General features: G+C 38.1%; 1 protein-coding gene across 1 annotated transcript; it reads left to right on the top strand.

The window, feature by feature from the left end:
- Positions 1–36750: 36750 nt before the first annotated feature.
- On the top strand, positions 36751–65302 carry LOC101036485 (BH3-like motif-containing cell death inducer). The gene is given in 3 exon segments (XM_074401919.1): positions 36751–36917; positions 36919–47606; positions 61128–65302. Coding segments are annotated over 2 exon segments (354 nt in total). The 3' UTR covers positions 37106–47606; positions 61128–65302.
- The last annotated feature ends 6787 nt before the right edge of the window (positions 65303–72089 follow it).

Below are 72089 nucleotides of genomic sequence, written 5' to 3'. Positions count from 1 at the left end.
GCAGCACTTAAAACCTCGACGCTTGACAGCATGAGAGTCTGTTTACACATGTTCAGAGACCCTATGGAAGATTTTTTTTTTAAGTTAATAAGTACAATAGATTGTCTCTACCTAAAGATATAGCACTGTTGTTCTCCTATAAATGCTACTTCTTATTTTATTTTTCACTTGCACTTTTCAATAAGACTTTTTATGACATCATTCCATATCATAATTGCATGTTGTTATTACATGCCTACAAATATTTACACTAATTATGTAATGAGCCATAATTGCACTAATACATGATAATGGGCTAAAATCAGTGTAAATAAACAAGGAAATTCACAACCAAAACAGCAGAGTATTGAAAACCATTAGTATTCTAAGAGCAGCATCTTTATGTCTTTGACCCCCATAATAAGAACGTACATAGGGAAAGATCATTTTTTCCATTTCTGGGTATTTAAAAGCCCTCTGAACTGTGCGTTGTGGCTGATTGACTAGCACTTTAGCACATGGAGCTTATCCTCTCTTTATCGTGCCTTCCTTTGTCAACTCTTACTGCCCTTCCCCTGCTTTGTATCCCATTCATAAGGGTTATATATTGTGATTGTCTTTACAGAGTTAGGCACAGTGTCACTGCAAAGTGAATGAAAAACTTCAAATTAAGAGGAAAGAAAATGAATTATATTTTCTTTCTGTGTCCCAGTGAATGTTAAATCTACATAAGTGGGCATCTAGTAGCAGAAGACTAGGAAATACATCTTGGGTTTCCATGAGCAATCCAGGATTTAAGGTTAAACTGGCCAGGTTGAATTCAGCCATTCTATGATGATTTTTTTCCCCTCTGGAATCTTGATAGCAAATCCATCTTACTAGGAGTGAAATTTTAATATAAGTGGAAGAACAAAGGGTTGGACATAAAAATAAAAATCATCATTCCTTAAAGTTCATTTATACTCCCATTTATCCATTTATGCATATATTCTTTTCATTTGACAAACATTTTTAAAAAACTTCTACATGTGACAGATGCTAGCCATTGCAGATAATGCCAGATTGGCAAAGGTGAATTATGTGGCCCCATTTTCACATAGCTTGGGGTCCAGTGAATGGATAAACAGATAGATTGTAATACAATGATGTGACAGTTAAAGCATAAATGCGTATATAAAATTATGAGATAATCAGAAGGAGTACTCTTTGAAATGAGGCTTGAAGGATGAATGAGAGTTTTCTTGATAAAACTGACCTCCTAGTCTTTCCCCTAAACTAGGTAGCCTTGATCTAACAGAGGCAGGCTCCCCCCGAACAAAAAGCAGTTTTACTCCATCAAAGCTGTATAAGGAAATAGGGTTGGAAACACTGGGGGGAAAATCATTCTTTTCCAGGAAAGTGGAATAGCATGAAGAGACATCAGTGCTATGGCATTTGAATCTGCTTTTTTTTTTTTTTTTTTTTTTTTTGAGACAGAGTCTCACTCTGTCGCCAGGCTGAAGTGCAGTGGCATGATCTCGGCTCACTGCAACCTCCACCTTCTGGGTTCAAGTGATTCTCCTGCCTCAGCCTCCAGAGTAGCTGGGACTAAAGGCATGCACCACCACGCCCAGCTAAGTTTGGTATTTTTAGTAGAGATGGGATTTCACCATGTTGGCCACTATGGTCTCAATCTCCTGACCTCTTGATCTGCCCGCCTTGGCCTCCCAAAGTGTTGGGATTACAGGCATGAGCCATCACACCAAGACTGGATCTGTCTTTTGAACACAGTCAGTGCTGTAGAATTATGAGGCAGATTCTCAGTGTGTGCTCAGACGCACCTCCATCTCTATTTGCCTAGGCTGACCTAGCTCCTTTATAGCACAGCCTTTACTAGGCACAGCCAGAGTCCAGCTAAGCAATGAAGAGAGGTGGCTTCCAATAGACCACAAAGCAGTCCTTATGGAAAAATATAGATCTGACCAAAATTTAGTTTACATGGAGATAAGAGGTTGCTAAGCTTATAAGAGTCTATCTCCTGCTCCAGCACTTTCCTGGGACTGAAGATACAGGAAAGATCCAGTTTAAAATTACAAGGCAGGCGGATCACAAGGTCAGGAATTTGAGATCAGCCTGCCAATGTGGTGAAGCCCTGTCTCTATTAAAAGCTGCTTACTTCAGTAATACGCTTAATATGCTCAGTATTACACCCTTTATTAGCTTTTCTTCCTTCTCTGCCTTGCTCTCCCTGTGTCCTCACTGTGTATCCTGGGGTCACCTCCAATTGCTTGCCCTGAAGTCCATGTCTCAGGCTATACTTTGTTGGGGGACTCAAACCAAGACAAAAGTCTGTGTATCTAATGTAAGTATCTAATTAAACAATTTTAAAAGAAAAAAAAATACAAAATTTAGCTGAGCATGGTGGTGCATGCCTGTAATCCTAGCTACTCGGGAGGCTGAGGAAGGAGAATTGCTTGAATCCGGGAGGAGGAGGATGCAGTGAGTCAAGTGCATGGCATTGTACTCCAGCCTGGGTGACAAAGCGAGACGCCGACTTGGGGAAAAATATTACAAATGCAAATAGGGAAAGAAAGAGACACATTTTGTTGGTTGTCCAATAGATTGTTGGGGACAGACTTAGGAAAAAAATGCTCAGTCAACTCTGGAAAAAGGAGCACTTTCTAAATACGAGAATTATGTAAAATACATGATAAATATTGCCGAGCGGATGTTCAATATAGCTTCTGTGGTATTTCTTAATCTGTATTTTGCTCAGAATCATGTTTTTTGTCTTTTCACTGTGTTTTGGTTTAAGCCATTTCTTCTTGTATATCAATCCTTTACTGATTCTAGTTTTTCAATTTTACCAGAGAAATATTTACTTTTCTAATCATTTTTTTAATTGCTTCGATATTTTTCTACTTTTCTATTTTGTCAGCAGATATGAGAGGGCTTTACATTGTTAAGAATCGCCACTATGTAACATTGCTATAATTTCCATGCACAAATAGTTCAAGAAGGCCAATCCCAAGTATTTGCTCCCTTCCTGTTTGCATAGTCATCTCAAGCCAAGGTTTTTGTGTTATCTCTTCTATCATCAGATTCTTTGATGTGTGATCTTTTATGAATGGCCCAAATAGTTGACAGCATGAAGAATCATTATAAGACTAACATGTAATTTCCTTACTTAAGAAATGGTCATTTTCCAGCCATTGTGATTGCATGTTCCCAGGTTGAGGTAGTAGGTTGTATAGTTTAGAATTACATCAAGGGAGATAACTGTACAGCCTCCTAGCTTTCCTTGGGTCTTGCACAAAACAACATGGTGAGAATGATCATGATTCCTCCAGGCCTTTTCTCCCTATGAAAGGTAAGATTGGGTACAATTATTTCACTGGTATGTTAGAATTCAACTTTTGTTTAATTCTTGTACCCATGCTGTATTTTCATACTCTGTTTCTTTAGGTTAGATTTTGGTTTAAGAAAAATGTGAGACTTTGAGGGATTCAGTATATCAGTTCTCCATTGTCACAAAAATGCTGCATGATAAACAACACAAAGCCTCAGTGGCATACAATAAACATATATTTAGCTGATGAGTCTGTGTATCTGTGATTTACATTGGGCAGGTTTTCTGGTCTTGGCTGGCTCATTTCTTTTGGCTTTCAGCTCTAAGATGGGACCACTAGATTGACCAGGGTGGCTCATTTCTGTGTCATGTGTCATATCTGACAACAGATTAATTCTAGCACATTCTTATGGCAATGGCAGATGAATAAGAACAAGGACAAGCCAAATGACTTAAGGATCTTGGAAGCTTCTGCCTGCTTTTTGTTTGCTAATATCTCGCTGGTCAAAGGAAGCCACATGGCCAGTCCTGAAGCCAGAGTGGGCACTACTACAAAGTTTCATGGCAAAGGACATGAACTCAGGAAGGCATTACAAATTGAGTCCATTTTTTTGCAACTGTATTGCACTTTCTTAGATATCATCAAGTTAAAAAGAATTTTGTACTCTCCACTCAAGGAAGTTTTCAAGATAAGGAGCCGTGTTTTGGAATTTATATTTTGGATTTTAGGCTAAGTTAGTCTTTAAATGCAATTTTATGTCCCCGTTATTGAGATATGCTCTGTGAAAACCTCTGTGGAAAAATGCCAAGAGACTGGAATACTAATAATGTAGAGATTGATTATCCCGAGGCAACTTGGTCACTTCGTAGTAATAACCAATGTCATGAACAACAGACATTTTACCCATCTTAGACTGAAATTCCACAGTCTACCAAGAGCATATGAGCAGCTCAAATCCAGATCTGTCAATTAGGATGGAGTTAGTTGTTCCATGTCTGGATACTTTTCAGTAGAAAATGCAGATGGGTAGTCAGAAGGTACTTAACGAGGCTATTTAGTCCATTTTATTATTTTCTGGTAGTTTAATATACAAAATATGTCAAAGGAAATGGTTATGCCATCTGTAGGGATAGTATCTATTTCTCTCTCTCTCTCTCTCTCTCTCTCTCTCTCTCTCTCTCTCTCTTTCTCTCCCTGTCTCTCTCTCTCCCCCCTCCCTCTCAGCTACCTCAAAGAAAAGATGAAATTCCTGTGTCATGATTTTTATTTCATGTTAAAATATTTTTATGGTGAATTACAGTGATTGCCATGTTACTAAGAGATCAAGAATAACTAGCCCCACATTATAATGAAGCACAGCTTGAAAGTTCAGTGTTACTTTCAAGCCACCCTGAAACTCTGCAGCAAAACTAGGAGCAAGACTCAAAGGGTCCTGTGCTGTCTTTATTCCTTAGCTCATTCTTCCACTCTTTAGAAGGGACTATGCCTTGCTTTAGAACATGCTGTCATTACTTTGTGACATTTATTATGAGGTTAACATTAAACATACTTATTACCTGTGTCTATGTTGGATGAGTTTGTGTATTAAACATCTGTAGCCACTTGACACAGATAAGGACCTACTTAGTACTGTTTATACATTTATAAAGCTTCTTATTTTTTTTTAATCAAGTTATCTTTCTCTACAAAACAATAAGATCCTCTTCTTTTCAGTGGGATAAACTTGGGTGGGTTTACATATCCGTGATTCCAAAAAATAAGCTAGTGTTTGGGATGCCCTGCTTCTGAAGACAAAATAAAGTTACTAAGATTGAATTTCTACCGACTTTAGAAATAAGGTTGTATCTACCAGAGTTTAAATAATGCCTTATATGCTTTTAGAATGGCTATAGTGTCTAGGAGCTCATACTGTTGTGATTTTTAGCCAAAAACTCATAGTGGAACAAAGAGTTTGAGAACTGCAAGAAAAATAAATGATGTTGGAGGCCACTTTAGACACTGATCTTAGTGTGAATTTCAGCAGTAGTGCATGGGTAAAGTATTTTCCAAAATAATGTATTTCTTGTCTTCATCTTTAGTGAGTATGTGTTCTATTTCCTCGAGGAAAATTTTCACTGAATTTTATTTCATGGATAGTCATTTTTAACCCTGTAAACTCCAAGTACATCCTTAAGACAAATGGCCATAGTATCTTCTTGGAATTAACCTCAGGGTTTAAGAAGGAAAAGAAACTTGTGGCAGAATACACTTTTGATATTAAGATATAATATCTTGATGTGTATCATCAAGATATTATATCTCTATGGGTGGTACAAATGATATTTAAATTTTTCAGAATCTGTTAATCCAGCTGTTTTTCTACTTCACTGATGAGCTTCAAAACACAGAAGTATTGCTTCCATCTTGACCTTCCTCATCTAGCAAAGAAAGTTTTGCTGACCCAATTTAAGGAGACTGGTCATTTAGAATAGTGAGTTTATAAACTTTATTGAAGATGGGACATCTGTGCATCTTAATTAGCAGGCATCAGATTCTTTCCTACTTGATTTATTAATAGAGCTACTGAAGCTAACATGTAACAGTGCAACAAGCCCCCTTCTTATCCCAGAAATGTGTGCACTTCCAAAGACAGCCTTGTGAGGACAAACACTAGCCTTCTCTAAGTTGACTTTGGCATATTGTCTTTTCTGAGCTTCATGAAGATCTAGAAAAAAGGAGTAAACCAAGTTTTCCTTAATTTAACCAATATATGTTTTCTAAATATTTAGCATAAGTTCCAACTACAAATATAATAACCACCAACATCACTACTATTCTTTCTAACCAACCCTTCAGGGCAAGTGATGCTGTTAATGCATGGCACGCACACTAGGGTAGCAAGGTTTTACATAATGCTTCTTTACTCCAGAAGTCTTAAGTACATAAGCTGAGGGTAAGAAACCTGAGGATGACTTTCCATCTTTAGATAAGTACATCAAGTTCTTCCCTTTAATTGTAGCTCACACAGCCTGTCTTTTTAATATATTTTAGTTCTCATCATTAATACAGAACCCTTTGATGCTCACAAAAAAGTTGCATTTTAGAAATGGGGATATTGTGACATTGGGCAGGGTCCTGTAGATCTTCATAGTACATTCAACTTCATTCAACAGACACGTGCTTGAATAGTGCATGTGAAGAGATTTCACCTGGAGACATGAGTATATGAGTGCTGGGACCCAACCTGGTTCTGCCATAGTCAAATCACTTAAACTTTATGACCTCTACTGTTCAAATATGGAAAATCATGGAATGAAACTGAATAGTTTCTATAGGACCCATAATGAATATTCTGCAATTCTGGGATTGTCACTCAGTAATCTTTGATTTAGAGAGTAGACTCTTACTTCTTAGACTCCATATCCTCCTGTCCTATAGCATGGAAGGGTATTTCCCCAATTCTATCTCTGCACCATCAAAGGGACATAAGCAAAATAGTAAGGAACATTTTCAGTAATGGTTACCACATCAAGCTACTAACACTGAAGGCCGTATTAAGGCAATGGAAAAAGTAGCCTAAGAAGAAAGTAAATATTAATCCCCTTGTTCATTCTGTGGTTTGCTGATGCCTAAGGTAATAAAGAAAAGTAAATTAGTTTCTGCCAAGATAATGTCTATGATCAGACACTGAATATCATTTTGCAGTGTAGATTATCTCAGTGGTGAACAGGAGGGGATGTGTCAAATTCACCACCTCCTTCCCTGGTTCCCATTTGTGCTCTTTCTGGACAAAAATTATGTGCTTCGTGCTCCACCGCCAACTGCAGTATGGAGCACATGAGAGCTTCTGTGGCCCTTCTCAACCCTTTTACATCAGTCACAGAACTCCCACTGTTCTGTGCTAATGCAAAATGCAATAACGTTTAGCATCAGGACATCTCTGAGTCAAGAGGTTAACGGATAACACATCTCCCATTGTGTTCCTGCAGCTCTGATACTGTTAATGGCGAAAACACCATGGAGACAAATAGATCTCTCTTTATTCAGGAAGCTTTGAGTGAAGAGAAAGTATATATGACATCTTTACAGCATGAGAGCCTCTCTATATGGTGCATTAAGGAGGGTGGAGGAGGGGAGAAGTTCACGTAACATCATGTTTAATATGGCTTGAGCCTTGTCTAGAAGATGAATTCTGTCTTCTTCATTTTCTTTCTGTTGCTTTAATAAATAGTTCCAGTTCTGGCAGAGGAAAATGAGATTTTACCTCTCTAGATTCAAATTCAGGGAAAGAGGACTCTGAATAAGCACAGTAGAGACTTTATGGGGTATTCCCTAAAATGGGATCCAAATAAATGTTTGGTAACATAGCCACCTCCTTCTTCCTTATCCTACTTCTGTGCATCTTGCCTTTCTCCTCTGAGTGCTTCAGGTAGAAGGAATGTGGATTAATATATTTGTGAAAGGAAACCAAGGCAAAACAAATCAATACATTATGATTACACTAAGGTTTTTACTTGAAAATTACCTGAAAGTAGACTGTGTGCTCAGTGTAGCCATCTAAAGATCATAGGCAAACACTTTTTGTGATCTTACTATCCATTCACTTTTGAGGGTTTCTCAGGGGAATCTTAGTCAAGATCGTTTCATGTTCCTGTAAGACTTTAAAAAGAAATTTGTTTTATAGTTTATAAACTGTGATCGGAAGCTAAAATTAAGATGTCCCATTTCTTCAAGTGCTAAAGACTTTTCTCTCTGTGGTTAAAAAAAAATTCTGGGTCAAGAATCCATTTTCAGGGTCATCTGCTCAGTTCAGATCCACCAAATAATTATCACTTTTTAATGTTATATGTAGTCTTTGAAATATTTGGAGGATATAGACTATGGATTACTGCTAAATCCTGCTTTCAGGTGACTGTGAGGGCTTTGATGAGGGGAGTGGGGAAAGAGGAGTGGGAGGTGCTTTCAGCTTTTACATTGAACCAGAAACTTTTAGACATGTTTCCAAACCAGGCTGATCACTGCAATCCTAGTGCTCTAACTGTTGATTCAATTGCACCAAAGGCAGCCAAATTTCATGTATCAAAGTTCATCAAGTCCAGGAAAGAAAGACAGCAATTCCAGAATGACTCATTGTTTGATGAATAAGGCCTCAAGTGTTCTGTGATTGCCATTTTTAAATTTGAATAAAATGTATAGGATTCAAATCATAACTTGAATTCCAAATTGGGACAGATGATGCTCCATGGTGAGCCTGCAGTGTTAGAGCAACATGCTGCTCCCGCTCAGCTGCCAGTAAGCAACTTCAAAACATAAGTGGAACATTCGTTGTGTGTGTTCTAAATCCTCGAAGGGCTTAAGAGTCTTTTAATCTATTTGTAGCTTTTTATTATTGAATAACGAAGTGCTATTGATATACTGGAACCAATATGCAAAACACACAATGAATGAAGCATAATTAAAGGATAATTTATCCCTAAAGAATGAAGAGAAAGGTGCAAAATGAATTTATGGGAAGTAAACTTTTTTATCATTTGCTGTGACCCAGAAGCAGAGTTTTCTGGTTAATCAAAATAATTTTTAATAGAAATGCCATGTATGAGTTACAGAAATGACCAGTTTTTTAGTTTTCTTGTAGAGATGGGGTTTCACCATGTTGGCCAGGATGGTCTTGATCTCTTTTTTAAAAATTTATTTATTGCATTTTAGGTTTTGGGGTACATGTGAAGAACATGCAAGATTGTTGCATAGGTACACACATGGCAGTGTGATTTGCTGCCTTCCTCCCCCTCACCTATATCTGTCATTTCTCCCCATGCTATCTCTCCCCACCTCCCCACCCCCATCCCTTCCTCATTTTCCCCCAATGGACCCCAGTGTTTAGTGCTCCCCTCCCTGTGTCCATGTGTTCTCATTGTTCAACACCCACCTATGAGTGAGAACATGCGGTGTTTGATTTTCTGCTCTTCTGTCAGTTTGCTGAGAATGATGGTTTCCAGATTCATCCATGTCCCTACAAAAGAACTCATCGTTTTTGATGGCTGCATAAGATTCCATGGTGTATATGTACCACATTTTCCCTGTCCAGTCTATCATCGATGGGCATTTGGGTTGGTTCCAGGTCTTTGCTATTGTGAACTGTGCTGCAATGAACATTCATGTGCATGTGTCCTTATAGTAGAACGATTTATAATCCTTTGGATATATACCCAGTAATGGGATTGCTGGATCAAATGGGATTTCTATTTTTAGGTCATTGAGGAATCGCCACACTGTCTTCCACAATGGTTGAACTAATTTACACTCCCACCAACAGTGTAAAAGTGTTCCTATTTCTCCATATCCTCTCCAGCATCTGTTGTCTCCAGATTTTTTAATGATTGCCATTCAAACTGGCATGAGATGGTATCTCAATGCAGTTTTGATTTGCATTTCTCTAATGACCAGTGATGATGAGCATTTTTTCACGTTTGTTGGCCTCCTGTATGTCTTCTTTTGTAAAGTGTCTGTTCATATCCTTAGACCACTTTTGAATGGGCTTGTTTGTTTTTTTCTTGTAGATCTGTTTTAGTTCTTTGTAAATTCTGGATATCAGCCCCTTGTCAGATGGGTAGACTGTAAAAATTTTTTCCCATTCTGTTGGTTGCTGATTCACTCTAATGACTGTTTCTTTTGCTGTGCAGAAGCTGTAAAATAAAGAATATATTCTTCTTAAAACTAAAACTGTTTTAAATACAATTTAGTATTTCTTAAGATTTATAAATTATTCTGAATTCTGTATGCTTCAAGGTCAGCATTATAAAACCAAATATATCCTGTATAATTAGTTGCCACATAAAAGTACAAATTATAGACCTCACTTGGCAGAATATTGGTTAAACTAGAGTTTACCATTTATGTTCTATGGCTTAAGTTGGGAGCTTATGTTAACATTGACTGATCTTATCTAATGGGAAAGTGCCAAAATGTTCTGTTGCAAATAAAGCATGCCTCTTAACCGATCTATCCAAATGTTTACTTCTGGATATAGCATGTACTTATCCTGTAAGCTTGGGTGGCTCTAAATTCATCCAGCTCTGTTGGTCATTCCCTGCCCTGCCAGATCTTTTCTCTGCCTTTTTCCAACTGCCTCTATGCTCTCAGAGGCTCACCTTCGTGTATTGCCTCAACAGTCTCTTTTGTCCATGAGCTTCTGAGTGTTTGGCCAAAGGAAGTCAACAGGGAGAGATCAGAGGGAAAGTGAAGAGAGAGGTTAGGGCACTTAATCCCCCTACTCGCTCCCTGTAGGCCACAGGGAGGACCTGGCTTTATTCCTTCCTGAGGGTGGCCATCTCTTGCAGTTTCAGCTCTCTCTCTCTGGCCTCTGATAAGGATGTAAAGACTTCTTGCTATTATTAGTCCTGGGACACTTCACCATTTCTTCTTGGTCTCTCTTAACTCTGTCCAGTCTTTGCAAATTATCCTTTCATTAAACTTTCCTCAGTTTCCCCATCTACATGTGTGACATTTCTTGTCTAGGCTCTGATTCACCATCTGAGGTCAATGTAAACTAGATAACAGAAGTTAGTCATTCACTTTCTATCATGTGTGGGAGATGACAGATGGAGGAGTAGATATTTATCTTTCCTATCATACTGTAGGCTCTGGAAAGGCAGAGACCATATCTAGTACTGCCTTGACAATTCCTTGCAAAACCTGGCAAAGGGCTTAGCTCACAGTGCATGCTCAGTGCACAGGGAGAGTCTCACTGAGTTCCGAAATCCTCAAATTTGTTATAGGCTTAAATAGAATATGAGTTCTTGACTTAGACTTAGGATATAGACTTTAAGAAGTCAAGGGCCACATTATTTTTTTTAACAGCATTTCTAATGGAATATAATCTCTCATGATACAGCTATCATACTGACTCTGGAATTCTAACTAAATAAAAATAGAAAATTTCCTTCCTGGGTTAGGTCGATTTGTGTTTAGCTGATAGGAAATAATTCTATTATAAATGTTTAGATCTCATTTTTCTACTTTTTAATTTTATATTCCCAGCTCATCCCCTACCATTTGTTAGTTTTTCCAATTTCTGTGTGTATGTGTGACTTTCACCTCTTTGGGAATATTGACAATTTTGTGAATATAATCTTGGTAGGGGGAATACGTAGGGTGATCAAAACAGGATTTAAGAACTAGGAAATAAAGGGAATAAAGAGATAGGTATCTTTACTATTTTTTATTTTATTTATTTTATTTTAATTTTTGAGACGAAGTATCGCTCTTGTTGCCCAGGCTGTGGTGCAATGGCGTGATCTTGGCTCACTGCAACTTCTGCCTCCCAGATTCAAGTGATTCTCCTGCCTCAGCCTCCCAAGTAGCTGGGATTACAGGCACCCACCACCATGCCCAGGTAATTTTTGTATTTTTAGTAGAGACAGGGTTTCACCATGTTAGCCAGGCTGGTCTCGAACTCCTGACCTCAGGTGATCTGCCTGCCTCAGCCTCCCACAGTGCTCGAATTACAGGTGTGAACTACTGCTCCCGGCCTTTGCTATTTATTTATTTATTTATTTTTATATGGAAATTTGTTTTTTTTTTTAAATACATTTTATTGTGTTTTAGGTTTTGGGGTACATGTGGAGACCATGCAGGATTGTTGCATAGGTACATACATGGCAATGTGATTTGCTGCCTTCCTCCCCATCACCTATATCTGGCATTTCTTCCCATGTTGTCCCTCCCCAACTCCCCACCCCCTGCTGTACCTCCCCTAGTTCCCCCCACAGACCCCAGTGTGTGATGCTCCCCTCCCTGTGTCCATGTGTTCTCATTGTTCAACACCTGCCTGTGAGTGAGAACATGTGGTATTTGATTTTCCATTCTTGTGTCAGTTTGCTGAGAATGATGGTTCCAGGTCCATCCGTGTCTCTACAGAGGACATCAACTCATTGTTTTTTATGGCTGCATAGTATTCCATGGTGTGTATGTGCCACATTTTCCCTGTCCAGTCTATCATCGATGGGCATTAAGGTTCATATTGCTGAGTCACTTTGACCCTAATGCCAAACTTCTGTATATTTTAAGTTTCAAGAATACTTCGTATTTTATGTAATACAGAAAATGAAAATGGAAAATACTTTGGTTTATAAATCAGTAAGTTGTAATTGTATCATATTCATTTTCTACTCTGTATAAATTCGTGTTTTAGTATCTAATTTTTCTGAAACTAGTGAAAGTAGGTTAATAAAACCAGTGAGAAACAACTTGCCTTTTGATTTTCTTAATTGAAAGGAAACTGCCTGGCTAGTTCAAAGAGCAGATTCTTCACTGTTCACATTTTGCAGACAAGAGCATTTCTTTAACAAGTGGAGGCGAGTGGAACATTGCCAATTCAGATAAATTAAACTTTGCATCTCCTTGATAAGTTGAACTGTTTCATGATAATTTTACTAGTCCACTTGGAAAGTGACTGAAGCACTATTAGATAAGCTAAAATGAAAAAAAGTATGGAAAATATTTTTGCCAACTGTTTATTCTTGGCCTCTTGGCAAAGATCAACTGTTATGTTCCCTATCTAGGAACTATCTCTTGTGGGTCAGACCGGATGATCTAATAGGTCTTTATAATCTTTAAATACTGTGACTTTTCTCCCCAAGTGAACTACGTAGTTTATTTACATAGAAACACACTCGCAGGCTTAAGGAAATGCAGTATGACTAATGTTAAGGAAAGTGAGCCAGGATGACTCAAGTGACTTTTTTTCCTAAATAGGTTAAGTAAATTAAAATCATAGACATTCTCTCTCATTCTCCTCCAGCATGTCAATATGTAGATTTTAGATGTCAGAATTCCCCAGTAGTGAATTAGTTTTTCTGCCATCAGCGAATTGCAAACACATTGTCCCTAAACCTTTGTCATACTTCAAGAAAGCTCTTAGATAGAGATTTGGTTTAATTTTTATTCTATTCCAGGCAGATGGAAACTTAAAAATGTTGGGAATGATAGAAAAATAAAAATTGCTAGAAAAATACAAGCATGATAAATAAAGCATAATCACTGTATATTTCAATTTTATTAAGACTGTACTTTTGGTGTTTTTTTGTTTGTTTGTTTTGAGATGGAGTCTTGTGCTGTCATCCAGGCTGGAGTGCAGTGGCACCATCTTGGCTCACTGCAACCTCCGCCTCCAGGGTTCAAGCAATTCTCTTGCCTCAGCCTCCTGAGTAGCTGGGACTACAGGCACCCACCACTGCGCCTGGCTAATTTAAAAAATATTTTTAGTAGATGTCTCATGCCTGTAATCCCAGCATTTTGGGAGGCCAAGGTGGTCAGATCACGAGGTCAAGAGATCGAGGCCATCCTGGCCAACATGGTGAAACCCCGTCTCTACTAAAAATACAAAAAATAGCCGGGCATGGTGGCACGTGCCTGTAGTCCCAGCTACTTGGGAGGCTGAGGTGGAAGAATCACTTGAACTCAAAAGGCGGAGGTTACAGTGAGCCGAGATTGCGCCAATGCATTCCTGCCTGGCGACAGAACAAGACTCCATCTAAAATATATATATATATATATATATATATATATATATATATATATATATATATATATATTTTTTTTTTTTAGTAGAGACGGGGTTTCACATGTTGGCCAGGCTGATCTCAAAACTCCTGACCTTGTAATCCATGTTTGGCCCCTCTTGGCCACCTGCCTTGGCCTCCCAAAGTGCTGGGATTATAGGCATGAGTCACCGTACCCCCTCGATTTTTTTTTTTTTTTTTTTTTTGAGACGGAGTTTCGCCCTTGTTACCCAGGCTGGAGTGCAATGGCGCGATCTCGGCTCACCGCAACCTCCGCCTCCTGGGCTCAGGCAATTCTCCTGCCTCAGCCTCCTGAGTAGCTGGGATTACAGGCACGTGTCACCATGCCCAGCTAATTTTTTGCACTTTTAGTAGAGACGGGGTTTCACCATGTTGACCAGAATGGTCTCGATCTCTCGACCTCATGATCCACCTGCCTCGGCCTCCCAAAGTGCTGAGATTACAGGCTTGAGCCACCGCGCCCGGCGGTTTTTTATTAAAATATTGAGATTTCTCCCAATGCTTCATTTGTCTAGATAAATGTAGCCCGTGGTACAAAACTATGTTCTTAGGCTGGGAGCAGTGGCCCATGCCTGTAATATCAGCACTTTGGGAGGCCAAGACAGATGCACCCCAGCCTGGGCGACAGAACAAGACTCCATCTCAAAAAAAAAACAATTGCTTCCCAAGACTGTTAGCAAAGACAACTCCTTTAAAAAATTTCAGTAGTTTTTGGGCAACAGGTGGTTTTTGGTTACAAGGATAAGTTCTTTAGAGGTGATTTCTGAGATCCTGGTACACTTGTCACCTGAGCAGTGTACACTGTACCCAAATGTGGCCTTTTATCCCTCATCCCCACTCCCACCCTCAAAGGTGATTTTTTGAAGAACTCTTTTTTTCCTCTATGTTGTAAAAGCATTTTAGGCTTTCCCCATCAGGTAATACTTTGAATGGCCTATGTGTGACCAAAAATCAAAACTATTTTTATTGTTGCTATTGATTAAATTTTTAAATTGAATCTCATTTATACTTAGCCTTTGGCTTCTTACAAGCAAATATAAGGACAGTCAAAAGATCTTGCTTCCAGAGGGCTTAGGGCTTCTCAGCTGATGACTTGCTTAACTCTTGCATAGTGGTTAAAACATTGTAGCTAAATTGTACCTATTAAGAAGGCAGAGATAATCCATACTATCTACAGATTGTGTTTCTAAGGTAAATGTAGGATAAACTTCAGGCCGCTCTTTATTTTCAGAGGAGGTGTCTGGATGCTGGTCTGTTCTGATGAAAACGGTGGCAGCAAGGAATTCTGTCTGAGGCTTGGTGCTTAGGCCCAGCCATGTGCTCTCTCCTTCCAGAACCCCAATTTATCATTTGGAAATCTCTTCTATTTGAGTACTGAGGAGAAAAGCCTTCTAAATATAATGCGTTACTTTCTGGCAGCCCATGGCTGATGGCACAATTGATTATGTTGCTTATCCTTAAGCTAAAGCATTTCTTAAAAGGTGATCATTTTTCTACTGTCTCTGTATAATACAGATGACCCTTGAACAACATAGGAGTTAGGGGCACCAACCCCCCTACAGTTGAAAATCCAAGTGTAACATAAGCACTAATAGCCCACTGTTGACTGGAAGCCTTACCAATAACATAACAGTTGATTAACATATCTTCTGTATGTTGTATGTATTATATGCTACATTCTTACAATAAAGTAAGCTAGAGATGAGAGAATGTTATTTTAAAAATCATAAAGAGACAACGTATTTACTATTCATTAAATGGAAGTGGGTCATCACAAAGGTCTTTGTTCTCATCATCGTCACGTTAAGTAGGCTGAGGAGGGAGAGGAAATGGAGGGGTTGGTCTTGCTGTCTCAGGGTTGGCAGAGGCAGAAGGAAATCTGCCTGTAAGTGGGCTCATGAAGTTCAAACCCATGTTGAAGAGTCACCTGTAAATGCTAAAAGCCCCAGTAAGTCCCTCCCTACCTCTTCTGTATAAGTTAAAGACATCTCTCAAAGGCATCTCTGACAATAAATTCAATATGGACTGTAGCTTATATTCTTTTTTTTTTTGAGACAGTGTCTTATTTTATTTCCCAGGCCAGAGTGCAGTGGTATGATCAGAGCTCACTGCGGCCTCCAACTCTTGGGCTCAGGGGATCCTCCCACTTCAGCCTCCTGGGTAGCCAGGACTACAGTTGTGTACTACCATGCCTGGCTAATTTTTTTTCCTTTTTTTTTTTTTTTTTTTTTTTTGGAGAGATGGGGTTCTCATTTTGTTGCCCAGGCTGATCTTCAATTCTTAGTCTCAAGCAATCCTCTCACCTTTGCTTCCCAAGGTGCTGAGATTACAGACATGAGCCACCACACCTGATAATATAATCCTTATCTTGCAGAGTCTTAAGGTTGATTAAGTGAGAATACCATCCCCATAAACATAATTCATTTTGTTGACTTCATTCAGTGTCTCATCACACATTCTACCTATGATTTATCTTTTATAAGTTCTATTTTATTTTAAATTGACAAATAATTGTATAAACTTATAAAATACAATGGAATGTTTTGACACGTATACATTGTGGAATGATCAAATCAGGCTAATAAGCACACCCATCACTTCAGATATTTATGATATATCTTTAATCTCAATCACTTTCATATCTCATGCTTTGGAATTATCCTGAAACTTGGATTTCTATTGAAGGCCACGCTCAAGGTTGAAGATACGTCTGTTTGGGCTGTTTGCGTCCTCTGAAGCCTGGGTCAAAGATTAGCCTTTTTCTCTGTTTCCTTCTCCCCTCCCTTAGACAGTTCTTTCTTTTGTTTTCACATAATACTTTCTTTAAACAACTAACATATCATAGTATATAATACTCAGTGTTGTTTACATCTATTTTGTGACAGTTTTTTTTAATTATTTAATTGGATAGACACCATGTCAACCATCCTTTTATTCCCAGGTTGAGTTATAATAGGTGTTCATTCAATAAGTGTGTGTTCACTTGAACAAAATTTTGTTTTGGTAAGCAATTTTTGATGGGTCTATGATTTAGGAAATGTTAATTTCAAGTCACCTTTGTACCCCTTCATGTAAGTTCTGTAGAGGTTTATTTTAACATCTACAGAATTTTTTTTTTTTTTTTTTGAGATGGAGTCTCGCTCTGTCACCCAGGCTGGAGTGCAGTGGTGCGATCTCAGCTCACTGCAATCTCAGCCTCCCAGGTTCCAGTGATTCCCCTGCCTCAGTCTCCCAAGTAGCTGAGACTACAAGTGTGTGCCACCATGCCTGGCTAATTTTTTCTTTTTCATATTTTAGTAGAGGCTGGGTTTTACCATGTTGGCTAGGATGGTCTCAATCTCCTGACCTCGTGATTCACTTGCCTTGGCTTCCCAAAATGCTGGGATTACAGGCATGAGCCAATGCACCCAGCCAGCATCTACAGAATTTTTACTTTTCCATTACTTTCTGTGTGTGTGTATTTTTTTATTTTTATTCTAGAGTAGTGCAAGTTTCCTGTAACAAAACAAAACTTACTGGGAGAAATGTCCCCTGTTAAATGGCTGGGCCTTGATGTACCCTTTTCCATATTGTCCATTGAGTGTAAATAAAACCATCACAGTCCTGAAGATGATGAATTCCTTTGCTTTGCTATTACTAAGCTTCTATAGTTGTTGTAGCTTTCTATGGAGCTACATCTCTTAGTATAGTTTTTGAAGGTTTTTTTTTGACTAAGAAATACATTTTATGTCGATGTTGATAGTGATGGTAATGAGGGCAATTTATTTTGTTAATATTCACCATGCAAATGCAATAGAGAATATTGAGTTACTTTTTTCATTTAATCAAAATTGAAAAATCCTTCAAGTTAAGTGATGTGCTATTATAGTATTAACTGTATCTAGCAATGTCTATTCCATTTAAGAGTCGTTCAATATGTTTATTCTTATGTTTTCTTTTAGATTCCTAGGAATGAAGTACATAAATTTCTATATCTGGGAAGATTTCAGTGCAACCCTGCCTAAAATGTTAATGTTAAATAGTTAATCTTACATAGGTTTTCCCAATCGATTTTGTTTTGCCCTGTCAAATAATTTTTAATTTTCTATTCCGATTTTCTCTTTTATCCTATGTCTACTTCCAGTTTTAATCTACCAATAATATGGTTCATTGACAGTGTGTTGTACTTTGTTCAATTTTAACTGTTACACAGAGGTTACATGTATATATGCATCTATCTATACATTATATATTGTGTACATATAAATATTAAGCATATGAGAGGCACATTGATTCATTCATGTATTAAATAGTACTTTACAGCACATTTAGGCTAGGTGCTGTGGTAAATGGAAAATTGACATGATATATCCTGCCCTCAATGATCTTGAAATGTAGTGTGAAGAATAAAATAATTACAAAACAATTACCTCACAAATACAAATGCATTAACTGCAGTTCCAAAGTGCTACAGTGAATCCAAGGAAGAGACTATTTCCAGTGTAGAATCAAAGTAGGCTTCATGGGAGAGATGTACTTTGAACTGGGGCTTGAAGAACAGGTAAAATTTTGGTGGACAGAGATGAGGAGGCAAAATATTCCTATAAAGAGAAAAGTGCAGAGAAGGGACTTGATTAGAGACAAATGGGATGTCTTCGAGAATGCAAATAGTCCATTTGGGCTGACACATAGTTTGCAAATAGGTTTAGCAGAAGAAAAGGCTTTACAAGTAATCTGAAGTCAATTCATGAAAGAAGTTGAATGCCATGTAAAGGTGTTTGGGCTTTTGCCAGGTAGCTATGGGGAGCACATAGGTTGATTAACTGTCTACTTTAGATGATTAATTAGCTTATAAAGTGGGCAGGACAGGATGTGGAGAGACTAGTTAGGAACTTATTACCATAGACTCAGGTGATCTATGTATCAGTCTGAAATAGAGTGTTGGCAGTGTGTGTAGAAAAGAGGGAATATTTGGCAGATCCTGTCTGTGCAATTGCATTTCAAGTAGATCAATAAGAATAAGAACAATGAAGACTTATTGAAGGTTGATTAGGTAAATTAATTTATTTTGCATTTAAACAATATGTGTTTGTGAATTTTTACAGAAGTAGTTGGCAGACCAGCAATGGCTGGAAAAATAAAAAACTGATTACCGCGATCATAGTTTAGCAAAGAAAAACTTATAAAAGATCAAAAGATAGTAGATTGTGGGATGCTAGTGAAAATAATCATCAAAACAACTTCACAATTATTACTGACTAAATAAAGTACAGCTATAAGAGAGTGATTGGGTGGGAGAGTAAGTAGGAATTTTTGGTTTTAGGCCACAAATGGACATTGAATAGATTCAATAGAAGTGGAGGGTGGGATATGTGGTAATTAAGAAGGGATTTCCTGAAGGTGAAGCAGCTGGGGATACTGATACTGACGTTCAGGTTGTGGCTGTGTATACTGATGACTAAAATGGAAAGGAGACAAATATCGTTAGCATTGATGAAGCCAGGGTACTAGAAAAATCCTCAGTGTAGCCAAGATGGGGAAAAAGACCATAAAGTGAGATAGAATTAAGTTATTTACTAAGTTGCTAATCTTTCAATAATTCTTTTTATCATTTCAAATGCAAATATCATTATACTTATTCTCTTACTGACTCAAGGCGACGGCCAAGAAGTTCACAATCATTGGGTGTGTTTATAGGTACAGTCAATCCTCATTATCCATAGATTCCATATTGTGAGTTAGCCTACTCACTAAATTACATTTGAAATCCCAAAATTAATACTTGGAGATCTTCTCATTTGTGGACATGTGCAAGCAGCGAAAAATTTGTGTCACCAGATGCCACTGTTCTTTCCATTTTTGTGCTTTCTGTTGATGATTTTGCTGTTTAAAATGACACCCAAGTGTAATGTTGAAGTGCTGTCTAGAGTTTCTAAGCATAAGAAGCTTGTGATATGCCTGATGAAGAAAATATGTGGCTAATCAACTTCATTCAGGCATGAATTACAGGGCTTTTAGCTGTGAGTTCAATGTTAATGAACCAACAATACATATTAAATAAGATGTCTTTAAACAGAAACACACATAAAACAATGTTGTGTATTGATCAGTTGACAAAAATGTGGCCAGAGGCTTTTAGGAAACGAACCCTGTATTTCCCCTAGGAGCAATGCTTTAGTATTCGCTAATTCACTGTTCACAGCGACCACGTAGAACACAGCTATGGCGAGGAACAAGAATGGAGTGCACCTTGTTTGTTTTGGTTCACAGTAGCTACCTTCATTGTCTGGATCCTCACTCAAGTCGAAAACTAAACTCGTACATCTTATTTAACGTTTTATTTTGAAGTAATTTTAGTCTTATAGACAAGGTGTAAAAATAGTAGTATTTTCATATAGCCTTCATCTAGCTTCCCCTAAAGTTAACATCTTCATAACCATAGTATCAAAGCCAGGAAGTTAATATGGTTAAAATGCTACTGACTAATCTACAGACTTCATTAGAATTTCTCGACTTTTCCCACTGATATCCTTTTTCAGGTCCAGGATTCGAGCCAAAATCCTACATTGCATGCAGTGACATGTTTGCTCAGTGTCAATCTGTGACAGTGTCTCAGCTTTTCTCTGGCTTACTACTGGTCAGATAACTTGTAGACCGTCCCTTAGTTTGGGTTTTTTTGGTGTTTCCTTGTGATTAGGTGTAGGTTATTCATTTTTGGCAGGAACGCCACCCAAGCAACGATGTGCCCTTTTCAGTGCATCTTCTTAGGGTCGATTATGGCAAGATGTGGTCTCCCGGGTGATGTAAATTTTGATTACTTGGTTGAGGTTCTGTCTGTCACATTTTTCCACCATAAAGTTACCATTTTTCTCTTTGTAATTAAAAAGTGGAAAATGATTCTTTAACACCAAAACGTTCTAGAATATTCTTAATCAATCAGTAGGCACATTATCAGTAGCCAGTTCTGTGCTTAGCATGGCAATAAGGCATAATTTAAAAATGGTATTTAGTTTATTATTTTTTAATGCTATAATACATAATAATTGTACATATTTGTGGGGTGCATGCAATATTTTGGTACAAGCATGCAACGTGTATCACTGATCAGTCTGGGTAACTGGGGTATCTATCACCTCAAATATAGATATTTCTTTGCATTGGGAACATTCCAAATCTACTCTTCTAGTTACTTTGAAGTATATAATGAATTATTGTTAACTATAGTCACTCTATTATCCTACTGAGCACTAAGTCTTATTTCTTCTATCTAATTATATTTTTGTACTCATTAATCAACCCTTCTTTATCCCTTCTCCCTACTCTCCTTCTCAGCCTCTGATAACCATCATTGTACTCTCTACCTCATGAAATCATGAATGGGTATTCTTTTGTTCATTGGGAATGGAGGGTCTAGTTGGGATGATAGAAATGGCATGCAGTAAATAATAGGCAAGAAAGAAACAGCAAATTAAATGTGGCAAATGGTCTAACACAGAATATATGCTGTAGAAGTGATCAGGGAAGGCTTTCTGTGGAAAGTGGAAATTCATGCTGGACATTGAAGGTTAGTTGGGATTTTTTTCAGTAGAACTTCATAATTCAGTGAAATATATTGAGACCTCAGCTCCTTAAGGAATCATGCTAAAAGCCAGGGATATATAGATAAAAACCAGAATCTCTACCTTTAAAGAGCTCCCAGTCTAGTGAGAAAGATAGAGATGTCTGTCAGGGGAAAGCAAATATGATAAGTGTTATGTACAGATGAGAGAGGAGAGGGCTTTACAGGTGTGGGGACCAATATCACAGCTTAGAGATGAAAGAAAGGTAGTCTTCAGGTTTTCTAGTCTAACTTTCTGCACTCCATGAATGCCAAAAAAATACTCAATCTATACTTGAATACTTTTAGTCATAAGAAGTTAATTTCTCAAGACATCTTATTTCACTGCTTTGTGTCTCCCATTGATAGAAAATAATATTTTTTCATTGAGTCAAAGTTTACCTACTCCAAACTTTCAACAGGGGGTTTAGTTTCTACCTCCTTAGCTACAGGAAAGAAAACTGCTCAGATAGTCCTTCAAAGCACTGACATTGCATCCTTTCTTGATGTCCCTTCTTTCAAGTTAAACATGAATAAATCTATATATTATGTGTATCTCTTTATAAATCTATATCTATACTATATGTATGATTTCTATATCCTTCATAATTCTTCATGTATTTGTCAATTGTTACAACAACCAGAATTGAAAACATTCTTGAGCTGGTCCATCAGGGAAGAACACCATATAGCTAACCCCTCTCTTGTTTTAGACAGTATAATGCTATTAACTAAGCCTAAGTGTGTGTTGGCCATTTTGGAAGCAAAACTGTTGTCTTTGTTTATCTTTTCCCTGTAAATAATCCATGGCCTCTCACCCTCATCCTGACCTTCTCTCCTGAGAATTTTTTAGAATAATAATTATACAGGGTTTTCCCCCATCCACTTCAGTTGGAGGTTTGAACCTAACATTCAAAATGTATTTATTTCTGTCACATTTTGTGCTCTTCATTTTGACCTCTTGTTGGAGTTCTCTTTCAACTTTGATCTTGTCATCTGGCATAGCTTTTGTTTCCCCCCATTTTCAGTATCTGCAAATTTGATAAGAATGTAATCTATTTTCATCCAAGGCTTTAATAAAATAAACAAGACAGGAGGTCAAGAACAGAGCTCTTGGGCAAACCTGTAGGTCTGGTCTTTTCACAATATAAAAAACTCCTGCCTGTACTTTCATTCAGCCCCTGAGGGAACACTGGTGCAGGAAAGGTAGGCTGTGCACACTGACAGTGATAAGCCTGACCTAACTAGAGCCCAGTGTGGCATGTTGGCCAGCAGTTTCAGATCAGGTTATACTTCAGGGAAGATGGGTCACATTATGTCACATCCAAGAAGGGTCGTTACTGTGATGATGGCAAATCTATAATGTTTTCCTGCTTATGGAGTTCTCTCACGTTCATGGGCTCATATGTATGAAATGATATAAGTTACCAGTGAAGATTTTGGGCCAGGGCATGATAAATTAAAAGAAAACTTAAAACAAATGATTCTGTTAATGAAATGTTAGGTGGACTGGAGAAGAAAGTAACCAGAGAGGGAGAAGCTAGTCAGCAAACTGCTGGAGTTATCCGAGAGGTAAGAAGGCTAGGAGCTTAGACAAAGACAATAGTGAACAGTGAAGAGATGAAAGACCATGTGGCATGTCCTATAGAAGAGCTATAGGACATTTTCACTAAAAATGTATTTGGGGAGGCTGTGGGAGGGGCAAATCTAAGATAACTCCCTGCATGTTAAATCTGGAAGAATGATGGTGCCGTGGATGGCAACAAGGAAGCTGGTGAGTGGATCTTATTTAGGGCAGGGTTAGTTTTACTGTTTTTATGCTTGACTTAATGGTAATAAGAGTTAAACTAACTGGTTGATGAGAGCCTATGACTGAAGAGTTAACACCTGCTATATTCAAGTAGAAAATTAAATGACCTTGTGTGTGGCATGGCAGAACTGTAGGATCACAGTAGCTGTCAGCACCGTTTGGTTTTCTAGCACATAGGTGGATTATTGAAAGATAATTCATTGATTGAACCAAAGATCACTTAACTTTGCAGATCCAGTTCAGATGTAAATAGCAAGTATGATTATACAATCTTGGAAATGGAGTTTGGCTAAATAAAATATACTCAAATAATAGAATGTGTCCTGGGAATACAATTTTGGATATCTTATTTCATCATCAGCAAATATTTTGTAAAACTATCAACTATTTAAGTAGAAGAGCCCTTCTACATTTTTTCCAAAGGATACTCAATTTATAGTCCTTCTACCACCCATCCCCATATGCACACCAAAAATGAGAGAATGAAAAGATATTAACTTGAAGCCCCATTAATCAGCCTTTAGAGAAGACCCTGTTATTAAACTCTTGATCATCATCATCACCAGACATTCATTAAGCACCTCATTGTGTTTATGCAAAGTATAGACACATGGGCAAAACCCACATGTGCCTGCCCTCCCTGGGCACATAGACCCTTCCTACAAGAACTCAACAGAAAATAAGTAAAATGACTAAATGAAAGTGCTGAAATGAGCCCCTTTCAATTATATTAGCAGTGCCTCAGCTCTCCTATTTTATTAAGGAATGGAATCTCCCATATAAGTAAATTTTTATAAAAACAAGAGCTTACCTGCCCAGGCATCACAACAACTTCTGCCTTTTCAGTCTCTACGCATATTTTCTGCGCCTAATGCACTGGATGGCTGCAGGTCACTGTTATGAACTGCCATTGTTGAATTTTGGGCCCTAAGAAGTCTTTGTCTACTTTTGGCCTTTCAGTCTGTATTCTGTATTGAGCTGTTGTTGGTTGCTTTTTCTGCTCTTTTTGTGCCTGCTCCCAGCTGCTCTCTCAATTCACTTGTAGTTTGTTACTCCAAAACATCTTTGGGCCAGGGGAAAACGTTAACCAAGATTGTCATAAATTATAAATGAAATGAGTCAGTTTCCAGTTCTGAGTGGGGATATTAAGAGAAAGCCATCACTATATTGTGGAGACTCTCAGATGCTACTTCAGGTGTTTAAAGTGTTTCATTTGCTCACTTTTGCATTCCAGACTGGGCTCTGGGAAGTTGAGGTTGAAGAAATACTGACTTCTGGGTAAGGGAGGCATGTTGCCATATTGCTCTTATTACACTACTGATGATTAGGTCGCAAATTAATTTAGGGACGGAAAGCAAAGTCTTATATCTGAAAATTGGAGACTTTTCTGTAATCAATCTGATAAGATAATAATTTAGGGCTGGGCATGGTGGCTCGTGCATATAATCCCAGTGCTTTGGGAGTCTGAGGTGGGATTATCACTTGAGCCCAGGAATTTGATACCATTCTGGAAAACATAGTGAGACTCCCATTTCTACAAAAAAATATAAAGAATTAGCCAGGCATGGTGGCATATGCCTAAAGGCTCAGCTGCTTGGGAGGCTGAGACAAGAGGATTGCTTAAGCCTAAGAGATTGAGGCTATAGTGAGCTGTGTTCATGCCACTGTACTTCAGCCTGGGTGACAGAGTGAGACCCTGTCTCAAAAACAAAATTAGCTTAACATGACATTATGAAAATAAAGACTTTCTACCCCTGTCTTGAGTGCCTTCCTCAAAGTATGAACATACACATACAATATTTTGCTAACTTCACTGGGGGCCACTTTCTTAAACCAGAGCCAAGTGGTTTTCATTTCACTAAGTGGGAATGCTGTCATATTCAGTGCTTCTGGAAAGTGCTGTCTCCAGTAACTCCCAGCATGATGCTCAGGAGAGCCAAGCACTGCAGAGGAAGCTAGGCACACCACTCTGGATAGAGATAGAAAAGGGAGTCACTTTGAAAATCACAACTTTTTTTTTTTTTTTTTTTTTTTTTTTTGAGACAGAGTCTCGCTCTATTGCCAGGCTGGAGTGAGTGCAGTGGCACTATCCCGGCTCACTGCAAGTTCCATTTTCCGGTTTCAAGCAATTCTCCTGCCTCAGCCTCCTGAGTAGCTGGGACTACAGGCATGCAACATGACGCTGTGCTAATTTTTTGTACTTTTAGTAGAGACGGGGGTTTCACCATGTTGGCCAGGATGGTCTTGATCTCTTGAGCTCATGTTCCACCTACCTCAGCCTCCCGAAGTGCTGGGGAAAATCACAACCATTATTACTGAAAGATTAAGACATGCCATGACTGGCTCACTGCTTCTGGTTTTGTGTTAAATTCCTTGGTGGTTATTTGTGAGTCCCTATATGTTGTCAGGTGGGCTTTTCATGTGTCCAGCAATATGTAGCTTTCTTTTCCTAATTTTCTATTTTTAAGTTGTTCTAGGTATGCTCATGTGGATACTCTCCTTTCTCCATGCCACATGCTATTTTAAAGAAAACATATAGTAAGATTTAAAATTTATGATAACTTCTAGATTGGCTATTTTGAAATGTTATAGAAATGGTTTGATTATGCCCCTATTAAAAAGTAGGCAAAGGATAAACATGGATACTTTTCACAAGAAGACATTTACGTGGCCAACAAACATATAGAAAAATGTTCAACATCACTGATCATTAGAGAAATGCAAATCAAAACCACAATGAGATACCATCTCATGCCAGTCAGAATGCTGATTATTAAAAAGTCAGAAAACAACAGATGCTAAGAAGGCTCTGGAGAAATACGAACACTTTTTCACTGTTGGTGGGAATGTAAATTAGTTCAACCATTGTGGAAGACAGTGTGATGATTTCTCAAAGACCTGGAACCAGAAATACCATTTAACTCAGCAATGTCATTTCTGGGCATATACCCAAAGGAAAGTAAATCACTCATGCATGCATGCATATGGTCACTATTCACAATAGCAAAGACATGGAATCAACCCAAATGCCCGTCAGTGATAGACTGGATAAAGAAAATGTGGTAGATACACCATGAAATACTATGCAGCCATAAAAAGAAAACAGGATCATGTCGTCTGCAGGGACATGGCTGGACCTTGAAGCCATTATCCTCAGCAAACTAACACAGGAACAGAAAACCAAACACTGCATGTTTTTATTTATAAGTGGGAGCTGAACAGTGAGACCACATGAACACAGGGAAGGGAAAAACACACACTGAAGCCTGTGAGGGCATTAGGGGCAGGGTGAGGGTGAGCATCAGGATAAATAGCAAATACATGTGGGGCTTAATACCTAGGTGATGGATTGATAGGTGCGGCAAACCACTATGGCACGTGTTTACCTATGTAACAAACCTTCGCGTCCTGCACATGTATCCCGGAAGTTAAATAAAATAAAATTATTTTTAAAAAGAAGTGGTGCGGGGCACGGTGGCTCACACCTGTAATCCTAGCACTTTGGGAGGCCGAGATGGGTGGATCACGAGGTCAAGAGATTGAGACCATCCTGGTCAACATGGTGAAACCCCGTCTCTACTAAAAATACAAAAGTTAGCTGGGCATGGTGGCGCATGCCTGTAGTCCCAGCTACTCAGGAGGCTGAGGCAGGAGAATTGCTTGAACCCAGGAGACAAAGGTTCTGGTGAGCCGAGGTCGCGCCATTGCACTCCAGCCTGGTTAACAAGAGCGAAACTCTGTCTCAAAAAAAAAAAAAAAAAAAGAAGTGGTTTGATTAAAAGCAACATTTAGACTACCTTTAGTAATGCAGCAATAAGAAAATCTGTTCTGCTTGAAAATTAAAATAGTGTTTGTATCTCCTTTTATTTGTCCTTAGTACATTTGTGCAGAGTGCCCGAGAGTATAACATTTCCATTTTATACATGGTTAAACTAGAACCCAGGGACAACTGAGGGCTCAATGTCATGCTGGGATATGGATAACAACAGACCAGGGCTGTCTAGAAGGAACAAGACTGGGAGTTTAATTAAGCAATAGGGGTTTGGTGGCAGCAAATTAAAGTGCAAGTAACAGAGGAGTAATTTACAGGAGAGGAACAAATCTAAGCAAATAGATAGGGTTCCAGATTCTAAAGGCAGGTGATAAATGTGGATATAAGAACAAGCAAAAGTGAAAATCATCCTTAGGAATGGGAGATGTTATGCTGTGCTTGCTGGCACAGGTGGCTCTAGAGCTTTAGGATTGTCATAACCACAGACAGGTCCAAAGACAAATTCTGCTCCTCAATGAGACAAGAACACAGATACAAAGTTTTGCTCATCATTGACCCTATTTAAGGGGTAGGCTGAAGCTGAACTTAGTATTTCTAAGTTCATTGCACAATTTCTTCCATAAAATTATGAAGTGACTTGCAGTATTTGAAAAGCCTTTCTCTTATCTTGGAAAAATTGTTTCAAAAAAGATGAGTGCATTCAGTTCTAAAAAGGATCCTGATAACACCACAAAAAGAAAAAAACTTTTGAGAAAGCTATTTTTCCTCCCAAGCAAATGGTTTTTAAATTAATTCTGCAAATGCTTGCATAATCAGTATAAGGAATATAGAGTTATTAGGAAAACATAGCAGGTATTTCACAATACATAGAAGCACAATATGCTTCTCTAGGAAGAGACAAAGATGATATATTTATGTGAAAATTGAATTAAAGCCAAATCTAGAAATTAATCAATCTCTTCCCCCAAGTAAACACCTTAAAAATACTTTCTAGAGCAGTATCAGTCAATATCACCTTGGGATATTGAGATGAACTTCATCTTAAATAGTAAGATCGCCATTGCAATGGTAATGGGGAAGGGGAGACATTACATTTACAGATTGGCTACTTTGTGTTTTGGGTTTTATTTACATTCCACATTTAAACTTCCCAACAACTCCATAATTGAGGAACTGTTATTTCCATTTTACAGATGAGGAAGCCATGGGTTGAGAAGTTAAGCAGCTTGCCCAACATTGCACAATTCTTCAAAATGGTAGTGCCAGGATCCAGCACTGAGCTTATTTTTCCAAAGACATAGCTCTTTCCACTATCACACATTGTCCCCTCTCCACCCTTGACTGAGAAGATTTTATTATATTTGAAGGAAATTGTGTGTTCAGCATAGTTTGATAAGTAACTATTCACCAAACTGAGATACAGATTTTGCCTCGTAAATAGAAATGACAGTTGATTTCACTTATTTCATGACCAAGAAAGGGAAATTTAGCAAGACGTTTTTGGTTGAATTCATATCCTTGCTCTTCTTAAATAGTCTCACCTGGCCAGGCGAGGTGGCTCACACCTGTTTATCCCAGCACTTTGGGAGATCGAGGCAGGTGGATCAAGAGGTCAGGAGATTGAGACCCTCCTGGCCAATATGGTGAAACCCCATCTGTACTAAAATACAAAAAACTAGTCAGGCGTGGTGGCAGGCACCTGTAGTCTCAGCTGCTCAGGAGGCTGAGGCAGGGGAATCGCTTGAACCTGGGAGGTGGAGGTTGCAGTGAGCCAAGGTCGCGCCACTGCACTCCAGCCTGGTGACAGAGTAAGGCTGCATTTGAAAAAAAAAAAAAAAAAGTTTCACCTTGGTCTCTCTAAAGCTTTTGGCTATAACAGCATTGATTAATACAAGATGGTTTAGGACCCAAAGGCTAAATATATTGGACTCTTTCTCTTTTCATTTTTTTTGTTATTGATTCATATTGATGAACATGGATTTTTTAAAAGTCCAATGTGCCATTCTTACGCTTATAAGCAGACCTCTCCTTTTTCTGACATAACATTAATGCAGATATTCTCATGTCCACATCTAACTTTTTATTATCTACAATAACGGCCACCAAACTTTATCTGTGATGGGCCAGAGAGTAATTATTTTAGGCTTTGCAGGCCATATGTTCTCTGTTGCAACTACTCAACTTGGCTATCAAAGTGAACAAAGCAATGATGGAGAAGAGTAAACAAATGAGCATGACTGTATTCCATTAAAACACAGAGCAGGCTGGATTTGGCTCAAGGATGTAGATTGCTCATCCCTAATCTAGAATATACAAATTTGTTTACTAACATAAATTAAAAAGCAATCCAGATCCTTCTCTGGATTGTCATGAAGAGTTATTTTCTAGCATACAGTGGCAGATGGAGAAATTATAACGCTTACATGAGGTCTGAGGTATAATTCATATGCAAAAACTGCGTTTATTCAAAGTATACAGTTGATGAGTTTTAACAGAGCTTACATCCATAAGACAACCACCAGTCAAAATACAGAGCGTCTTCATCATCTCCAAAAGTGTCCTTGAGATCCTTTGCAGTCCATGTCTCCCTTCGGCTGTGGCCCTAGGTAAGCACTGATTTGATTTTTGTCTCCGTAACTTCGTACGCATTTTCTATATAAATGGAGTGAAACAGTATGTACTCTTTTGTGTCTGATTTCTTTAATTCAGAATACCAAGTTTGAGACTCATGCATGTTATTGCATGTGTAAGTAGTCTGTTCCTTTTTATCACTGAGTAATATTTTGTTGTAGTGTGGATGGATATATTGTGGTTTGTTTATCTATTCACCAGCTGATGGACATTGGGTTGTTTCCAGTTTGTTTTTGATATGCTATCAACATTTGTGTACAAGTCTTTCTGTGGACATATATTTTCATTTCTCTTTAGAAAATTCTAGGAGTTAGAATTATTGGGTAATGTGTTACATATATATTTAGTTTTGTAAGAAACTGCTGGTTGTCCAAAGTTGTTTATCATTTTATGTTCTCATAAGAACACATGTGAGTTCTAGTATCTTCTGTTTTCAGTTGTCAGTCTTTTTAATTTTAGTCATTGTAATAGGTATGTAATCATTTCTCATTGTGACTTTTTAATTTCCTGATGACTAATGATTTTGAGGATCTTTTAATGTATGTATTGACCATTGGTGTGTCTTCTTTTGTGAAGTGTTTGTCTGAATCTTTTTCTTTTTTTAGAATTCTATTTATTTTATTATTGAGTTTTAAGAGAGCTTTATATATATGAAATACATCTGTCATATTGTATGTATTGCAAATATTTTCTCTCAATTCCTGTTGTATATTTTTATTTTTTTAGTAGTGACTTTCAAAGGGCAAAAGTTTTAAATTTTTAGCAAGTCCAATTTATCAATTTTTTCCTATATTTCTGTTTTTGTATCTTATCTTTGTTATCTTTGCCTATCTTCAAAGTTGTGAAGATTTTCTTCTATGTTTTTCACTAAAGGATTTAGAACTTTAGCTTTTCCGTAATGTTCATTATTTACTTAAATTAATTTTTATGTATGGTATGAGGCAAGGGTCGGGATTAATTCTTTTCTAAATAGTCATTTAATTGTTCTAACACCGTTTGTCAAAATGACTTCCCCCACCCCCATTGAGTTTTCTTGACACTTTTATGGAAAAAAAAAAAATCAATTAACCACATAAGTGCGGGTCTATTTTTTTCTCTGTTCTGTTACATTGATCTGTTTGTCTATTTTTTCTTAAACACCACAGTGTCTTTGTTATTGTTCCTATACAGTGAATCTTGCAATAAAGTAGTATAAATCCTCCATTCCTTTTGCATTACTTTGAAAATTCTGGAAACTTTGTATTTCCATGCAAATTTTAGAACTAACTTGTCTATTTCTGCAACAATAAAAATACATGCTGAAATTTTGATTGGGATTGCTTTGAATTTGGCTCAATTTGAGAAGAATTAACATCTTAATAATACTGGAGTCTTTCAGTCTATGAGCTGGCATATCTCTGCATTTCTTCAGGCCTTTTAAAACTTCCCCCAGCAATAGTTTGACATTTTCACTGCAAAGGTCTTATACATTTTATTAGTTTCCCAGGGCTGTTGTAACAAATTATTACAATATGGGTTGTTTAAAAACAACAGAAATTTATTTCTTAGTTTAAGAAGCCAAAAGTCCAAAATCAAAGTGTGGGCTGGGTTAATTCTTTCTGGAAGGTCTGAGGGAGAATCCATTCCATGCCTTTCTCCTAACTTCTGGGATTTCCAGCAATCCTTGACATTCCTCATCTTGTAGACACCTTATTACAATCTCTGCCTGTCTCTTCACATATTCGCATGAGCTTCTCCTTCTGCGTTTCAGTGTCTCCTTTTCTATCTCTTATAAGAACAGTATCATTAGATTTAGAACCAATCCTTATTCAAGCTAAGACCCTTAGCTTAATTACATCTGCGAAAACCCTTTGTTGCAAGAAGAAAAAAAGATCACATTATAAGGTTCCAGGTAGAGATGTCTTTTGGGAGATGAGATGCAACCTACGACATTCATATTTTTGAAAATTTATTTCTAAGTATTTTCTGTTTTATAATGAGTGGATTTTGTTAGTATTTTATTTCGCATTATTTGCTGCTAGTATTTAAAAATATAATTGACTTGTGTGTATTAATCCTGGATTTTGGTATTTTATTAAATGCAGTTATTAGCTATAGTCATTGTTATGTAGATTCCTTTAAGATATTCTGGTTACATGAACAATTATGCTGCTTACAAACAGAGTTTTACTTCATTTTCTATTTATGCTTTTTTTCATTTTTCTTGCTTTATTACAGTGACTAAGATAGCAAGAGCAATGCTGAATAGAAGTGGTAAGAGTAGGTGTCTTTGCTTTGTTCTCATCTTAGGGGAAAATCATATTATAGTTCACTATTAAGTATGATGATGGCAATTTTTTTAATAGAATATCCTTTATCAGATTGAGAAAATTCCCCTGCTCCTAATATATTAAGAGGTGGGCTTTTTATTTAAAAAATCATGAGTAGGTGTTGAATTTTATCAAATAATTTTTATTCATGTATTGAAATAATGATACACTTTTTCTCATTTATTTTATTGATATCAAGTATGTTGATTGATTTTTGAATAATCAAACCAAAATTACATTCCTGAAATAAACCCTAGTTGTTCAGGGTGTGTTTTTCTTTTACTTTTTTTTTTTTTTTTTTGATACAGAGTTTTGCTCTGTCACCTAGGTTGGAGTGCAATGGCGCAATCTCCAACCTGCACTTCCCAGGTTCAAGCGATTCTCCTGCCTCAGCCTCCTGAGTAGCTGGGACTACAAGTTTGTGCCACCACGCCTGGGTCATTTTGGTATTTTTAGTAGAGACAGGTTTCATCATGTTGGCCAGGCTGGTCTTGGACTCCTGACCTGGTGATCTGCCTGCCTTGGCCTCCCAAAGTGCTGCGATTACAGGCGTGAGCCACCGTGCCCTGCCAGGATGTATTTTTTGTATGTTGTCAGATTTTATTAAAATTTTTTTAAGGATTTTCACCTGTAGACTCATGCAGAACATTGGTTTGTAATTATTATGTAACTTATTTGCCCTATTTGGTAAAATAGTAAGTTGCCAAGTATTCCCTGTTCCTCTATTTTTTGAAGAATTTTATAAGACTAGTGTCATTTTTTACTTGACCATTTTGATTCAAATCACCCGTGATACCATTTGGAGCTGAAACTTTTTCTGTGGAAAGGTTAAGATAATGAATTGAATTACTCTAATAAACACAATGCTATATGTGTTTTCTGTTATATCTATGACAGTTTTAGTAAGTTGTATTTTTCAATGAATTTGTCCATTTTATCTAAGTTACAAACCTACTTATTTTTGTATATCTAGCCTAGATATTTTCTCCTCTGTGAAATCTTGCCTGATACTTTCAACAGAAGTGATTTCTTATCCTTTGAGTCACTTCTTTACTTGGTCATTGGTTCTCTCCATCTTCTGTTGAAGTTTGTTTATAAGTCTCTTCCTGTACTAAATTAAGGGCCCAGGTCAGATGTAATGGCTCACGCCTCAATCCTAGCACTTTGAGAGGCCATGGCAGGTGGATCACCTGAGGTCAGGAGTTCAAGACCAGCCTGGATTACAGGGTGAAAACCGTTTCTACTAACAATACAAAAATTAGTTAGGTGTGGTGGCAGGTGCCTGTAATCCCAGCTACTCAGAAGGCTGAGGCAGAAGAATTGCTTGAATCTGGGAGATGGAGGTTCCCGTGAGCCGAGATCACAATGCACTCCAGCCTGGGCAACAGAGCAAGAGTCTGTCTCAAGAAAAAAAAAAAAAAAATTAAGGGCTCTGGAGTTTAATAATTGCATCTATACACCTTTGAGTCTTTGCCACCTTGTATGGTGCCTGGCACATAATTAGATTGCCCCTTTTCCCAAATGTTTAAATAACCAAATTATTCCACTTAATACTTTTTAACGTATAGTGACAAAGCATGTTTCTAGCTTTCTCAGTAGATTATGGGTGTCTTTTACAAAAATGGCATATAGTATTTATTGTTCATCTTCCTTCTATGTCTCACATTTATAATAAATTTAAAAAACTGTTAGATTGAATAGATTTGCCAGACAGTACAGAAAATTAGTATTTTACAAACTCAAATAGGAGAGGCCAAGTAGAAATCTGAAAAGCATTCATCAATAAAAGGAGGAAAATAACATTGCAAAGTGCTTACTATGTGCCAGACCTTGTGATAAATAATTTATATTCCTTCCCTCATTAATCCCCAAAGTAATTAGGCAAAGAAGATATTATGGTCCCCATTTTATAAATAAAGAATCTAATGTTCAGTAAGATTAAGTGCTCTGCCCAAGTTCACAGTTATTAAGTGGCAAATTCTGGTTTGAAATCTATATTGAATTATCCCATTATCCACATTCTTGGTTTCAGTTTTACTTTTATCCATTCAGTTTTCCACAGGACATTTGATGGAATTTCCTATATTACCTTTAAATTTTGCTAGAGTAGAACATTCTGTGTTCCCTCTAATTGAATGTTACAGGTCCTTTGTAAATTAAGGACAGTTCCAAAGTGTTCTCTGGATACTTGTTCTGCCTCTAGCACGAAATATTCAGAAGTAGCAGAGAAGATCCAAACCAGACTTCACTCTCAGAATAGGCTACATAACTCCCTCTTGTATTCCCACTGACATCACTCTTTTGTCTACAACCCTGGCCTTTTTTAAAAAAAATGGTATTGGATTTTAAAATCCAGTACCATTATGGTTATGGTTAATGGGGAACATCATGTGCCTGAGTTCCTACTCAAATAATATAAGGGAAATCAAGAGACCAAGGCTATGATAACTCAAGCAATCATCATGGCTTGGTGGTAATGAAGAGAATCCCTCCTTACAGTTGATCTTACCTTTGTATATGTCACATATTGGTCCTAATTAGAAAAGTTTATAGGCTAATCTGTGCAAGACACGTTCCTTCTCATTATACCATGATGCAGGCCATGGGAAACACCAGATTCAATCATACAGACTCTCTGCTGCTGCTAACTAAGAAGCTTCTACTTTTAGTGTCTTTTCTCTCTCAACACAAAAATACTCTGTACGTCACCCAGATTTGGGTTGCCCATGATTACCAGGCTTTTCCCAGTTAGAAATGTGACTCATGTTCCATTTTACCAATACATCTCAGGCAAAGAACTAGCAAGGAAAGACAAGATCAACGTTTTTCTATAATTCCAGCCAATCAATTGAAACAAGATGTTTCTGAACTCCTCCCAGTGTGAAGAACAAAAAGTAATAGCATTTTGTTTATTTATTTGTGTACAACACTGTGGTCAGGAGCTTGCTTCTTCCCCAGGGAAATTGTTTGCAATGCATCACTGAGAAGAGGACTTCACAATTCACAGTGATCACTCCCTCTGGTCTGCCATGGTGAGGATGATACTTTCATGTTTTATAAGCACCAGACAAGAGAGTTGGATCAATTCTCTCTCTCGATATTCTAGTTTCTGTTGGAACAACACCCTTAGGCACCAGCAGCTCTGGGTTCTTTCTAAAAAATAAAGTTAAGTACTCCTAGGTCTGTTCACAGTAAGAGACAAGAAGTCCAATACGCATCCCTGCCTTTTACGCTTCAGAAATCAACATGGGGATCTTCCTGACTTTTAGGCAATGGATACAGCTTTGTTGTGGTCTGTGTGTCAAACTTATTGAGAAGAGGACATTGTTGAGACTTATTGTTAATTAGCAATGCTTATGCATGCAAACCTTGGTCAGATGATGTTGTGTTTTGAGAGAAGAGAGAAGAGAATAGAACTGAGTAAGTACATGACCCCTTGGAAGCTGTTTTCAGTTGAGGATTCTGGTGAGTAGCCACTTGAAATCAAGGGAAATTCCATGAATAGCAGGAGTTGGGAAGAAAGGAAGAGGAGGAAGGATACCACCACTTTTTTCTTCCGGTCTAACACTGTGCTTAGGCAAAGCGTATTCCATATGAGATCTACCTTATAAAAACTTGATGAAGATCCTGAAGAGAAACATGCAGCACAGATATGCAAGCATTGAGGAGTGAGAGGAGGGTGATCAAGGTGCATGTCTGAGATGGAATTCTGTCTCACGTTCTGTCAGAGCAGTTCATGACGGAGGAAAGCACAGGGCACACGGTGCAGTGAAGAAGCAAGGGGAAGTGGAATGTACTCCAAGGAAAGAAACAGTTATCAGTGGCTCTCTCTGAGTGAGAGGCTTGTGGATGACATTTCTATAATGAATACATTTTACATTTATAATTAGGAAAAATCATTATTTTTAAAATAATGCTGCCAATTGCATAAGGCACGGGAGTGACGGAGCCTAAAATCCTGGTGCGATGCGATGATACAGACACTCAACCCATCACATCGCATCATACTGCACCTGGCCAGTCCACAATGGGGATATTCGTGTTTCTATTCACCTTCGTTTCCTATGCCGGTGTCTTCTCCTCCGCCACGCTGGGGTCTGGGAAGGAACAGACAGAGGATGAGCTCTACCCAGGGCCTGCTGGACCTGCCTGCAGCTTCACCCTGCTCCCATCAGCACTACCACTCCTGCCAGGGAGGACTCCAGTTGGTAGAGCTTCCTTCAGGTGCCCAGTATACCTGTGCCTTGGCTTTTCTCAGCTGGCCAATGGCCTTTGGCCTCTTTCTGTCCCTTCTGTCCCTCACGGCACTAGTGCTTCATGTCGTACAACCACTCAGCTCCCTAACTTCTGAGAACACAGCCGATTCACCTGAGCAGGGCCTCTGAGACTCTGGGCCAGTGGTCTCACGTTGGGCTGCACCTGCACACAAACACATCTGCAAACTGTGCCTGCCAACACGGGTTCAGGGGCAGCTCAAGGAAAGGCCTGAAAGGAGCCCAGATCTGTGCTCAGGACTCAGAAGCCTTTGGATCAATGGTCCACAGCCTGGGACGCAGCATCAGGCCAGGCTGGTGAGCCCTGTGGATGAACCCCCAGAACCCTTGGCTGCCTACCTGGGAAAGGGATAGACGTTGGGTTTCCCCAGTTTTATAGATGACCACACACCTGGATGTTACTAGGCTGTATGTGGCATGAATACTTTTTGTAATGATTGATTGATTAAATGCAAGATGATTCCTTTAAAAAAAAAAAAAAGGGAATGGAAGTTAAACTGGACTTTCTTACATGGTAGCTTCAAATTGTGGTGACTTTGTTGCATTTCATCTGGATGCTATAGAGGGCTAGAAAATACATTTCTATGAGATCCTAGAATCTGAGCGTGTGCTTGACACAGGATGGATAGAACGAGCCTCTGGCAGTTCCATTTATCCAGAGGTAAAAGCATGTCTGCCACAGAGAGCTCTTGGGTTCCAAGAAAGAACCTATGTTACCTAAGGACACAGTGCTTTCTCTTACAAGGTACAGTCTTGGCTCCTCTGCCATGAAGGGGAAGGTTCCTGGACATGTGCTTCAGAGACCTTCCTGTTTAACCAGGATACAAATTGCATTGTTATGCAATTCCTTTGCTGAGGCCCTGTAAAAGGACTGAGATAGAACAGATACAGCAAGATACTAGGACAGATTTCCCCCATTATTCAGGCTGCACAACACAGAAAAAAACTTGATTTCAACAAGAAGACGCAATTCTTAACATGCTTTTCTACCTACTTTTCCCCATAACGTTTCCAAATTTCATTCAAATTGTGCAGAGAAACAATAAAATTTTAAAAAAGGATAAACTGGCTTGTTAAAAGTAAATGGCATTTAATTAAAACTAAGCTTGCAAATTCATGAAAAAAAAAAAAAAAAGCCATGTGATTTTAAACCTTAGGGCAGCATAGAGTGCCACTGTCCTTTACAGTTGTGAGTGTATTTCATTTGTACCTTGGAAGTATTTGTCATATTGTTAATCATTGCTCCACTTAATTGTACACTCAGCATTTGGCATCAGAATAATCTTGTTTAGTCACAAGGTTTTCATTTTCTTTCTTCATTTTTTAAGCATGCTTCTGAGTGGTGGTTCCCATAAGCTTTCAATTTTAAATAACACAATCCATTTATTTCACTAGGCATCTTTATTTGCTTAAAGTGAAGAATCAAAGATTGTGATTGTGTTGTAAATAAGTCTATCCTTTCTTTCCCTTTATTTAAAAAAACCTGTGGATGCTAAAAAAGGGAACTGAAAGAAATAGAAATTCCAGTAATCTTTTATGAACTCAGTTATTAGAGTAAGTAGAACTAAATCTGTTGGGGGAAAGGAAAGGGAAATGGAAAAGGTGTTTTAGAGCTTTTACTTTAAGCCACTCTGGAGTCCCCTTCTCTGCTTTCTTTCCACTACCCTGACCCATACCTACCCACAGTGAGAACTGAGCCTTCAGGGCAGCTCAGGAGCTGAGAGGAGGGAAAGTGAGGATCTGAGTTATTTTCCTCAGTGAGCTTAAAAGCTTCAGGCAGAAAAGATCCTGCCTGTAGAATCTCCCTTTTGCATTTCTCAATTGCATTGGAGAAACTCCTAAATTGCATCAGTGACCCTGAAGCCTTTAAAATAAAGATTTTTCTGTATTTATTAAAAAAAAAAAGAAAAAAGGAAAGAAAAAAAGAAGGATAAGGTAAAAAACTTAATCATGCCTAGAATCTTTTGGGCTAGAAAAAACTGACAAGAAACAAACTTTCCTTATATTATGGTGTACTGGAAACAGTGGAGGGACTGTTTGCCAAAATGTCTCAGCGGTTCTCAAAGATGGCTGGCCAAATCCTAAGAAAATACACTGAGGTTCGTGTAGTTCTGAGTCCAGCATTGTGTATAAAGCACAGGTTTCAGTGTAAAGAAATCTGCTGTCTGGAAACCATGGGATGAATGTCATCCTCTCTTTTCTTTACCATATAGATATCCCACGTGGAGATTCTGTTCTTTGAAGAAAATTTTGGTTTTAAAATAAGACAAATATAATTAATATGGTCCTAAAGAAGCAAAGCTCTTCATTTTTATTTTTATTTCTTGTCACTTTTGCATTGAAGAGTTAAGACAACATTTCAGCAGAGAAATGTGAAGAAGGGTAAAGAGAAATCAATAAAGTTATTCTGTGACTTTCCCAGGAGGATGCAGTGTTAATCGAGAATGGCTTGCTTGGCTATATATCAAGTCCGAGGAGAGAGCAGCAGTTGATTTTGAAACAGATTTCCCAGCTAGACTGGAAGAGATATAAATACATACTTATCTGTCATATACATATAGGCATACATACACACATTATATATATGTACACGTGCATGTATATACATATACATATATAACTTTTACAAGAATAGAGTCTACGTGTGGTATATACACTCATAAACATTTAAATATAAATTATGTATATTATATATATATATGTGCATCTGTGTGTGATTTTACAAGTAGATAAGAATGATTTCTTCAGATAATTGGTAACACCATACAAAACTCTTCAAATGATATTTCATATATATTCATCTGGGATTATTTTACATTTTATAAGTTTCTCTCAAAAATTTTTTGATTACTAGAGAAGGAAATTAATATGCAAGAGCCTAAAGTGACAGACAATGGAATGGAAACCAGATTTCTTGACCCAAAGCCAGTGAAAGCATGTTGACCACAGGAAATCTTCTAAAGAATCTCTCTGGGTCATTCCTGCAGTTACTTTCTCTAACAACAAACATTACAGAAATTTTGAGCAGCTCTGATTGCAGCAGAGATCATAAGAGTGAAGTTGGCCCTGGGGTTGCCCAGTTTTATTGGGGTGTGGCACCATGCTCCTTGGAAGCAGTGGTGATTTCTTTGTTGACAAATTCAGACAACATAATTGGGTGGGAAGTTGGCTTCATCATCACAGTATGATCTTGAACGAGTTATCTGTCTTTTCTGGGCTTCGGTTTTTCTTTCTATAAAATGGGATAAATTATTCTTGTCCCTTCACAATATCATACTTTCTTATTGCCCCAAAATCTTGTCAAATCTTCTTTGTTCCATTAAAGCATCAGGAGATGTGTAGATAGCTAATTGGGAATCCCCTTTTCATGACCCAATCTGCTATGATGAATGTCACCATGCTGTGACTCTTCATATTTCTCTTCTCTCATTGTGTATATTCAGACTATTTTTTTCAACATCAGCTAAGATGCTCTATTTATTTTATAAATCCCAATTCCATCTAAATCATAGCTGTTAAGAAAATATTCTTGTAAGAGAATGGAATCTAGACAGAGAAAGAGGAACTATGCAATTCTAGAATTTCCCTGGAGGGAACTTCAGAGTTCATCTAGTGTAATCCTCTCATTTTATAGTTGAGGGAGCTTAGGATCTGAGAGGTGAAATGTCTTGTCCAAGGTCACTGTGACAAATTTAAGTGGAGAACCCATGTCTCTTAACTTTCAGTTCTATATTCCTTCCAATGGGCCATGTGTCTTGGGACCACTATAACCAGAAATAGAAAATGAAGTTGAAGTAAGCAGACCAGACAAGGATATGTCCGCCTTTGGTTTTCCCCAGGGCCAGATTCCAACTCTGTGTGAATAACTCAGCGGCAGGACTTTAGCATCTTCATGAAGGATGGAAGATTCATGCTGAAGACTCTTCTTTACCACTTCCTGGCCCCTAACACCCAGCCCATGGATCTAATTGAGCTCTCACTTTTCCTTCTTTATTTTGGACACGATTGTGCTTGCACTTCATCTTATAGCTCTTAAATTTTATCTTCACATCTACTTAACTCATTTTATATTCCACATTTACTGAGAGCTTACTGTGTGCCAGTCATTGATAATGATCTAGAGATACAGGGAGATAGATCTCTTCGTGTCTTAATTATGGTCATAAGGCAACATGTCCTGTGCGTGATATGGTTACAGTGCTGAGGGGATGCTGAGGAAGGGGAGACTGAGATCACCAAAAGGAGACAAAGAAGACTGAGCCAATCATGTGATAATTCTTCTGCTTTTATTCCTCTGTCCTCTTTCTTATCAGGGCAGAGTTCATTTTATGCATTGGTATTTTCTAGGGTAATCTCTCCCTTTTTAACAGAAGAGAAATAACAGGTAGGAGTCTTCCTTCATTTCCATGCCCACCCCCAGTCTTTAGCTACCTCACCAGTTCTTCGTGAATATCCTGAACAAGGCTAATTTACCAGTACTTCAAATAATTCTTACTGCACTATGGAAAGCAAGGCATCAGGGCTCAGAGATATATGTATACGTGTAGATTAATTGGGGTGAACATGCTGGTCATCAGTTATTTCTTCCCCTAGTTTGGTTCTCCAATCTGTTTTATCTGTTTACTTTGTTTTTAAAAATGCATTAAGAGACAGACATGATGATGCTTGGAGACTGAGGCAGGAGGATCACTTGAGCCCAGAAGTTCAAGGCTGCAGTGAGCTGTGATCACACCACTGCACTTAAACCTGGGCAGAGTGAGACCTCATTTCTAAAAGGAATAAAAATAACATGAAAAATACATTGACAGGTAGACTCCTAACTATTTATTAGAAGCACCCAAATCACTGTTCATATTCTAAACAAAATCTAAACACCAGCCAGATCTTTGTTTTCTTTTCAAAGCATGTTTCCTCCTTTTTTACCTTTGAACATTTCTTACTTTTCCATGAATAAGATGTGGATTTTGGGTAATTTAACTATGACAGGAAAGGAAAATCATCAATTAAAGATTCCTTGTCTGTATTTAATCTGTTGATCGGCTTGTGCTCCGTCATGCTACAACCTAAATCATATTACATTTCCAGAAGAGTACAGAATAAATAGTCATTTGTAAAGCAAGTATTACACAGCAGACATAGTGGTAAGCACGAATAGAATGAGAGGAATCAAAATGAACGCAGGTCCTCATTCAGTACATGTAAGTACCATGCAGAATTAAACATACAGACCAATGACCCCATAAAGTAGACAGTCCAGAACTTGTCTAGGTCATCAAAATATCACAGTGAATGTGAGAATGCTTGGCTGGGTGCAGTGGCTCACACTTGTAATCCCAGCACTTTAGGAGGCCGAGACCATAGGATTGTTTGAGGCCAGCCTAGGCAAAGTAGTGAGACCCCACCTCTACAAAAAGTAAAAACATTTGGTGAGCATGGTGGCACATGCCTATAGTTACAGCTACTTGGCTGGCTGAGGCAGGAGTATCGATCATGTGAGCCAGGGAGTTTGAGGCCGCAGAGAGCCATGATCATGCCACTGCATTCTAACCTGGGTAACAGACCAAGATTCTGATTTAAAATAAAAATTAAGGCAAAATTAAAACAAAATGAAAAATATTTACCTACCTCCCCCAGATTTTGGAGCGCAGGCTGGTTGCAAACTGTAGCAGTTTTGCTCAGTGCTGGCCTGGATTGGACTGGTCCCTTCGACACAGTTCCTGTGGTATTCATGTCACTGCTATTCGTGGCACAGAGAGACTCCTAGAGAAGTGTAGAATGTGCTGAATTTAAAGTCTCTGAGGTAGCAGTTTCCACCTTTAAAATATTTCTTGGCTTCTCTCCATGGTTTCCCCTACTCATCACTCTCTGTTTTAATCGCAGCAGGAATTCTGATCCTGCTGCTGTACCTTGGACCCAAAAATATGTCTCAATATATGTTTCTGTATTCCTTTAATTTTATTTCTGCACACTCAGCACTTTCGACACACTGATCTGTTTTACAAATGCTCAAGTAAACTTAATCGCATCTTGTTGAAACTCTTCCTTACTGTGCTGTCATCAGTTAATAATGGGGGAACCAAGATGCACAGGATATGATTATTATTAACGACACCTCAGATTTACACAAACCCACTCTTTGAATGAATTCGAAGCCGTTCATACATATTAGCTCGTTTTTCCTCACAACAGCTAGATTGAATGAAAGACCTAGATTCTATCTTGGTGCTATATCAGCCTTCTTAGGAAAAGTCTTTAGTCATTAATTGCCTCGATTCCCAACCATGAAACAGGAATCATGATATGAAAATATTTGCTTCTCTCTCTCCTCATCCTAAACCTTTAGAATCTTAGTAGCTAAAAGTAAATGTAAAAATCTGAAGTCTGAAAGTGAAGAAGTGTGTCTTGACTTTGAATGTTCATAAACATTTTTTATTAATTTATTAATAAATAAATAATTATTCCTTAACAAAGAAATCGCCATTGCTTCCAATGAGCACGGTGCCACAGCTGAATAAAACCTGGCAACCCCAGGGCCAACTTCACTCTCATGACCTCTGCTGCAATCAGACCTGCTCAAATTATGAGAGGTGATATTGGGGTCTGATAGGAAACCCTGAAATTTGAATTTTTAGGTTTGGTGCAAAACTAACTGTGGTTTTTGCCATTCAAGTTTATGGTAGAAACTACAATAACTTTTGCACCAACCTAGTACAATCTAATTCTACTTAGTGGTGAGTCATTGCCCTATCTACTTCTTTGCCTATGTTTTGGAAAATACTTAGCAATCCAGAGGTGGTGAGTACGACAAAAGGAGCCCTATCTTCTAAAGAGCATTAATGTGGTCAGCAAAGATACCCCTAGGAACCAAGGCATCAGTAAGACTCAATGTGAGATGAGAACAGTCTCAAATCTAGTCCTGTTGATGCCACGGTTTCTAGGCATCAACAAGACATCTGTTTACTCTTCCTCTATCTCTTTTCTTTCCTTCACAACCTCCAGGCTAGCTGTAGCAGTTTCAAAACAATACAAACAATTCCAGACCAAATCCCTGGCCTGTATCCTTGCTTGAATATCATCTCTAGGCACTTGGCCTTACAATTGCAATCTTCAAAAGTCCCAGGAGCGAAAAACATGTCTCTTGGTTTGCCAGTATAAACCTAATGACTGAATGGCAGGGAACCTAGACTGAAATAGCACTTGGCTCTTGGATGACATCCTCCAGTCAAGAATAATGACTTTTATAATGTCAGGCTCAATCCTCTTACTGCACAGGTAATAGGCAGCTCACCTTAGGGAGGGGAATGGTCTCTCTTTCCCTCTGTCTCTTTTTCTCTCTGTTTACCCTTTGTTAGACAGAAGATTTTCTCCCTCACCTTCCTAAAACCCAAAGGCTGCTAAAATGTATTTCCTACAAATTGGTAGAGTTGGGCCCCAATGCAGTCAATTGGTCATGGATCACCTTCCGGAGGGCTTCACAAACCACCTGGGCCCATCAGATAAGCACCAGCTCTTCTGTGGAGTTAGGATGGAAGCCAGGAAAAGTCCTCTGAAACTCAACGAATGAGGTACAAGGAGGCAACAGAATTATTTTATATATTCATATCAATAAATAACACTAAATATGTACTGAAGGATTAGCTCAGCATTGACTTCCTCTAATATCCTAAGATGCTAATGTAAGCATTTTTTTTAACTAGGCAAAAATCTAAGTATTTAGCCTGATACTACTTAGCCTGACACTTGGAAATGACATGGATTTGGGGTATAAAATCCGCCACATGATTCACTTTAAGACCCCTTGAGCTAGAGTGCCTGTACCAAACACTGCCCCCTACTGGTCCAGAGTCTCATTGCATTAGGAAAAGGGCTTTGCTGACCAAACAGGACTAAGTAAACTTCTTCCTCTTCCTATGAAGACTAGTGAGAAATATTTTTGCCAGTTAGTGAAAGACTCTTGCTGAGGAAATTCAGATCATCTTTATCTTAAGTACATTTAGAGTAGAATGACTGTGGTTGGTTACACATTCAGTTTTGCCTTGAGAAATGCCAGCAACGCCCCAAAGGATACAGTTTTAGAAACTGTGTTCCAGGTTAATGTAATGAATATTATTTCAGTCTGGTACAGATAGTAACATATTTGTAACCAAACTCAGTCAATGCTAGTGGGAAACAGAATGGAGTCCATTATATTCCCCTGCCTAACTCTATTCAGAGACAAGAACTGCTCAGATAAAAAATAAGATAGAAGCTAGCCTGCCAAGGATAGCCATTATACATACTTAAATATTCTTTCATTAGGCAAAATAAAGAATTACCTGATATTTCTTCAGAGTATACATTATGAACCCCTAGAGTCATTTAGGTCATATGGTCATGAACCATTTCTATCTTCTCAACCTCTTTTTCTGAAATGAGGGCACCTACGCTGGGTTGCTTATCTCAGATCTGAATGTAGCCACACACTCTAAAGTGTAAGAGCTCTCCTTCCTCACATGTAGCCCAAAATAGTCCCTCACAGCCACGTCACCCTGGACACTTTATCACTTGACATGACCTCCTACTCTACAGATTGGAGAGATTTCAGACAGCTTGACTGGCTTCAAACAGAAACAGCATGACTTCAGAACTTACAGGATGAATTAAACAGACCAATTTACTAGTTTTCAGAAACACAAACTGACTATAAGTGGACCCTCAGCCAGACTACAGTCTTAGAAAATAAGGTGGCAATCCATCATTTATTAAATGTCATGTTTATGTGGCATTTTATTAAGCATTTTAAGTGTTATTTATGTATGAATATTGCTCTCTCAAAATGTTACAATCGAAGCCATCTTGGCATAAAAATTTATTCTGAAAGGATTTGGTGAGCTCCTGCTGTGTAACAGGTGCTATGCCATGTACTGGGAAAACAGAGAGACCCTGTCACAGCCTCTGTCTTTGTAACCTTAGAGTTGGGAGATGGAGGCTGGGTGCAGTGACTCCCACCTGTAATCCTAGCACTTAGGGAGTCCAAGGCGGGTGGATCACCTGATATCAGAGTTCGAGACCAGCCTGACCAACATGGAGAAACCCCGTCTCTACTAAAAAATACAAAAATTAGCCAGGTGTATGTAGTGCCTGAAATCCCAGCTACTTGGGAGGCTGAGGCAGGAGAATCTCTTGAACCTGGGAGGCAAAGGTTGCAGTGAGCCGAGATCACGACATTGCACTCCAGCCTGGGCAATGAGAGCGAAATCCCGTCTCAAAAAAAAAAAAAAAAAAAGGAGTCGGGAGATGGAGTAGCATAGTATATAGATGATGCCAGTACTACAACATCACTTCCTGTCCTCTGGCTAAAGAAATTTCACTGTCCAGCACAGTACCTGACATATAGTTAAGTAGTCAATAATTATGTAGTAGATAAAAATCGGCAAAATGAAAAGCATGAATGCATGTTAAGATGATATAAGCATAGGGTGCTATGGAAAATGTGTAGGAGAAAAAACTAAACCAGTTTGAGGGAACTCACTGCAGAAAGTGTCATTTACACTGAGACAGGATTCAAAGGTGTATTGATACAAAGGAAAGACCATGAATTAGACATGGGTTCAAATTCTAGCAGTGCTACCCATGAGCTGGGCCATTCTAAGTATTTCAAACCTTATTTTCTGCATCTGTAAAACATTGATGATACCTTTTAAAGGCTGTTTTGAGGACTAAATGATGTATTAGTTACCTGTGTCTGACACAGAGAAGACCGTCAATGATATGTATTAAAGGTGTCACAAAGAACAGACTTACAACATGAAAGCAATAAATATCTAAGCAGTAAGGTTAAGGGCAAATATTTTAAAGGGAGAATAGCGATAATAAGCCTAAAATCATGATGGAAATAAAAGAGAGGTGGTACAACGGTTCTTAACCCCTAAGCCCAGACAAGGGTGGAGGGAGGCAGATGATTTATAGGAATTTGCCATCTTCTTCCAATCCATTCCAGAAGGCTTTTGTGTTTAGCTTTCAGCTGCAGAACTGTGTGGCCCTGCCTGTCCCATTCATAGTATGGTAAATACTTTTCCGATAATCAGATAATCTTAAGGTATTGTGATTTAACTGTTCAGCATGGATGCTTGATACAGACTACGTGTGTATGTGTGTGTGTGTGTGTTGATGTATGGCAGTTTCTCTGTTGGTTCTTGCCACAATTAGCCTTTATTGCTTTTACTCTAAATATTTTCAAGTATACCAGATTCCTTTCTTCTGTTCTTCCTTCCACCCGTGTGCATCAGGCCTTTTCTTGCTACATTCACACAGTTAGGTCATTGAACATACAGATACACACCTGCTCTCTGCTGGCTTCAATTCTTTTTAGGTGAGATTTTAGAACATGCCTTGAGATGCAGTGGATTGTCATATATATTAAATGTAATGCAGGAGAGGAGAAGGGGAAGATGTTAACAGCTGACTTTTGATTTGGGTTTTCAGTCCATAATATGAGACAGGACATGGCAAAAAACAAAACAAAACAAACAAACAAACAAACAAACAAAAAAAACGTGTCAAACAAGGGAATGAGAGGGACCAAAGAAAAGAGGCGGTGGCCAGACCTGAAGGAAACTACAAGACATAAAAACATTTAAGTTTGAAAGGGATAAAATTTGGAAAAGGGAGAACTAGCAGTGTTTAAGATTCTGATGGGGGAGGGAAAGCCATTGATTGGGCCTTTGAAACCATGCCAGGAACCAAGAGCCAGTGGTAGTGGCAGAGGGGACAGGTAGGACAATTAAAACGGAAATCTGGCTCCTTACAACACAGCATGGAACGGGGCTACAGAATTTGCTGCAGTGGGAGGTGGGGCCAGTCTGGCACAGTCTGTGGGTTTGAAAGGAGCTGGGCGGGTTGGAGAATGCCAGTCAGCCTTTGTAGTTCTGAGCTCAGAGAGGGGGTGACAAGTACTGGGCTTCAGGTCAGAAGCCTGGCTTGGGTGGCTTTTGGAGAAATTTTTCCTTTGCTCCCAAACTCTTAAAAGGTGCTTATCACACCACTGGCCTCCAATCACAGCGTAAGCACATGTCCCAAAGGCTGTCCTCCAGCAGAGATTTCGGCAGTGGTACCTGTTGGCTGGCTCATGGGGTCCTTTCCTTTTTCTGTTCCCTGGAAGCCATCAACTGGACTGAATACAACATCTTTGCATCTTTTTCTTCACCCTTCTCACATGCTTGCATATCCCAGACCCCTAAGGTGAATCCCCAGGACAACCTTGCTTTGGAAGAAAAAATGTGGTGAGCCTACTTGAAGATTTGGATTCCAAGAAGCCTCTGTCTGTCCTGCCTCAGCCAGAGCCGGACAACCAGCTCAAGGAGATGGGCATTTACAGAGGAAGCAGCAGTAAGTTTTTGTTGTTGTTATTGTTTGTTTTCAAGGCTTGGTTGTTCTCCAGAATTAAGTCCCTGAAAGCATGGGGCTTTCTTTTCCTTTTTTTCCCCTTTTCCTTTCTTTTTGATTTTCCTTCTTTCTCAGCAAAAATTAATAATACCCCCTTCTCCTCCTGGGAGTGATTCATAAAAGCAATTAAATTGGAAAGTTGCTTCTTCATTGCTGCTCGTAACCTGGGTTAAAGATATCTGAGGTTGATCTGTGTGTGCCTATTCTCAACACTGTAATATTTTAAAATGTATGTGCATTTGTTATGACGATTTGTGCTGATGGTTCTCCTCCAGAATAAATGCTATGTAACTGCCAGATAGATTGTCATTATGCTGCATTTGTCCCAGGACTTGCATAGATATCTTCTTTGGGGTGTTTTGTGCATATTTGCTGCTCATGAGAGAGAAGGATAGAAAGACTTTGGAAGGAGGGTGTGGTCCAGTGGATTCAGCTTCCTCCCAGCCCATCACTGACTCCTTCCTGCTCCTCCCTTTCCTCTCCACTTCTATCCCAGTTCCTCAGGTCCAACCGGAGCCAGCTGTCAATGAAATACCTTCTGCCTTTCTTTTCTATTACAGCCTGGGTTAGACTCTGTCAGGTAGGAAACTACTCCCCATATTCAAACTCATTATGTTTGTGATCTCAGCATATTTGCAAACTTAGATGTAGACCAGACAAGAGCATTTACCCTTACTGTTTCTCCCATCCTGGTATTTCTAGCCAAGGTAATAATAACAATAATAATACTGCATTTAGAAGGCCTCTAGCATATTTCATCTTCTGAGAGTCTTACAGATGTTAACTAATTAATCTTCACAACACTCCATACAAGAGAGGTAAATACTATTAACCATGATGGAAGATACATATGTATATGCTAAGGACAGCAAACTAGTTCACTTATTTATCATGGTTCACTTGATATAGTAACTGGTATTTTTAAAACACCCATCATAGATACAATAATTAGAGATGTGCTTTTGTTAACAAAGCCACTACCCACTTCTAGCGTACCCTTGGGTACTAAATAATTACCCACTTTGTGTGGTTATCTAGCTCACTAATTACCCACAGAAATTGGGGTCAGGTGTTAACTGCTTGAAATAAGTATCCTCCAAAGACATTGCTGAGTTGTATAGAGAAAATGATGTGTTCATAGCAAAACTTTCATAAGCTATATATTTGTGTATCTTTGTAAGCAGAGTGAATACAGGCAAGGGCAAATTTAGCTTATTATGTGAAAATCATGCTGAACTATTGTTGCAACTATAGAGAGGCTTAAAAGAGTCTCGGGAAATTTCATCCTCTGTTTACCTTTCCTTTTGAAGATGGGTGCAATGACATGATTCCCATAATCTGGCCTTCATATAGAAGTACACTAAGACAATTGATGGTTCTGGTTAGGAATGATTCATTTTGGTGTACAGGGAGGCACCCAGTGAGTCAAAGACTTTTTTTTTTTTTTTCTTTTTTGCAGCTCCACCCTTCATGATTATTCTAGCTTGTTTCTTTTTTCTCCATCAGTCTAGTGAAAACACCCTGTTAGCCAAATCTGAAAATGATTCTAACCTAGTCACCAACTCCTGGCAGCCACCTCTTTCTCCTCCCCAGTAATGACAAAAAAGAAAAAAAAAGTATTAAAAAAATCCAACACTCTCTTTTTGCCTTTAGCTGTTATGCTCTCCTCGCCTTTCCTCTCTACTTCTCTCCTCTCCCTTCTTCCTCTCTCCGTATCTTCTTCTTATTTGTGCGTTTTCTTCTCCTTTTTCTTGGCATCTAGGCATGCTTTTGCAGGTCTCACGGACAGAGACAAAGCACAATTATGTCTGAGTTGAGCACAAAGAAACTACCTTTTAAAAACATTGACTTGGAGGAAACCTATATCCTCAGATACCTTTCTCCCTTCCCTTGCGATTTACAGAATCTGACATTGTATTTAACACCACACTGCCTGTTGTCTGCATGATTCTAGCTGGGAAAACTGGGTTAGAATGGCAACTTACCCACTGTATATACAGATAGGTAGAGACCCTAATTTTCAGCAGGGCCATGCTTTCCATAGCAGAGTTTTAAAAATGAATGCCAACGGAAATGGTAGGAGATGCTCCCCCAATCAACTTAGGGGTCTTTCTTTTTTCTTGTGCCTCTTTTTTTGTCATCTGAAATATTACTTGTCATTATTGGGGGACTTGAGGCTGATCAATGAAGTGTATATCTATCTGTCAGACATTTGAAGAGGAAAAACATGCTTCAGGAAAAAGGAAAATGTCTGCAGTGAAAGCAAAGGGTTAGGATGAGCTTCAGTGACTGATGAATTCATTTTAAAATCCAAGGGCACATAAATGGTAAATTAGTACATATTGCAAATACAGGCAACGAGCAAACCCCAGCCAGGGAAGGAAGGGAAATTTTAGCACTGTAGTCATCACATGCCTGAACAGAGTGTCTACATATCTTAAATGTAGATCTGAATCGCTGCTCTTTGATCCTGCTAAATGCTGATTGCAAAGAAATGTTTGGGCATTGTTGACTCTCTGTCCGTAAAGAAAAGCCACCAAGATTCACAAAATCCATCACCTGCACTCATCCATGCACGTGTGCTTTAAATTCCCCTCGGATGTGGAACAATTAGGCAGAGAACTGCACTGTGGTCTCTCTTCTTCACTTCTTTCCCTCCCTGTTTTTCCTTTTTCGAAAATGTGATACCTGATCTCTGGGTCTAGCAGGCTGAGAAATTTTTTGTATTTGTATAATACAGTGTCTGGCCTTCCCCCTGACCTGCTGATGTATTTTTGGTCTCATTAGTAGTAAGGGAGATGCCTTAGTGCATCCAGCGCTGCGAATCAGGGATGAGACACACTACAACAGAGAGAGGGAGCAAGCACAAGAGGATATTAGAAGAGAGGCTTGTCTCCAAGATATGGAAGGAAGTGAGAAATGACAGGGCTGCAAGCTTTGTATGTAGGAGCCTGGCAGGGCGGGGGAGCGGCGAGGAGAGCCAAGTGGATTCTCAGAAAAGGGGGGAAGCCATCTAGGAGCTAAAGGTGATTAGAGGGGGATATTGATTTCTTATTCTGCCAGAGATTTAAGCAGGCATGCGAGGAATCTGCACCATGGTTGGCAAAAGGAGACCCGTTGCCTCCTGTAACCAGACACTCGGGCTTTCCAGGAGCCCAGGGAGCAAGCCGAGAAGAAAGGGGGCAGTGTGGTCTAGGAAAATTCAACTTGTCGCTGATTTGTGCCTGATGCCTGCTGTCCGTCAGCAGCCTCCCTTACAATCTTTTTTTCTCTCTCTCCCTTTTTTTTCCCTTGCTTTCTCCTTCTTCACTGAAGCCTAGGGGAGCCAGTAAAGATTAAATGTGCTTCTCAAAGGCAGCCACTTCATGCTGCTATGTCGAAAGGGCCATTATTATTGTTATATTTTAATAGTAAAAGAGAAAGGGAGAAAGGTTGAGCCAGCAGCGAGTGAGAAGCTAGGTGTGATCATGACGGACTAGCTTTTCTGAGAGGAAAAGGAAAAGGGAAGGGAGAGAAAAAGGCGAGCCCCTGAGCTCAGCGGAGGATTGTGCCTGAGAAGAACCTACAGAGGTGAGAAAAAAGTTGTCTTGAAGGTGGGGTGGGGGTGGGGGTGCTAAACAGACCCTGTACAGAGGGAAAAGAGACATAATTTAGCTGTCTTGCTAGCATGATTCTATTTTTAAAGGAGGGGAGGGGGAGAGTCTGGAGCTCTAACTGTTTTTAGTTGCATATGGAAATATCTAAAAAATATTTAGCATTTTTACTAAGTGCGTTGAGGCCTCTCCGGTGTCTTCCTGGCTGTGGCTGCTTCGTCATTCTCTTTGACTAGCCAGCCATCTACCTTGCTCAGGCCTGGAATAAAAGAAGAAAAACTAAAAAAGAAAAAATGAAAAACAGAAAGAAAAAGGAGAAGAAAAATTTGATAAAGGGTCATCTTCCCATCTGCCTCCCCTCCCTTTCCTTTCATTTTGGAGGCAGCACAGAAAAGCCCCACTTCCAGTCTGATGAGGAAAGCGACCATCGATCAGATACAGAACCAGGGGCTGTCTGCGAAGATGGAGGGGAACTATGCTTCGGATTCCTCTGAAATATTGGCCAAAGGCTTCAAAGAATCCGCAGCGGGAGGTGCGAGGGGAACGTCTCTCCCCAGCCCGCACCCAGCCCTTCCCACTTCGCGTCTACCAAATGACAGCCTGGTGCTCGCTCTTGGTGATTTGGCCTTGACTTCAGCCAAGCAGCTGATGCAGACGAAGGCTCCGTTTGCAGGACTGGCAAAGTGCACGCTAAAGAAAGAAGGAAGAAATTTTTCAAAAAAGCAGCTCTGGGGTGGTTTCTTACTCCCACCCCCGACCTTTAAAAAAATATTTTTTTTTAAAGTGAATATTTTCCAAATTTGATCAGTTCCAGCCCCTCCCTCCACTCCCACCCAACTGCCCTTTTTTCTCTCGTCAAAGCATAAGCTACAGAGTTACAGTCTCGAGATTTGGTGTATCGCTTCCTGCCCCCGCCTCCCCTCCCCGCCCCCGTTCTCCGTCCTCTATTGAAACACCTCGCCCAGCCTAGCGCACTGAGAGCTCACATTTCCCCCCCTTGCTCGGGATGGTGCCACGGGAGGCTGTGAGGGCCCCGCGCCGCTTCGAATGGGTGAGTTCAGAACGCGATTCGTATTTACACTTCCATAGCCTCCGAATCCTACCTCTCGGTCTTCTCCTTCTAAATACCCGATTTCTATGATTTTTTGCATGCGGCATGCTTGCCCTGGGGGAAAGAGATGCCTCCTATTTTCTCTTCAGTCATTCGTGCTGGTTGTAAATTAAAGCTTTGAAGAGACGTTAAGTCCTTATCGTAGACTATGGTTTAAAAAACTTGGGCATTTCCGGGTCTATTCATATTATTTTCCATTTTAGTCAACTGTGTTGCCCAAAGCTTAAAGAGTTTTTCTCGGATATACTCGTGATTGTATGTGTGTGTGCGTGATTGTATATGCGATCCCAGACACTGCGTATGCGTGTGTGTATTATGCTTAAATGGACTCAATTTTGCGAAGGAAGGGAGCTTACACAGGAAATACCATACCACCTGTTTGTTGCGTTTTAGTAATGAACCTCGAACAGAAATTGCCTGTCATTCTTGTTTTGCTTTGTTTTGTCTCAAGAAAGAAAAAAATTGTTGCGCTCCTCTCAGTCCCTGAGACCCTAACTTGTGATGTTTACCGTTTAAATCCACGGGTTAGGCTCTTGGGAGCTGCGAGTCGTGCTTTTGCATCCCGGAAATTTGGTGGAACTTTATTCTTTAAGGCAAAAAGAAAAGAAAAGAAAGTTTGTCTGAAGTGATTGAGTATACCTCTGAGGTTTTCATTGTTAGATGGGATCAGGTGACCAGAGAGTGGCAGCTCCTAGATTTCTGTTAAAGTAGGTATATATTCTGCTTTAATAGCGTGTTGGCTGCTATGTATATGTACGTATGTTATTGATGCCTGAGGCTTGTGGAACTCATCTGCATGGTCTATTCCTTGAGAGCAACACGCAGTAGTATACGAGCGTAACAAGAACAGCTCAGTACCTGGTGCTTGACCTCAGAACATCTCAGCTGAAGTCCCAGCATGCCCCATGCCTCCAACTTTCAAACTCCACAGTTAATCTTAAAATTGTGCCCAATTAAAATGGGCATGTGAATATATTATATATTCAGTGTCCACACGTGTGTATCATGGATGGCTAGACAGTGAACACACAGACGCAGATAAAGGCAAACTAACAGTTTGGACTAAAATATTAATAGCTTAAAATTCTATTCTTGCTATTCCACACAAAGGATGGAATTTATGGTATTAATAACAATTAAGTTGTATGACTTTGCAAGACATTTTAAAAATAAAAGAAGGGATACCGCCTCCTTGCTTGGAGTCTTTTACAAAATTTTATACTTTATGGATATAAAGGTAATAAAGATTGGAAATAAATCTTCTAAATATGTAAAATGAAAGCAACAACAACAGCAAACACAATTATCGTATTCTTGGGGAGTAACAAATACCGTTTTTCATTTTAAAACTAAGAAAAATTTTATCAGTACTTAAATTCAATCCAGAAAAGGTTTTATAACAACCAAACCACACATTTAAAATTATCCTTTCTTAAGGTAATGGCCAGCATTACCTAGTTTGTAGTTTTCTTGAGCTGTAACTTTTTATAACTGAATAATTTCAGTGATTTAGGTCTGTCTCATAGTTGGTGAAGGGAAACAGTAACTTACCTTTCCTTTGTTGTGAAAAATTCTAGTATAAATTTTCTTTTAAACAATTTTCATATTCTTGAGCCAACATTTCTCTTCTGTGTTTGAAAAATACCTAAATCAACCCCAATCTAAATGCTTTCTTCCGCTAAAGACTTTATGTTGGTTGTAGCCTTGTTTTGTACGTGTAGTTGAAGATTAGGGAAACTGTTCTTTGCCTGGTTTTTTTTTTTTTTTTTTTTTTTTTTTTTTTTTTTTTTTTAAGTGTTTATTGCAATTTGAAATCCTTGATGCCAAATTGCAATCAAGAAACCATTTTGTATCAGAAAATTGAATTGAGAATACGAACTATGCAACAATTGCACCATGTCTTTTGTTGAAACCTCTTGTGTAGTAATATTTGAATATTACTTTCCAGCCTTTGATAGTCCGAATGTGCTTCAAAGAAAACAGTTATTTGATTTTTAAGTCATTGTTAGTTTATATTCAATGGTTGAATGACTTCCCCCATCTTAGCTGATGTGTATGCATAGGTATTTGGAAATTACAGGAAGGCATCTATTTAACTTATGGATCTATATTAACACATTATTCATATCAAATATTTGTAAAACATTTGGTACTTTTTGAAGTTAAAATATATTTGCAGTTTATTCTATGAAAATGTATACATGGATCAATAAACACATGCCAGATATAATTCTTCTGTGATTTTCAATGATAACAGGGTAGTAATTTAATACAAGTGTTTTAGTTTGTATTTCAAGGCACTCTCAGGTTTGTACATGTTTTCAAGTGGATTGCTCATGTTCGGAGGTTGCTATCATACAACTGATCACCCAGGCATTTAAGAGTGCATAACGACACGAGATTTTATATTTCAGCAGGCAACTGCTTCAGCGCAAGGGCAGGTTTCTCAACACCCCTTCTTCCTCACCGAGCCCATCAGTGAAGTTCAGTGAAATGAATAACATAATTGGTGGTTGGTTCAATCACTACCAGTCTAGACTAGCCCAGACGCATCAATTAGAGGGGGCTGTCTTTTAAAGGGAGAGTGCAACCGAAACAAGCAGGGCATTATTGATACTGATCTTTAAAAGTGCAAATCCAGCTTGGCAGATAAAAAAAAAAATAAGGCGGGGAATTGGGGTGGGGGTTCGTTGCGGGAAGAAAAGAGAAAGAAGTGAACTGGAGCTTTCGGACACAGAAGGACAGGAAGCTTGAGAGAAAAGGAGAGGATAATGAGTGAAATGCAATGCAGTACCTCCTTGGAACACACAGTTACAATTCAGTTCACAGGGCACACTGGTTCTCCGTATTTTTAACTAGATTCTCTCCCCACCTCCTTTTTTAAAATTCCTTTTTTTTTTTTTTGCCTCTGTTTCCAAAGAAATGCCAGCTAAAAACCAAGGCAGTTGGAAATTTAACAGCTCTAGGAAGCTCTAGTGAGAATAAAGTCAAATAATATGAACCAGCCAAAAGCCCTTTTGCAACATTTTTCCCCAAAAGAAAAATACAGAAGATATTTATTTTCAAGTCTCTAATTCTACCTTTAAAAAAATTGTGTACTAATGAACAGTATTCATTTTAAATCTAGCACCTGGGAATTAATACTATAGGCAAGACACCTTTAGGTAAAGAGCTCATAATTTTCCGTTGAATACAGTAAAATTGTAAAGAATGTAACAAAGGCTTTGGTAATTTTGTAGAGGGGCTTTTTGATGAAAAAAGGCAGATGATTTAGAAAGTGTTAGGAACACAGCGAGCCCCAGGGAAAGAAAATGTTTGATTGGTATTAATTAAAACACTGCTAATATATTCTAATAAAATCAAATTTAACATTCTACACTAATCCTCCTGGTATGTCAAAGGAAAAGAAAAGTATTATCTTATTTGCATCTCTGCAATCCAAATGCATTTGCTCATTCAGCAGAATTAATTTTTATCAGCAGCCTGTTTAATCTCCTCACAGATTTAGTCAAACTTATTCTTTCAAACTAAAAAGGATCAGGGTGGGGAATCCATGGAAGGTATTGGAAGGCTAGTGACTGTATTTAGTACTGGCTTTATATTTTACGATGTTCTTTCTCTTCATTCGCTATAATGGGGTGTGGAGGGAACCGGTGAGACCGCAGTGAGAATGATGAATGGTACATTTTCCTCTTTCTCTCCTTCTACCTGCCAGGCTATTTAAGAATTTCAGTTGCCAGATTATACGAATGGCATTTATTTACATGACTGGTGTTAGTCCATTGATTAATGTCTAATGTTTTTCTAATTTCAGACTTTATTTTATTGAAAATTCCTAATGAAAAAGGCTCTTAAGCCAGAAACCAATTGCCTTTCATCAGCTATTTCCAACTGTAGATCTTCTAAGGGAAAGTGGGGTAGTGAATGTAACAATTTTATTCACTAAAAACTGACTTCTTTGTTCCATTTTCAAGTCAAAATTTCTCCAGAAAATTTTCATATTTTTATGAAACACCAAGTTTTATGTTCTTTATTGTTAAACTCTCACAACTGATAAAATTATCCCGAAATGACATCATCACCAAAATGCTTCTCCTCTCTTTAGTCTACCATGACTATGATATCTTATGTAAATATGTGACTAACAACAACAAAAAAATGAATGGGCCATAAATACTGAGGGCCATATTTGTGTGTTTCCAAAGTGAGGGGTTCTGCGTACTATCAAGGAGATGTAAACTACTGACTACACTGCTGATGATGCTGCCTTTTTGCTCCATTGCCTTTTCAAGTCTTCAACGTAAAAGAGCAATCGCAGTTCGGTTTCACATGTATTGTTCTATAATCCAGGCAATAAATGCTAATTAGTAATGCTCAAGGATCCGACCATTCAGAGTAATTATCATAATTTACTTCTTCCTTGTTAAAGACATTCCTTGCTGATTAGAAAAAAAAAAATTAAATCGTCGTTTTACCATTGCACTGCAGTGGAAATGCGCTAGAGAGATGTTCAAGGTATAGTAACACCGTTGCGGTTGCATTCCAAGTCACCGACCTGTGCCTCTTAGCTTATTCCAAATGGAATTGCAACTTAATTTCTAAGAAGAAATTCATGTAAATGCATAAAGTTTGGCTTGCAGACCAGGAATATATGATTTTATTTTACAAATCCAAGGGCTCCACCTTCCTGGCCCACCCTCTTTCTAAAACCACTTACTGAACAGAACAAAGGAAACTGCTAACTATAGAGGCATCATTAAGTGTGAACTACAACAGCATGATAAAGTGTGTGATATGACAACATATTTCATTGCACACAAGTGTGGATAATTAAATAATTCAATAGTAACCCTGACTAATTAGCAGAAAGATCTTTAAGGAGGAATCAAGAAAATAGATCCGATCACCTTGAATAATGTGCGTCGTTCTCCAAGATCACAAATTTATTTTGGTTATTTGATGATTGATTAACTCATATAGAAAGATGAAGACAAAAGCCTATTTCTCAAAGCAGAACTTTGATCTGGTGTCCTCTTTAGGACAAATTAATCATATGTTTTAGAAGTGCTGAATTTAACGTAGGGCTTTCTGTTTTCAGTCAAAGATAAAATCTGCCCTTCTGTTGAATATTTCTCTTTTATCGATTCATCTAAGAAATTATCAACCCTTAGCTTTTTATATCGTTGCCTCAGAATATAGATGTAGCCTCGTCCACATTTTCTAATGAGTCTCTTGTTTAAGTTTGTTTCTCATTGCTTGAAGCAAATAAATATCATGGGCACAGAAGGAACAGAATAAATAACCGTGCTGAATATTATATATGGTGAAACCCTTCCCCCTTCCTTTATCAAGGTAATATTCCCCGTATTCATTGTTCATTGGTCCTTTAAGAGAGAGCTTTAGCTTTTACTTGAGGGTCGTAAGCACATTAGAGGAATAATTCCCTTTGGATACTGTACAGAAGGAGCCACCTGCAAAATGTTGATGCTGTTATTGAAGTCTCAAGTGGAATCAGCTTTCAAAAAATTAGATATTAGATACATCCGATATAATTTGCAATGTGTAATTATACTAATGTGCATATAGTTGTGTGTTGCTTTACATGTTGCCTACTTGAGTTTTTTTTTCTTTTCTTTTGCATTTCTCATCATTTGAAACGGTTCCTGAGTAGAATGTTTTTAAAATAAGCTTATTTTTAAAAATTCTTTTTTGATTAATATAGGAATAAGAAGACTCTACGATCTGTGTTCTTATGCAAGAATAAATATGTGTGACCTAGATGTTAGAAATTAATTATCTCTAAAAGGGTTATCACCGTGGACACTTGCTTAATATGTAGAATATTTGCTACTCTTGATTGATTTAGTCTTTTTCCTGACTTTAGACAACTTGAAATAATGAGAATTTTAGGATAGTGAATGTTATTCATTTGTTTCAAGAAGAAATTCATTTCCTTTGTTGGAAACAAGATCAAATGCCAGGGAAATGACCTTAGGCAGAGATAATAATTTTAATTTATCCAGGTTAATCAAAACAATAACAATAATAAACAAGTTTTTTTATTGTTTTTCACTGTTTTGCATGGCACATGTTGGACACTGAAACTCTGCCTTAGGTTATTTATGCACTAGCATCAACTTCCCTTTTGACATCTTGACATGATGCCCAAGGTCTACTAATGGCCCCACTGGAGAGCCTCCTTCCAGGGAACTGAACCCTGAAGATCTACCTATTAAGGAATAAGCCAGGCATAGCAATACTGAGTTGGTTGGTCAGCCTGGTAGTTGGCACTTACCATGTGCTCAGTAGGCGAAGAGACTCTTGATGCAAATTTGGAGAATCGTTACCATCAGGTCAGAGAGAGACCCTGACCAAGGCAATATAAGGGTCTCAATTTATGCTTTTGTGTTTGGAAGACAAAAATAATTCTAAGGGAGGCTTATATTGAGATGATACAAGGTATGACTCATTGCAATTGAGTAAGTATACAGCCCAAAGAAAGCTGATTTGTAAAACAGTTGACTCATAGTAGACACCTAGAATATGGTCATTCACATATTTATACTATCCATTTCTCAAAATTTGATTTCATAATGGAGTCCCTATTACAAAAGATATTTCGCGTAATGTATAGCTACATAATACCAAAGCAATACAAAGCTTACTTTTCACCTGCTCATGCATTCAAGGACTTTCCATCATTAGGTATCCAAATGAGCCAGAAAAAATTGTGTGAAATGTTATTCCTTAATACATAACATTTTAATTTATTTAAAAAATGAGTTTTACAAATGTGTTTCAAAAGCTTAGCACCCCATCATCCTTGTCAGTGTTCACAAAATAATAAATTCTAAAATCTTTATGATGTATATTTAATTGCTCATTCAAGATCAGTTATCGCAAGCTTAATTAGAACAGAAAAATATCTATTAACGTTTAACACTTAGTTATTTTACATATCAAAAACATATTATACCTGCCATCTAGAGAGCCAGCATCCTCAGTGTATTCAAAGTGGTTAGCTCAAAAAGCAGTGATGTGTTATAGTGTACCCCTTCTGGTGTGCCTAACTTATTAGACACCTTCATTGTGTAAGCATGATAAAGAGGTTAATGATAAAGTCTTCAGTTAAATTAACATCTACCTGCAAAGTGTATTTTATTCCTAACAACTTTTGTAAAATCAAAAAGAGAAACATTAATAACAACTCTTCTCAAATACCCTTATCTTTAAAATGCTTGGGCTGGATTACTTGGGCTCTAAATTCTTTTACAGCTTTAAGAATTTTTGAAGCTATTCTAAAGTATGGAGGCATAGGAACAACTCCAGGACGCGTGAATCCAGAGCTCATTTTTCCAACAGTTGCCCTTCAAAGTTATATTTGATTCCACCTCCACGTTCTGTATTTACTAACATATTTTGCATTGATGCTAAAACAGTAAAGACTGGAGTTCGTTTTCAGGAAGGGGCAGTGACAGAAAGGAAGAACAGCTGAAGAATGAAAAAGGCTGCACAGTGGGAGAAGAAATTCTTGATTTGAGTTCTAAGCCCATTTATTTCGATTAACATTAACATAGAAGAAACCCTGACAAGCACCTGCCTTTCTATTTTAAGACTATATTCTTTAGTCCTGCCTTCCTTTAATTTCTTGCGGTATGGTTTGTTTTTTTTCCACTGGATTAACTCCTTTGAGTTTCACATTTTTCCTTCCACTTGATTCATTTGAATCATCTTAATATTCCTCTCAGAAGCCTACAGTAGTTATATTAACATATCATACTTCCCAAATTAAATCTTAACATGTTCAAAGCCACCTGGAAATTGCCCTACCCCATTTTCTAAAACCACTCAGAATGTGTAATCTCTTCTTGAATTAAGTGAGCCTGCTTTCTCTGGCTTCCAAGTCATTGAATATGCTCGTACCCTGCTTTTTCTTTCTGCATAATCTGTCTCTCCACCTCTTCTACACTTTGGAAATCTTCTTCTTTATTTTTCTTTTTCTCTCCATCCTTCTCTTCTTTTTTTGTTCTCTCTTCCCTCCTTCCTTTCCTCCCTCCCTTTTTTCAATCTTTCTTTCTTTCTCTTTTTCTTTCTCTTTCTTTCTTTTTTTCTTTATTTCTCTTACTTTCTTTCTCTTTCCTTCCTTCCTCCCTCCCTCCTTCCTTCCTTCCTCTTTCTTTCTTTCCCCTCCCTTCCTTCCTTCCTTCTTTCCTTCCTTCCTCTCTTTCTTTTTCTTTTCTTTCTTTCCATATCATGTTCTGTAGCAGGCACTGGGAATACAAAGACAAGTACAAGGAATTGACAGTACCTAACAATTCTAGTGACTTCACTCAGCCCTGCATTGCTAAGCAGTTATGTACCCACAGCTATCTTACTTTGCTTTTACTCCTGGGATTTATTTGAATGTGTCCTCAATGTCTTGTGTTCTTTTGTTTTTTTTTTTTTTCCCTATGTTTCCTATTTCAGTAAGTTCCCTGTTAGATAAACCTGAAGCTTTTCTTACCTAGCATTTTCTCCCAGAAAGAGCTTAGAGTGGTATCTCACACACAGTCAGGCAATGCCATTGCTGACTGATTCTTTAGGGAGGGGAGCAATGTAAAACAACAGCATTTTTCTAGTGATGCAACATTTCATCTGTAGTTAGACCTAGTTCGGTCCCCACAGTATCATTACATTTATTTATTTTTATTAAAGAGTCAATGTGATAACTTTCTGTGACATGTTCTGTTATTTTTTCAGTTGTGTTTATGTTCCTTTCAGCTGGTCCTTTAGTCCCCCTCCTCAGGAATGTCTCCCCAGTACAAAGACAAAGACTGCAGAGACTGCTATATTGATGGACCCTCAAGCCAACTATGAAGTTGAAACAAAGAAAGTGATCACCTGAAGACACCTCCTCTGCTAAGCAGCACCCCCAAATTGTGCAGCTTCAGCCACTAGGACTCTCAGAACAAGAGGCAATCTTTTCAAGAAACAGAAAAACTCAATAATGACATCTAGATTTTCATGACCCAAGAACCTTCCCTTCCTCATGTGTATTCCTCTGTTTGTACTTAAATTCATGTGACATTCATTTTTTTCTAATATGGATATGCTTATTAATGCACTTGTTTTAAAATCCCAAATTGCACACATATGTTAATATTTTAAGAAACAAAATTAATCCTACAAGGAGAATGATTTTTCATCACACATAGGGTTGGATCTTAAGAGTGGCTTACAGAACAAAAAGAACTTTTAAAATAAAGTAGTCAGAGGCTATTCAAAGGGTAAAATAATCATACTATCACATTGTTCCACTTGACACTAACCAATCAACTATTTTTTTTTAATCAAGAAAGGTAGATTCTATGAGATAAAATCACTGCTTCTAAAGAGCTTAAATCTGATTATAAAAAAGTTATAGAAACTTTTGAAAAGATAAGTAATAGATAGGGTTGGTAGAGGTAAAGTCAAAAACAAAACCAAGCAAAAGATGAGTTCAGGGGAGTTTGTCATAAAGTTGGCAAAACTGGCTTATTTAGGGAAGAAAGTTCTAAAAGAGGAAAGTATGTGATGAACCTTGAATGATATCAAAGATTTAGATAAATGGAAAGGAAGGAGAAAATGGAGTTCTTTAGGTGGATGTAATTGGAGGAGAAAATGAACACTCACATCTTGTCGACTTAACCCCAAACATTCAGCAGCTCTCTATAGCCAATAAAGGGTTTGCACACTCACCTCCTGTCTCTCACCCCAGGTATTACCTAGAATTATTATATTTCCCTTCTATTAAAGTAAGTGAGGGTGATTGGTGACAGCATGGAGAACTATGATTTTTCCATTAACCTAATAATAATTGGCATTTATTGAGTTCTGTTAAGCATTTCACATATTAACTCACTGAAGCCTTATGACAACTGTGCAAAATAGGTATTATTATTCCCATTTTACAGGCAAGAAAACTGAGGTTTAAGTAACTTGCCAAAGCACCATATTCAGGGCTTACATTCAGGATTGCAATTGCAAAGCTCATGATCTAAAGTGCTAGGTTGCAATATTGTAATCAGTGTCACAATTATTATTCCTTTTTGTATACCTTGATATTTTTCCATGGTAAGCAAATAGCTATTTCATTTGACAGTCACCTCAAACTTTTCAGCCTTCTAGAGTGAGAGAATGTATTTTCATGATAGAAATTGAAAAAAAAAATGGGGGAATGAATTTCATCAGCATTTCAGACTTTTTTTTGCAAGACTTTGATGAGATTGTTTACTTTTATCTACATGAAATCCCAAATCCTTGAGAATAAAAAAGGGAGAGGTTTAAGTCACTTGTTGCAATGCCCTTAGAAATAGAGGAGATAAATCTAAAGCCCATAAATTAGGAGTGACTTACAGAAGATTGCACTTTGGGGTGTGGCTTAGTAAGGACCAGAAACCAGGCCCTCCATTTCACTGTCAGTAGCTCTTGCATTCGTCCGCCCTTGATAAATTCAGTGTGCAGTGTGCACTTGAATTTTATCATTGGAAACAGTCTATCTAGGTAGTAACCAGATAGTGCCTGGTAGACTGTTTCTGTTCTATACTTCACTTTGGTTTCCTACCTCAATGTAAAAAATAGCTAGCAATGAAGTCTAGAAGTTGTTAATGGTTCATCCCCCCACCACCAAAGAATGTCCAAAGTCTTATTTGTATAATGTCTTCAATGGTATTTTTAAGTTATTTTGAATTCTTAGTTCATATACATAAATCATACCTAACGAGCATCTTCTGGACCAACTTTATGCACAGTATATGTTTGTAAGTGCTTCTGCATGAATGTTTATACATGACTGTTTCCATAGTACTTAACATTTTAAAAAATATTCAATCATTTCCTATTCTAATTTTGTATCCATGTAACTGACTCAAAAATACTTCAGCCATAAAAAGCTAGAACTGAGCAAATCTCATTCTTGTTTTCCATCCCTTTTGCATGTGGCTGGCATTTAGTAATGATTAATAACGTGGTCAGCTGAATAACAGAGGTTCAAGACACAATTCTGTCTCAAAGGAGTCAGGTAAGCTGGATCCACTTATGGATAAACATCTAAATGTGTGGAAGTATCTGATATTTGACTATGGTAAATTTCCACTTAGCTAGCTCACATTGTCAGGCTTAGATCTCCTCATGGCTCTGGCCATCCTGTTTTCAACATGATAACTGTTGGCCACATCTCACACAGTTCTCATGAAGTGAGTTCATAAATAAACAGAGTTTTTTTTTTTTTTTTTTTTTTTTTAAAGAGCAGCCAAGCACAAAGTGTAACTTTGTTGACATTTTATGTGACTTTGTCATGTGTTTCTAACCCCCAATAAAAGCAATGTTGCATCAACTGTGAACTTGTGTTGATTTATTGAAAAAGCATGCTCTTATAAGTTGTTTGTTTCCACTAGTGTATATCAACGGTAGTTTCAGGATCCACAGGAACAAGTCATCTAATGTGACAGGAAAATTTAAATGTAGAGACAACTTCTAAAGGATCCCACATTACCTTTAAATAAAAGGTACTGTCATCTACCAAGTCAGAAACCAAAGTCTGATCCTTGTCTCTTCCAGTTCCACCAGCAATGGTCAATTACCCACGTAATCTTTTGATTTTTTTCCTTCTTTCTGTTATTGAAATACGTCTACATCTCTCCATCTATGCTACTGCAGTAAAGAACAACCCTAATTTCTCTCCTGGACTTCCTTACCATGACTCCAGTTTTCTTCACACTGCCAAGGGGCAGCCAGGGAATTCTCTCTAAACCACAAATGTGATTGTATTATTCCATGGCTTCAAACTCTTCACTGGCTTCCCATTGCCCCTGAGACACCATGACACCTAAAGCTCTTCATGTCCTCATCCTGGTTCCAACAGTCCTCTCTGGACTGATCAACTCCTCAGCCTCTCTGTGATTCTAGGCTCCTGCCATACACCTGCCTTTTCTTAATGTTCTCGCTATCTTCTGGGCTTTCTCACACACTTCAGTTTCTGCCTAGTACTTTTTCCACTACACCTTCCAGACTCCATCACTAATCCTTCACATTCCATCCTAGACGTCGTTTTCTCTGGGAAGTTTTCACCCCAGCTTCTACCACCACTAAGACTAGCTTCCCTACCTAGGGGCTTTCATGTCATTCTGTGCTTACCTCTTGTTAGCACTTACCACCCAGTGTTGTGCTCATATTCAAATAGGAGATTCTAGAGCTGCACCATTCAACAAGGTAGCCACTCACCATATGTGATTATTTCAATTTAAATTAATTAAGTAAAATTTAAAATTTAGTTCCTCAGTTGCATTGCTCACATCTCAAGTTCTCAGTAGCCACAAGCAACTGGTGGCCACTCTATTGAACAGAACAGATACAGAACATGTCTATCGCTGAGAAAGTTCCACTGAACAGTGCTGCCCTAGAACATAAATGCTATTTTTTGCTTGTGATTGTATCCTCTAGACTTGCAGCCCTTTCTTAACTGGGGTTTGTCATGTGAACCACAGAGAACAAAAATATGATTTGAATGATATTTTCTCAATTCTCCCAAGAATGATGTATAAAAAAACACAAGGTTATATGCAAAGGAAAGAGCATTAGGGTTCAATTCTAGCATAAAATCCTGATCAGGAAAGTCTACAATAGCCTAGCACCATGCTTGGCATAAAAAGTACTTCATAAATGTCTGCTGAATAAATATTACAACTGGACACTTGAGACAGTTCATTTATTTTCACCTAGATGTGTAGAGTCATGTAGGAAACATGTCTTTAGATTCCGAAGGGCCCCTTCTCTAGAGAATGTGATAGATGATTTTTTAAAATTTCATCCCAACAATAGGTGAATTGTATCGCAAAAGATGATCTATTATTTCACTTTCCTTTGATATTTACACAGACCAAAAAAAAAGAAAAAGAAAAAGAAAAAAAAAAGAAGAAGATTGAGCTCTTAAGTGAATGAGATAAACGTAAAAGTGATTCAAGTAGGTAGCCGATTTGATATGCCCTACATCTTTTAGGAATTGGCCAAAGTTTACTAAAAACATTAACTATTTACTGAGCACCTGCTATGTGCTGGGCATTTTGTTCAATTTTGAGGGTACAGGAAGGGACAAGATGGACACAATTCTCGCACTCACAGTAGATAACACTAATATAATTATTTCACTTCCCCACTATATCCAAAAGCAGGAGTTTTAAACCTTGGCTGTACTTTGTAACCACCTGGGGAGTTTCAAAAATACAGATACCTGGGTCTCTCAAAAGATTCTGATTTAATTTGTGTGAGTGTGGCCTGGGAATTGGAATTTTCTGAAGCTCTCCTGGAGATTGGAATGTGCGGCTAAAGCTGAGAACTATTGATTATAGGAACATAATCTTAGACTGAGCTCAGAAAATCCAGAGTTTTCAGTATTAATAGTTCTTAGCATATTAGAACTAAAACCATCTGTCTAACACATTTTTATTTATTCCTCAGAATATAAACTGATACTTAACAGTCACTGAGTTGTCCAGGTCAAAAAGCCAGGTCATGACTGAGATAAGACCTGACCCCAGGTTTCTGATTTTAACAAAACACTCTTCTTGTTACGCTAAACTATCTCAGGGAAGTGGAAAATACAATTACCTTCAAGTGACAAGACAGCCAATATCCACTGTGGTCATAATTTTTAACAGCAAAATTGAATTTGGACCAAGTTGAATCCCATATATTCAAATAATTCTGCTAATCAAATGCAAAAATGCAACTCATTAAAAACATGTGTGTGTGTGTGTGTGTGTGTATATATATATATATATATATATATATATATATATATATATATATCTCCATAAAGAGGATACAGAGGAGGCTCACTTCCCCAGGAATCATAAGCATATCAAATTCAAAAATCAATATATATATATTAAACTCCACTAGAATGATATTTTGCCTTTCAACTTGAATTAGTCAGTAGCAGAAATGGTAGTGGGAAGACAAAATTTTAAAAAGCGCACTGTGCTCCCACATTATCTGTCCCCACCCAACTTATTATACGACATTCTATTCCATTTCATATTTCACAGTACAGATAAAATTGACAGTCTGTCCCCATGAGAAAAGTTGACATTAAAAAATAACCACTATAAAAAATAGTTACTTCTCGCAGTTACCACCATGCACCACTTTTAGATTCTACTCATAGATCAAGAGAATCCCGGAACTCTGTCATCAAATCTGCTCTGCTCTATCCATATAAAACCACATAGTAAAAATGTGCCATTTCATATTTTAAAGGCATCAGAAGAAAACTAACGTCCACATACTTCCTTCAAAATGCATTTCAGTGTTTGAGATTCTGCACAGTTGGGAAATTCTTATTTCTATTCCAAATCCCTCACGCTGTAGTTTAATCCCATTTTCTCTTGTTCCCTGTGGAGAGAAAGAACAGCCAGCCTCCATTCTTTTAAACTCAATCCCTTCATGTCCTTAAAGACAACTACCTCCCAGCCTTCTCTTCTCTGGAATAAATAAGAACAGTTCCCATCAGGAAAAGTTTCTCTTGGATTGTGCATATTCACGGCCATATCACATATATTCATGCTCATCACATAACGCTCATAACTAAAACAAGCCAAGGCCAAGAGCAAAAACAAGCAAATGTATCATTGTTTTCATGAATGAAGTTACAGAACCAATAATAGACACTGAATAAATTGTTGAAAATGATGATCTTTCAATAATTATGAACCAAAATTATCATAATTCCTTTTAAACGCATTGGCAATGTGTTGCTTTTGGAGAGGTGAATTAAAAATTAAATGATTAGGTTTCAATTTCCTTTATGCAAGTTCTCCCCATGCCCTGCAATGGAATATTCCATTCAGCATTCCACAGCGGGAGCCACCATTGCTTTGACAAAAATAGATACAGTATTGGAACATTCAGTCAATGGAGTAATCCAATTGTCTGAACATTCTTTTCTGCTTTGTCATTTACATTTTAATAAATCCCAGAATATGTCAAGCTGTATCCAGTCGTACGAAGTGTAGCTAACCACATGCAGTTACCAGATGCAATGAGGGAATCATAACATGCAACTCCTACAATGAATCAACATTTGGTTTGTGTGTATTTTTAGGCTCCTACATTTTAAATAGGAATACTCTTAAAAATGAAAAATAGATATTTTGAAAAATCTGTTAGTATATTCAGCTTTCACAAAGGAAGCTGTGGGCAAAGGTGCTCTATTTAATTGATCTAGGAATTCTGGCATCTGCTGACATCAAGGACAACACTATATATAGATAACAACAATGTGGAATGTTAAATTATTATCTTATGTCTATTTCTCTGCCAGTTTACTGTCTCTCCGTTTAGGAGATTCAGATAATCATATTTTAAAGACATGTGACATTTGACATTCCATGATATCAAGACTTCAGGCAAACTAGTCCTAAAATACGTGTGTGTGTGTGTGTAGTTATTATGCATATATGCATAACTTAGTCCATGCATATAACAGCCACCAAGTTTTTCAAGACTTTGAGAAATTTCTTATCCTGGCTTATAAAAGCCTAGTGAATTTTTGCAATGGGTTTAGAGCTGTAATGATGATGAAATGAGCCTCAGCATGTTGGGGATCCCTAAGCAGCAGGTACATGCTTAGAGAGGAGGGTTGTCCAAAGATGACATTATTAAGACTAGTCTCTCTTAGTAAAAATCACATGAGACATTGGCTCTGGTTATACCCTTTGTTTGTAATTATCTAAGTCACTTAAGTTAGCCCATCAGGTAAGTCCCATTTTAGGTTTTTCCTCTCAACCTTCTAATTATTACCCTTTAAGATAATGACTGCCAAAAATCCCAGGTTGTTTGCTGGCATCAGGTAAATCTGATTAGCATTAAACTTGTGATATACTCAAGGACTAAACGGAACCATGAAAAAAAATTTTGTTTATTTTTTTGCTGGTGCTTAGAGCACTTCCAACGCTTGCAGCAGGGATTGTGAGCAGTGCATCACGATTATTGCAATATCCAGGGTTAGGTATTGTGTTGAGGAGACTATATCATAGCTCACCAATAGTGGGAGGGAGAAAATTAAAAGTCCAGTAGCATTGTAATGCACAAGTGATGTTGGCAGAATTTCTTGATTCCCAGAGTTTTCTCTTACTCTGCTCACAGTGTGATAGTTGGTAAGTTAAGTGGAAAAGTAGGAACAAGCCAATGGCAGAATAATTGCAACATCTTGAAGGCCTCTAGGGAAGGACTTCTGCAACTTCCCCATGCACTTGCTCTCATAAACTACTATAGTAACTGGGGAATATGGCTCATTCAACAAACTTGCATTAATAAACTAAGCAATCAACATTAGGGAGAATTTGGGGAGGAATGTTAGCCAGTGAATGTCAAGAGACACGTTCAAAGTTCATTTTCATGAATCAAAGGTCCTATGTTCTAGACCTAACTCTATTGATAATTACTTCCTTTACAATTTCTGTAGTAGAGTTAGCTCTTAGGTAAGAAGAGAAACATGGTAGCTTGTTCGTATTTTACAATGATTTTGAAAATAAATATGGCATAGTGTTTTGAGAAGGTCTTTAGATAACAAACCACTGGCTTTTAAATACCCAGGTTAACGGAGATGAGCAGGGTGCAGATGTTACAGAAAATGAATATGGTTTTCACAATGTGCTTTAGATCCTTTCTTCAGTCAAATTCCCTTTTTAATTCCAGGTTCATAGACTTTCGCTGATGCAGAAGTCACAAAGGCCATCTAGTCCAATTCCCATCTTGTGCTTGAATTTTCTATGGTAGCTTATCATGGACCACATTCCTGATCAGCATTTCCGTCTTTGGACAACTCAGATCATTTGAATACTTTTTCTTTGTATTGAATCACAAGGGCCTCTTTCATTGTTCCTTTTTAACCCTTAGGAGATATAGTGTAAGTCTAATCTCTCTTCTATATGTCAGTCGTACAGATATTTAAAAGAATAAATCATGTTCCTTCCAGAGTCATTTTTCTCTGGGCTGCACACACTTAGCACTTTCAGTCATTCCTCCCATGCCATTATTTCACATACTTTTGTCATTCTTGTGAGTCTCCACACTCCATTTGGTTTGGTTGCCTTGTTAAATGTATGACTCCGAATTGAATGCATTTGTCTAGATGTGGACTGACAAAGGGGAAGAAATGTGTCATGATCACCTTGAAAACTTTTTTCTCTAAGTGCTGGATTTCTGGAAATAAAACTCATATTAATCTTTTTAGCAACCATCTATCAGTATTGATTAATCTTATCTTACTATCTATTAAAACACTTAAGTATTTTCTATACATGCTACTGTCAAACACTATTTCCCTTATCCTAAAATTCAGCTCATCATTCCATCTCCCAATGTCTTTTTATCCTAAGTAAGATATCTGATAAATTAGATTCTTTTTTTCAGAATCATTTTAGTCAAATGTTTGACTCATACTCACCCAAAAGAGATCATAAGAAGCTTAGTGAAGTCACATACTGAAGTTAGGATTCTAACTGTCATTCCACAAAACTATCAGTCTAATAACTTCCAAAGAAAGAAGTGAAGTTAGTCTGGCATGGTTGGTTTTGTTTGTTTGTTTTAGTTGGCCTCATGTTTTGTTTTGTTTTAATAACTACTGATGCTAGGAAGAAGATATCTAGATAAACGATGGCTAGCCAGGGAAAGTTGTTCCCGGATCAACATTTTGCTTCAGGTAATTAAAAAAAGGCAACATTCTGTATGTGAATAATTGAGATTATCATAGTGCATGCACTGATGTTGAAATAACTGGATTTTTCTTTTTCCTGCTATCTTATTGGGTTGATAAATATCCTTCCTTGAAAGAGGAGATTTAGGGTAAGCAGACTAGGAAATCTTTTGCCTATAGTATGTATGGATATTAATATGTCTGTATATCTTCAAAGCTTACCTATCCCACAAAGTAAAGTAAAAGCAAATGTGATTTAAAAATATGTATTTTTGGTTTCTCACTGTAGCTACAATCCTCTATATACGGTAGGTATGATCTGGCACCTATTCAAGGGGGTTATCTACCAAAGCGCCTAAAGAAACTGACAGTAAGGAATTTCAATTAGAATTCTTAAAATGAATTGAAATTCGTGAAAAAGCAGTTCCACAATCTGGCTCCAGAAGACAGAATTTTCAGCAAGGCTCCAATGTCCTGTGCTGCTGGATGGTGGTGTGTATTTGGTCATTGAAAGCACCCTTTTCACTCCTGTGCTGAGAGTTGGCGATTCTTTCTCTGTACTCCATTTGCTTTTGCCCTTCCCTCTTTCCGTTTTCTCTCTTTCCTTTTCTCATTGGTATTTCATCTTTCTTTTTCTCACTGATTTTCTGAGAAGTCATGGTTCTTTCCATTAATTATGGATTATTGTCTTTTTTTTTTTTTTTTGAGACAGAGTCTTGCCCTGTTACCCAGGCTGGAATGCAATAGTACAATTTCTACTCACTGCAACCTCTGCCTCCTGGGTTCAAGTGATTCTTCTGCCTCAGCCTCCCGAATAGCTGAGGTTACAGGCATGTACCACCGTGCCCGGCTAATTTTTGGTATCTTTAAGAGTTTTACTATTTTGACCAGACTGGTCTCGAACACCTGACCTTGTGATCTGTCCTCCTCGGCCTCCCGAAGGGCTGAGATTACAGGTGTGAGCCACCGCTCCTGACCAGTTATGGATTATTTAAGAGCCATTACTATTTGAATTTGGTGTACATATTTGACTTTACTTCTGATGCTACTACTGTTCCCTTAAAACTTCATTTGCTTAAACCAATGTTAAAATTACATCTACAGCTTCATGTAGGAAGTCATATGGATTCTGTTCTCTCCTTCAAGAAAAGGAAAAAGGAAAGAAAGCCGTTTCTAGATGGTTTCTGTGCTTTTTCCCTGAGTTACTTGCATACTTTCCTCTTTTGCTATCTGGTTTCTTTGACAGGGGAAAAGATTTAATGCTAAAAGGCTGTCCCAACCCTTCTTTTCTATTTCAGTGAATAGCACTACTCATGTTCACTATTCTCCTCAAGACCACCCCTCCTATTCACCACGTGGTTCTTCAACTAGGCTGTGTATCAGAATCACCCTGGAGAACTGGTAAATCACAGATTGCTAGATCTCCTCCAGAATTACTGATCCTGTAGGTATGGGATAGAGGTCTGGGATTTGCATTTCTGATGAGTTTCCAGGGGTTGCTGCTGTTGTAGGTCCTGGGACCACACTTTGAGAATCATTGCTTTAATTCTAAACCAGGACTTCATCCTTCCTCAACCATTTCTTCATAGGATAAATAATCCCGGTTCTTTTAACTTTTTTTTTTTTTTTAAATACCATCTATTTCCAGAACTGTTAACATCAGGGTAGCTTTCTTTCAACTGTTTCCAAATCGATCCTTAGCTGGATGGCCAGAACTAGATACAGGACTGTAGGTAATTCTGATGTAATGAAAATACAAACTCATTATATTTTAATGATATATTTCTCCCAAAGAGTTAGAGCAACACTTTTTAAAATCTATTATTTAGTTTGTCTACCTAAGATTCGTCTGATGTTATCTCATTTTGGTAAAGGAAATATTTGGGGTAGGAATATTGAGCAGGTATCATGAAGGCATTCAGGATAACACTTGAACTCTGCTTTCCTGACTCCTATTTCACAAGGCTAAATTTTTGGAGAATTTTTGTAAATTTTAAAATCCAAAGTCC

This window comes from Saimiri boliviensis, chromosome 6 (genome assembly GCF_048565385.1).
Source record: "Saimiri boliviensis isolate mSaiBol1 chromosome 6, mSaiBol1.pri, whole genome shotgun sequence".
In the NCBI taxonomy this organism is placed as follows: Eukaryota; Metazoa; Chordata; class Mammalia; order Primates; family Cebidae; genus Saimiri; species Saimiri boliviensis.
This window is presented reverse-complemented; position numbering and strand designations above follow the sequence as displayed.